This window comes from Larimichthys crocea, chromosome XXI (assembly GCF_000972845.2).
Source record: "Larimichthys crocea isolate SSNF chromosome XXI, L_crocea_2.0, whole genome shotgun sequence".
NCBI classification, from domain to species: Eukaryota; Metazoa; Chordata; class Actinopteri; family Sciaenidae; genus Larimichthys; species Larimichthys crocea.
In genome coordinates this window covers 15,883,437-15,954,667 of record NC_040031.1, presented here as the reverse complement: position 1 = coordinate 15,954,667, position 71,231 = coordinate 15,883,437, and the positions used below count along the sequence as shown (strand labels likewise).

At 40.3% G+C, this 71,231-nt stretch overlaps 5 protein-coding genes across 8 annotated transcripts in view; 4 read left to right on the top strand and 1 right to left on the bottom strand.

The window, feature by feature from the left end:
- smad6b (SMAD family member 6b) overlaps positions 1–1,459 on the top strand; it is a 20,118-nt gene extending 18,659 nt beyond the window's left edge. The window contains exon 4 of the mRNA XM_010735123.3: positions 554–1,459. Within this exon, the coding sequence (XP_010733425.1) occupies positions 554–1,095 (542 nt within the window). The 3' untranslated portion in view covers positions 1,096–1,459. The remainder of the gene's footprint in view (positions 1–553) is intronic.
- Positions 1,460–26,665: 25,206 nt separating this feature from the next.
- smad3b (SMAD family member 3b) lies at positions 26,666–37,772 on the top strand. The gene is made up of 9 exons (XM_010735124.3): positions 26,666–26,952; positions 31,449–31,642; positions 31,756–31,890; positions 32,259–32,333; positions 32,432–32,482; positions 33,972–34,184; positions 34,315–34,452; positions 34,585–34,729; positions 35,994–37,772. Exons 1-9 carry the CDS (start codon positions 26,750–26,752, stop codon positions 36,115–36,117), a joined length of 1,278 nt encoding a protein of 425 aa, XP_010733426.1. The 5' UTR covers positions 26,666–26,749; the 3' UTR covers positions 36,118–37,772.
- Positions 37,773–38,681: 909 nt separating this feature from the next.
- aagab (alpha and gamma adaptin binding protein) lies at positions 38,682–41,795 on the bottom strand. Its single transcript, XM_019272237.2, has 10 exons — positions 41,653–41,795; positions 41,151–41,341; positions 40,981–41,077; positions 40,798–40,887; positions 40,635–40,718; positions 40,443–40,528; positions 40,179–40,275; positions 39,915–40,019; positions 39,698–39,747; positions 38,682–39,453 (listed from the first exon to the last, which is right to left on the bottom strand). The coding sequence occupies exons 1-10, from the start codon at positions 41,744–41,746 to the stop codon at positions 39,376–39,378; spliced, it is 972 nt and encodes a 323-aa protein (XP_019127782.2). The 5' UTR covers positions 41,747–41,795; the 3' UTR covers positions 38,682–39,375.
- On the top strand, positions 41,779–63,426 carry iqch (IQ motif containing H). Of its 4 annotated transcripts, none has more exons than XM_027273095.1 (21): positions 41,779–41,866; positions 42,816–42,929; positions 43,037–43,134; positions 43,285–43,360; positions 43,626–43,745; positions 45,707–45,809; positions 45,953–46,033; positions 46,300–46,481; positions 46,578–47,123; positions 48,842–48,908; positions 49,819–49,902; positions 49,994–50,175; positions 51,116–51,388; positions 51,530–51,718; positions 56,251–56,371; positions 56,611–56,897; positions 60,064–60,222; positions 61,489–61,611; positions 62,123–62,184; positions 62,594–62,702; positions 62,843–63,425. In XM_027273095.1, exons 1-21 carry the CDS (start codon positions 41,864–41,866, stop codon positions 62,924–62,926), a joined length of 3,063 nt encoding a protein of 1,020 aa, XP_027128896.1. In that variant the 5' UTR covers positions 41,779–41,863; the 3' UTR covers positions 62,927–63,425. The 4 variants fall into 4 exon arrangements, with proteins under 4 accessions (XP_027128896.1, XP_019127785.2, XP_027128895.1 ...); XM_027273094.1 differs by lacking the exon at positions 41,779–41,866 and adding an exon at positions 42,203–42,397 and having other exon boundaries at positions 45,752–45,809; positions 62,843–63,426; XM_010735147.3 differs by lacking the exon at positions 41,779–41,866 and adding an exon at positions 42,205–42,397.
- Positions 63,427–64,014: 588 nt separating this feature from the next.
- cxxih15orf61 (chromosome XXI C15orf61 homolog) lies at positions 64,015–65,298 on the top strand. The gene is made up of 2 exons (XM_010735126.3): positions 64,015–64,619; positions 64,718–65,298. Exons 1-2 carry the CDS (start codon positions 64,277–64,279, stop codon positions 64,843–64,845), a joined length of 471 nt encoding a protein of 156 aa, XP_010733428.2. The 5' UTR covers positions 64,015–64,276; the 3' UTR covers positions 64,846–65,298.
- Positions 65,299–71,231: the final 5,933 nt, after the last annotated feature.

The following is a 71,231-nucleotide window of genomic DNA, read 5'->3' as shown; positions in this document are numbered from 1 at the left end:
GTTTATTGAAGTGTGCACAGGCAAAACACAGATCTTTCAAAAAGGTTGTTTGTAGATTTTTAATCCGCACTACTGCAGGGACTTATTTGACAATTTTCAGTGGAAACACTGAGTGTAATCCTCAATTCATTTTAGTAAACATGATCTGTTTTGAACGTGCGTGTGTGTGCGGCAGAGACTGCCTCGATGCCGGTTGGTCAGTGTTTAATCATTATAGTGCCCTCTTGAGGCAGGGGAGGAAACTGCAGGTCTCCGGTTGGACTGACCTCACTACACTCTCCACCCCCAGGATATGTATAGTAGCTTGTGTGTGTGTGTGTGTGTGTGTGTGTGTGTGTGTGTGTGTGTTGGACGGATGTGCATGCAGTGGTATTTATACAAGGCTTAGATTTCAATACAGTGCCTCCTTCAGTATTTATAGTGTGGCCATCTGCTCTGAACAATAAAAAGAGATAGTTAATCCCTTAAAACTTAAGCTTTCCTTTTTACTGGGTCTGTTTGCTTTTGTTTATGTTTTGTTTAATGACTGTCTCTCTGTCTCCGTCTCTTCTAGATGCCAGTATGTCGCCTGATGCCCCTAAGCAGAGCCACTGGTGTAATGTGGCGTACTGGGAGCACCGCACACGCGTGGGTCGCCTCTACACAGTGTACGAGCACTCTGTCAGCATCTTCTATGATCTACCTCAGGGCACGGGCTTCTGCCTGGGCCAGCTCAACCTGGAACACCGCAGCAGCACTGTTCAGCGCACACGAGGCAAAATCGGCTACGGCATCCTCCTCAGCAAAGAGCCGGACGGCGTTTGGGCGTACAACCGCAGCGAGCACCCCATATTTGTCAACTCCCCTACTCTGGACGTGCCTAACAGCCGAACTTTGGTGGTGCGAAAGGTGATGCCAGGCTTCTCCATCAAGGTGTTTGACTATGATCGTTCGTGCCTTCTGAGGCACACCACAGAGGCTGACCTCCTGGACGGACCCTATGACCCCAACAGTGTGCGCATCAGCTTTGCTAAGGGCTGGGGCCCCTGTTACTCAAGACAATTCATCACCTCCTGCCCCTGCTGGCTGGAGATCCTCCTCAACAACCATAGATAACACAGACGGACCCCACAAACTATCCCAAATATCATCTACCTAGATTTAATATAAAGTTTTATATATTATATGAAATATATATTATACTTGTAAATACGGAGTCATTTTTACAATGTAATTATTTATGTATGGTGCAATGTGTATATGGACAAGAGGAAAAAAACGGAAAATGCACTTTGGCTTATATATATTATATAAATATAAATATATATAAAGATAAAGAATCTTTCAATACCAACTCGAGAAATTATACAGCAAAATTAGGATGAGTCTGGATTTGGTGTATAGTTTTCATATACTATTAATATCCAGACAAAAAGCTAACACCATTCACACATTGATAATAAAGTATTCGCATAATAAATCTTTGTTTGGTCTGCATCATTAGCTCTTTGTTCACAACACAGTCGATATTTCTCTCTGATTTATTTTCACGGTATCTTACCAAGGGTCTTGATATCATTAGGAGACCCTACCTGTTGTGATTTATCTAAACTGTGAACCATCACACATCTCAGTAATGAATTACACTCACGTACACTGAAATAAGCTGTATGTCCTTGTGTGGCATTTGACATTTAGTCCATGGGTCAGTTAGCCTGGGAGTAGATGATATAAAGATCAGAGTTCAACTTGTCTGCAACCGTGCCAAGTAGAAAATGATGAATGACGTATCAGAGCTGTCCTTTCGGTGTTTATTCAGAATGGTGATTGTGAAGTGTGGCATGACATCTGCACTAGTTGTGGGTGTAGAGGAGTTAATAAGACCTAAGCAGATAATTGAGGATATTTAAGTGGCTTCTGCAGTATCATGTTCATAACTAGACTTGCTAGCTCAACTGATCCACATGTCCTTGAGGTCCTAAGGAGCCCCAGTAATGAGGCCCCGTGAGGAGATGGTGCAGTGGAGGACAGCAGATAAACGATCCCTCCAAAGGTGTTTCTACTTCAGCACATCATCGCTGGCCCGTGGTGGCAGGTCTCGGGTCTCTGCAGCCAGCTCGTCTCACAATGGACGTTGTTATAACTGACCAGGGATGCGGCACCCTGAAACCGCCACAGTGATACTGGAATGTATGCAGAGAAACCAAGAAGTTTTACAAGCCTACTGGAATCTTAAAAAACTACAGCCAAGGTGGATGTGGTTTAGCTGGCTTCCTTCATAATTGCTGGTGTTGTGTTGTCAGATTGGCGGTGGTGGTAGTGAGGAGGGTGGTTGGGGGTGGTGGCAGAGGTCTCTGCCAACATTCAGCAATAGAGGCATTCACTAACACTCTGGTTTCTGGTTTAATGAGTGCTGAACTGTGCAGTTACAAGGATATGCGTTTTTTAAAAGACATCAGAAGTGTTGGATGAGCTTTTGTGAAGTTGGAGAACAATCTACTTTGAGCAAAGCGCCACAGCGGAGAGGGATTTATTATTATTATTTTTTTATATGACAGGTTGTGATTTTTTGTTGAAAATATTACTCTCCAATTGTGTGCGCTGCTGAGTGCAGCGACTCCGTCCTTCCCCTCCTCCATAAAGGCTCAGACACCCTCCTCCAGGCCTGCTGTCTGTCTGGAGCCAAGACTGTGTAGAGTTCAAACAGCAGAGAGGAGTGGCTCCACTCCGCCTCTGTCTCTGCCTCCGCTCTCTTCCCTACAACTGGGGGCCATTATCCCGCTCCTTTGTGTCTCTGTTATGGGAAAAGGGCCCACATCACCACTGGAGAGGAACTGGCAGACAATTATATGGGGTGGCGAGGAGCTAAGACACATAGTGGGCAGATTACACAAGCCACCACAGAGGGTATGAGAGGGGGCCTAATTAGACAGGGCTGGGGAGAGGCCAAGCGACAATACACATCTACTATAGCTGCATCTCAGCAAAGGGCGCCTTGCTCTGCTCCCTGCTCCAGAGCTGGAATAGTTGTGGCAGAGAGGACTTTAACTCTGGGCAAGATGAAGAAGGGAAAGGAAAAGCCATGTAAGCAGCTTTGTGTGCTCCATGAGCTCAGGAATGGTATTGATTAGCAGGGTGCAGCCCTCAATCATTTTCTGGAGAAGTCTGTGTCGCGCTCGGCCCCCCCAAAAAAAAACAGACGCCATTTTGTTCCACTGTTTATGATACACTGAGCTGTAGTTGCAGCGCTGCATTGATTAGAAACGGATGTTAGTGAGAAAGCAACATTAGTAGCTACTTTTTATTTTCTTTTTTTTTTGGAGTGTATGATACAGAAACGCTGCATGTGGATATATATGCATTTGTGTTTCTGTGCACAAGTCTCTTGAGTTTGTGTGCGGACAACTGCTTTTTAAAGCTCTGAGTTTCGAAACCCTGTTATTATGGTTTCTGTCCTGCCAAAGCCTCAGTGCATTCCTTCGACTGTAGATTCTTGTCTGTAAGCCTCTCCTAAGGCCTGATTCTCCATGTTCACAGTTGGCAACAAAGGATTGAGGTCTCTGTGATAATTACAATCAAAGTCACTTAAACTCATCTGTTCCCTTTTAACAAAAGGTGAGCACACCTGTAAAAACATCCCTCGGTTGAAATGTGTGAATAAATAAAGAAAATGCAGGGTAATGATCTCAACCCGAAGGTGCTTTCAGGCTCTCCTGTTGGTCTCCGAAGAGATTAGAGAGTTAAAACAGACACAAGAGTCAGTATTGAGGAGTTAGTAGGTCACTCAAGCCAGACAGATGTGGAACTACCGCAACTCCATTTGATGACCCCGTCCTGCACATCTGGCCCCAGTAAAAACACAGTGAGGTAATAGCACCTTTTGAAACGAAGAGAGATTACACAGAGCGCCTGAAACACTTCCTGCTCTCTCTCTCTCTCTCCTTCTCCCTCTCTCTCTCTCTCTCATGAACGTCGTCCCACGGAAGTCTTCTCACCTTGGCTGAGGGTGTTAATTACGGCTCCTCGCAGCTGCCATGCTCGCCACTTACTGGGCATGCTGACACTTGCCAGCGCACAGGGGATCCACGCTCTCAGAGAGGATTATGGGCCGGCACGCAGGGCAAGCCAAGAAAAGGGAGACTTTTTTCCTTTTGGGTGTTTTTCCAACTTAATAGGCTGAATTTAAGACAGCGGATGAGAAGTGGTGTGACTGATGTGTCTGCGCTTTGGTGTGGGTTGCATGCGTCTTTGCCTGCACAGGTGTGTGTTTTGTCTGTACAGCCATCACAAGCACTTTTTTTTTTTTTTTTTTTTTAATACTCCATGCTGATAAATCTCCAAAGTGACATTTTTGTTTTCTATCTCCATGATGACAAGCTATGATTCTGCTACTGTGCTGCAGGCCTCTAACTGAGCCTGGAACAGACCATTGAGTAAGCATTTAGGTGGTTTTTTTTTCAAAAGCCAAAAGCAGCCCGGTCCCGATGCTCCTCTGCAGATCCCACCCTCCCTTCGGTAATTACAGGGTGCACAGGGGCCTCTCTGACGTACGAAAAGGATTTATTTTAGTGAGTTTCCACAGAGGTTAAAAGAATGCCACAGTGTGAGCACACGCACATGGACACACACACACACACACACACCCATAGATTCACTTCTGACAGCTTTTATCAACAGCCTATTGCTTGCCTCCCCTTGTCCGACTCAAATCATAAGAGCACGGTGTGCCTCATTACGGTTTCATTCAAGATATCTCAATTAACTTCAGGAGGTTTTCCTGTAAATCCTCAGCATTTGTTAAGAGCTGAAGTCACACTCTATCTCTACTGTTAACACACTCAAACTGACTGAACACAGGCGTCTCTTTTTTTTTAAAGTGCACACAGGCATAAAACTGCTCAGTTTCTCTTGCCTAAACTAGGATTCCCCCGCCCCCCTTGAAATCAGAATTCCTCTTTCAATTAACCCCTACCAAAGGGACAAGGCTTCATTCACTGCAGAAACTACTAGAATTACATTCTTTAATATCCCATTTTTCTTGGAGAGGCATAGTTTTCCTCCTCTTTTCTGTCTGCATGAGGAGGTTTGACTGATGAGAAGAAAAGATGTTTGCTGAGTTCTGTATATTGTCTCAAGAATCTCTATAATTTATACCAGCCCTTAATAGAGTTCCTTTATGGACTATAATCAAATCTCTCCAAACCCCTTTATCTAAATTCTGAGGCAATAGCACATGAATGCATGGTGCTGAGATACATATTTTTATGCCTGCATGGTTGTGGTTTGTGCCCGACTGTGGGTTTTTTGTTTTTGTTTTGTTTGTTGTTGGGTTTTTTTGGGGAAATGTGACTCTTGAACCAATCACGAATCAGTTTTACACTTTGTGCTAAGTATTACAAAATACATTCACTTAACACTGAACCTCACATGTTTTGAGAAGTAATCCTATATATTAAAGTATTTCTTGCTCATTGATCTCACCAAGAACTCAACAACTTTTTTCCACAGGCCCAGTTTGTCCTTTTAAGAAGTCTGACTGGGTTTTTTTTTTTTTTTTTTTTTTTTCCGAGGGCCTGTAAAAGAGAAGATCTAGGAACGCAGCCCCCTTTTTTTTTCTTCTTCTTCTTCTGGGCTCCTAATATGTTCCATATTGTGAGTTTAAATGGGGTGGACTCAGGAAATGCAGTCACACTGCTTTGCCTTCCAAGCTTCCAGTCTGAGGTTTGGCCTGCAGTGCTAGTGGTTCTGTGGACTGGGGCTGATTGGGCGGCTGGAGCTGCCGAGGCGGTTAGGCTCAGCCATGTGGGCTTTCTTCCTCCTCTCCTCAGGAGCCGAGATGTCCACGTTGCTGGTTCTGTTTTGTTATGTTTCTCTGCCTGCAGAGGAGCAACATCTCTTGTAGACTGCACATTAATGACTCTCTCACACTTTCTGAAGGGCTGATCATTCTGGCTTAATATTCAGGCTTGAGTTTGAACATTTTTTGCAATTTTGTAATGCTTATTCACTTTCTTCCCATGAGTTGGGTGAGAAAATTGATACTATCTTTCTGTTAGTAACAGAAGGCTTAGCATAAAGACTGGAAACAGCTTGCGTGGCTCTGTTTGAAGGCAACAAAATCAACTATTTATTCGAAGCTCACAAATTAACATGCTCCATCTCCTGTCTTGCATTCAGTTGGCACACAACCACCTGCAAATTCAGGAAGTTACACCTTATGGCACATAACCTCCCCCCAAAAAACACATCTTTACTTCATTTCAGTTTATGCATGGACTAAACAAACAAGATATAACGTCAATCAGTGAGCTTTAGACTTGCTGGTGGGCAGATCTTGCTACCTTAGGATAGACCTGATGTATGAGTATGCTTACTTAAGGCTAGCTGTACGAACAGTATCAATCTTCTCTCAGCAAGAGCTTATTCCTTTAAATTCTCCTTTATCCTCTAAACAGGAATCATCAATGCCGTCCTCTCATTGCTCATTTCGTTTCCAATCGGTTGCGATATCTTCATTTAGCCGACGCCAGAGTTTAAAACTAAACCTTCAGTTGTTGGAGATGACTTTATGTAGCTGTTTAAGTAGCACACTGGCCAGTGTGAGGCCCAGCTATGAGAGCATATCTCTGAGAAGCGTGAAGATGAGTGAGGAGTCTCAAATTCCAGCCCAGAGGTCAGGTTTCGCATTCCTGGGGCACACACCACCGCCTGTCTCCACACTGACATACCTGCTGAGTGTATGAGTGCCAGCAAGGGGCCAGGAATGTGTGTGTGTGTGTGCGAGTGTGTGTGTACATTTGTGTACACATGCACGTGGTGGAGTGTGTGTTTTTCATGCAAACTAATGTGTCGATGTGAACATATTACATTCCATTACACATCATCAAACATATATACAGAAACATATCAAAGCAAACAAAAGGACTGGGCTGTTTTTTTCCCCTCTTCTCTCTCTCTCTCTCTCTCTCTCTCTCTCTCTCTCTCTCTCTCTCTCTCTCTCTCTCTCTGTGATACAGGGGGAAAAACACACACAGATGTAGAGAGGAGTTGGCTCACCAAATCAAACCAAGCACTCATTACTCCACGCACGCCATTCACAATCAGTTCAGAGGGTGGATGGGAGTAAAAAAGAGCAAAGAAGAAAAAAAAAAAGAAGCTGGTGCCCTTGAAACAGAGGAATCCAGAGAGAGGAAACCGCTGCAGCTTTTAACTACTCGTGGTGCCTACTGGGCTGCAGCATTTTATTTCAATGTAAAAGCCTCACTAAACAAAACTGACTTGTCTTTGTAATTGTTCAGTCATTTTGTTGTGATTTTAATGGGAAGAGGGATATGAATACCAGTCCAGCCGCACACAATGGTTTTCATTATTTTAACAATAGTGTTTATTTCACTGTCTTTCAACTGGGCCTGTATGAGTAACGTGATGGGGGAAAGTAAATCACTGATTAGATTTAAGTGTTGCTTTCTCTGTTGCAAATATAGTTACAAGGCGGATTTGGTATAACATCGAGTTTAGGAGCTGCATGGATTGTTTATGCATCCTTGTGCTTTTAGCTGTAAGAAGGCTTTTCTCAATAATAAAACCACTCAAAAAAAAAAGAAAAAATCACTAAAACTTACATTAGTCCAACCCTGTGTAAAAGTTTTATGGCCTATGACATCGGCTTGGATGTTAAAAGCAGTGTTCATGATGCTATCACAATACTGCATTTATGTCAGGCTTGGCAAGCCTGAGCAGTGTAACTTTACATTCAATGCTCAACTCTTTGCCAATATAGTTGCAGTAGACCAAGCGGCCTCTGGCCAGGCTCATCTGCTCAATACTATGGATCAGCAACACAATACCTCCCAGCAGTAACTTATCCATTTTTTTCATGGTAACAATATCCTGAACTTTTTTTTTTTAGTGCGTTTAAATTTTTAAAGCATTTTTGAGTTTGTCCACGTTGATGGTGACCAAACAACAAATTAAAACGAACTTCACCAAACTAACTCCACGGCCCAGAGGGCGTGTGTTTGGTCCCCAGGCTTTGTGCTTTTGTGGGGTCCCTTGAGAACATAAACGTCCACTGAGGACTCCCCAGCCAGTGTTAATAACATGTCTTATTCCTCGAGGGCTCTGCAACATGATCTCCATCTGACATTCCTGGGCTTTTGTTTGTCTCCATTTCCACTGCGCTCCAGCCCCAACTGCTTCACTCGTCCCGTGCCATCCCATATGAGGCTGTTTAACATCTTAATCTGCTGCTGTCTTTCATCTGGCTCCTGTTAAAGCCTTAAGAGAAAGATTGTGAATGCTAACTTCTGTCAGCACCTGGCTGTAAGAGAGCAGGGGAGAGGTGGAGAGAGGGAGAGGAGCAGACAGGAGAAAGACGGGGGGGAATGGTGGATTTAGAAAAGCAGTCAAGTGGGAGAAAGTACACATTTGCTCAGTGGTGGAAGGAGTATACAGATCCTTTACTTAAAAAGTGCCAATACAAAGATGTAAAAATACTAAGTGCAATGTAAGTTAAACTCCTGCAGAAAAATGGCCCCAGTTAATGTGATGCATGACTCTATAAGTAGTATTTTACTGTTTAAACTAGTCAAGGTGGAACTAATTTAAATAACTTTATGTAAATACAGTTTGGTCTAGCAGTCTGGTGGTTCGCAACCCAAGGATCAGGCCCCTTCAAAGGGTCCCAAGATAAATCTGAGGGGTCATGAGCTGAATGTTGTATAAATAACTTCTATTTGAATCTTTCTTTTTGAAATGTTGGATCATTTTACCTCTTTCAACCTGTTTATTTAAATTAAATCATCTCAGAATCCAACATGGTGGGAAACCAATGGTTTAACCTTAAAATACATCCATCCATTATCTGTAACCGCCTATCCTCATCAGGGTCATGGTGGGGCTGGAGCCTTATCCCAGCTTCAACCATGCACACCTACGGACAATTTAGAGTCATCAGTTAACCTATTAGTGCAGGTATTTGGACTGTGGGAGGAAGCTGGGGTACCCGCAGAGAACCCACACAGACACGGGGAGAACATGCAACCTTAATATACATCTAAAATTAATTTGATTTTATCAATGTGTGTTTCTTTAAAATGTTTTATCTGGAACTTGTAACTAAAGTTGTCAAATAAAAAAAAGTGCAGAAAAAAGTACAATATTTCTGTCTGAAATGTTGTGTAGTGGAAGTGTAATGAAACAGAAATACACGGGTATTGTATAAATACCTCAGTTGTACGTGAGTACATTTACTTGAGTTGTACACATTTGTAGAAAAAAGTAAAGAAAAGGAGGATTTCAAAGCAAACTGTCTCCTTACAATCATCTTATTCTCCAGTCGGTGCTGCATTTTTCAACCCCTCCACCTCCCCCACATTGATATTTATGTTCTTCTGCTGCAATCCATCATATAGATCAAATACCAGAGCGTCTGACATGCGTTAATTTTCTGATAACTCTTCCCTCTATGCCGCCATCTCTCCAGCTCATCCGCGCGGAGGGGGTAGTCGAGCCAGGTACGCTTGTTTTGTTATCTCTGTGGCTCTTGTCAGCTTGTTGCTGTGCATGATAGTGTGGTTCTCACAGATTCCTCCACAGATTTATGTGAACGCCCATCCCCTCGCCTGTGGCAGCAGGTATGAGTGGCGGCAGCCTGTCATGGCTGAAGGGCCTGATGATGTTCTTACAGCCATTAACATCGCAAACAATCGCTAATAGGAATGAGCCTCCAGCCACAGAAGCCGGGTCAGCTTCAGTACAGTGGGCTCCGGTGTATCAAACAACCCGGGATCTTATTGTTGTTAGGACAACAATGTCTAACATTAAGAAACACACAGATCAATGTGTGCCATCACTGAGCACATCTCTGCTGGCATTCCTCTAATTGCTTGAGTCTTTTTTTCTTTGGCCTGTATGAACAAAATGAAGCAATCCAGGGGAATTAATATAAATGCTGTAATAACTGCCCTGGGGGCTACTCAAAATCAGGATAATAACAGACGCCTTGCAAGCAGAAAGAAAAAGAAAATCCTCATTACACTTGCTTCTACATTCTTCCCGAATGGCCGACATGCTGCAGCTTGTCACTTCGGCTTGGTAAGTGTACAGACTTATCTGTGCTGCTGCTGCCGTTCATTCCTCCCTCTCCCCAGAATGAGCTGCAAATTGAAGGAGGAGGCTCGAATCTGGCTGAATTATGTATTTGTGAGGGATGTAATGAAATTCATATTTTTCTTGTAATGTGTTTTATGTCCTGTGGCGCTCTGGTGTGAAAGTTCAGTTCTTCTCCAGGAATCCACGATGCAGTCTCAAAAAACTCTCATGCCAAGCTCTCACTCTTGGATATAGGTTTAAACTGAGGGCAGGGTAAATTTGGTCCTCAGTGTTGGTTTATTTTTGCTGGCACGCGCACGTTTTTGGGCACAACCACGCATCTGCTAGTATTTCAGGTCCTTGGCACGGCCTCAGTCAGTGAGGTACAGTATCAGGGGATTTCTTCCCTCTGGCGATGGCTCCAGTCCAGCCTAAGAGGCCTGTTCACATCTAAAGAGAGGCCCCCTGTGTCAATGTGATCACTGTGTGAGAATACAAGAGAATAGGCAGGTGGTTGTTATAGCAGGACAAGCTAGAGACACACTGGGGGAGGCTGATCAGACTTACTACACGAGGAGTCAAAGAGCTGTTTTATTTTGTTTTGACTGGACAAATATTTGTGAGTCCATTATGAGGTTACACCTACAGACATAGGCTTAGGAGACAGTAGGAGTTTGTTTTCATCCTTTTCATCTTTCCCTCGCTGCTCCCCCTGTTCCCTCCCTACTCTAACCCCCCTCCCTCCCTTAGCAGAGTTTTTAATATCAAAGTGTGCTGTCTGACAGGGGTAAGTCTCAAACAAGGGCTCTTTTGTTGGGTCTCCCTCCAACCGGCCAGGAACGACAAGAACTTGTCAACCCTTGTTCGGTTAGAAAGGAAGATGAAGAGAGGGGGAAAGGGTCGGGACAGAATTGGCTCTTCTACAACGTACAAAAGAGATTATTTAGGTGTCTGGCAGTGGGTATGAAACTGAATAACTTAATTTTAGCTTATTAAGGAGCAGACATACTGTAGATATGAAAACACTATTCATTTTTCAGATTCTCCATATATTTAATATCATCACGTATAATAGGGACACAATCTCTCTGTCTGTCTCTAGGAGCGGGTTAAGACTGTTGTAACTTTGCCAAAAAACAAAATAACATCCTCAGCCAGGGAAAATATAATAATACTCTCATTAAATGATGTTGATATGAATTAAAGGCCCTGCAGCTGTTTTCAGTTATTTTGTATAATTAAACCTACTCAGGTCGGATATATTTTTGTGAGGTCCCTATGTAGTAATAAGTGTCACAGTCACAGGTTGTCACTTTTGGATTCGCTGCCAAGTTTCAAGAGGGCGGGTCTTATATGGTACGAGTCCGTCTGACGCCAGGAGAGAGTGGCACGCTGCGGATGAATGCAAAGAGTCATTTTTTTGTTCAGGCCGTGATGGAAAATTAATCATAATCCTTAAGTATTTTGGATTAGTTTCTGTCTGCATCCATTATTTAACCTAAATTAATTGAAACTAACACGAAAGACAAGAGGACAAAAGGATGCCAGGCCTGGCTCCAACTATGCATCATTATTTAAGTATTACCTGTGTGACAATGTAAGAATGATGAAGTTGTTATGTGTCCCTTACAAAACAGGAAAGCTCTCAAACTATTTTTGTCTTTTGTCTTGTTGAACAAGATAATAATCTAATCTTACGAAACAATGGAGGCTTTTTTTCTGGTAATACTTTTCTAGTTTTACGAGTACTTCTACTACCTTTTACTAGGTAGAAATTTGTATTTTTATATTATTACTTAACTGAAGGATTCTTCCCTTTACTGATATTCAGTTCTGTTCAATTCTGGAATGTAGTCCCCCCTGTGTTGTTTCAGAAGTAAATTTAAGGGTGAGAAAGACGGCCTTCAATCAATGTTACGAATTAACTTGATACCATCTTTCTTGTGTTGTCTTCTACTATGGAAAAATGAAATGCCCTCAGCATGTGACATAACATGGTACGATCTCATGCCAGCTTTGTCGGCCTGCTTGACAAAGATCTTCATCCTGATTTAGGACTAATATTTAGTTTGTTCCCACAGTTATAGAGGGTGAAGATGAAGTCACGGCTGGGAAGGTGAGCTTTTGATCTCGACGATTAACAATCTACGTCGCATTTGCGCATTCTTTTAAGTTACTCACTATCTGATCGTTGACCTGCTAAGGGCCAGTATTGCCATGTCACCACACCAGAATGCATTGAGCGATCTCTGGGAAGTTTCTGTTGATGTTAGATGACATGCGACCTGTGACAATCAAGATGTGCTGGATATTTGAGCTATTCTTGCTTGAAACACACCTTCAAACAAACTAGGATTTGCACTGAAGCAAGATGTTCTTTCCATGCTATGTGTAAACTTTGTTTGACCTCTGTCCACAAAGAACGTCCCTATGAGTTGTGTTTCAGGCTGTAAGTATGAAAATGTACATTTACAATGAGCTGTAATGTACACCAGGGGAGAGGGGAGTACTTGTGGCTGGTGGCCAGCTGAGGCCCCAGATGTGCAGCGTTGTTTGGGCCATGTCCTGTGTTGTAAGTGTGTAGTGCGGAGCTGGCTACCGGACACACACTGAGGGATCTGGGCAGCAGATGACGGCTCACTGTTCCCAGCGTGTAAGATAAACTGTAGGCTATTAAGGATTTACGACATGAAATTGTTAACAAAAAGAAATCCTTGGTTAGTGAGAAAGAAAGAAGAGCTTGTTAAAAAGAAACGTACGTAGAAGTGATCTGTGTGACATTTTCTACATCATATGTGTGCATCAAGGTAATATCATGTTCAACAGGATTGAATAAGATGAACTTTGGTGTACAGAAATCTGCATTACTACCTATCAGTGCCACTTGCATTCATCATTTTTTCTCTTTTAGGCCTGCTTTTTGGTCTCCTGAGGGAAATATTTTCATCTTTAGCTGTTAAATGCTCCACTAAGTTCATCAAACTAGTTGTTAACTTTTGTTTGGTGCTGAGCAGGCAGCATACAGCAAATTTATCAGAGCCTTTTGAATCATTACACATTATGATTAGTGCAGCTTTCAATCTGAAAGATTTTTTTTCACCAATTGGGGGCAGCAGAAACACAATGTCACGCTGACATGTTATCGACTCATCACGTCACATCGTAAACAAACACGATGTTCACACATCGTAGGAAAAAAAAGTGACATTTATCTGGTGTTGTGTCTTTTCTCGGACCATCTGATGAACATTCAACGTCCCTTGGGAGAATATCTGGCTCGCAGCTGTTAAATGTTAAACTAGCTAGTCGCTTGCTGCTATTCGGTGCTGATCAGGTAGTGATCGGGGGAATTTCCAAAAGCGATGTTATAAGAGTGAATTAAGATCGTGGGCCGTAAAACACAAAACAATAACACACAATCTACTTTTCTCACATCGCTTTTTATGTTCCTTTCCTCAAAAAAAACTGAAGAATACATTCATCTCTAATTCTCTCATTCCTTTGTAGGTGTCCCTTATATCTTGACATCTTGTCTAGTGACCCTGGATTGTAGGTTTATAACTGTAACACCTTAACCATTACACCGCCCAATGTCTCCTTCACTATTTTCAGGTTTTCCTTTCCGTCTCCGAGCATGCAAATCTGTGCTCTTTAAGAGTTTGTCCTCCTCTTTGGTTTTCTCTTTTTCCATGCAGTCATGGATACGGCTACCTGTTCCCACACCGACTTGTAAAACAGAGAGTTGAAGCAGCAGAGGTAATACTCATCTACCTTCCCACCAACTTGTTTGCTTTCCACCTTATACTACGCACAGAGGGTGAAGCCTGACTATTTTAAGATACTTGATGGGGGGAAAATACTCCACCTAGAAGTTATGCAATTTAAAAAAACATTTAAAAAAATGTTCCATATTTCTTTCATGGGCTTTTCAAGAATGGCCAATGCTCCTCGAGGGGCCATGTGTTGAGTCCATGAAGGGTTTGTTGGACGGGCACAGCGAACACACAGCTCGGGGAGGGAGTGGAAGTGTTCTGTCATGGTTGAACATGGGTGTCTGGTGGTGATTAGAGACCATTTGTTTCTGTCAGAGCACAAAGCTTCAGCCTTCTCTGTGCGTGATAGATGAATTAGTGGAAGTGAACTGGATAAAAGGATAAAAGGGGGCAACCTCATCAATGAAATGCTTTGACACTGAGACGTTTAGTGATTACCTGCGCTGGAATGTTTTCCTGTGATCAGCCAGATCAAATTTAAGAAAAATCTCCTCAGCCTCAGCTTGTTATTCTTCTCTGTGTGTGTGTGTGTGTGTGTGTGTGTGTGTGTGTGTGTGTGTGTGTTCTGAGTTCTCATGGACAAAATTTTCCATTTGTGTCAAGTCCTTGTATCCAAACTTGCTCTACCCCCTTGTTTTTTTCTTCTTCTCTCTCTCTCTCACACACACACACACACATGCACTCACGCACATACATAATAAACATACTAGCTGATGACCTGGCTAATGCTTGTTCCTTGTCTAAAGAGCAAGAGATAAAGACAGAGAGGAAAGTAGCGAGCGGTGCAGTAGACCCCCCCCCCCCCCCCCTCCTGTCCTCCCCAAGGGGATCGGATGTTCTCAGCCGTTATAAGCAAGCAAAGCTGGCGGCCGGCAGACCGTCTGGCTCCAGAGCAGCCCGGGCACACAGACAATGCCAGACCTTCTGTCATGAGGTTTGCTTTCACTGAGGTCAGCTAAACAAGCCTCTAGGCCCTAAACACAGCCATGTGCACACGCACACTTCCATCTTTGTACACACGTGCACATCTGAACACACTCAAGATAACTTCCTTTTATTTCCTACCTTAGGCAACAGTGTCAGTCTCTTGTTTGTGTTGTCTGTGTCTGTGTTTGCAGTGTCACTCAGTGCCGCAGTCAATGACCTCGCTCTCCTTCTCTAACTCAGAGGCCGGAGTTTGACCTGATCACTGTGCCAACACCGACATACTTTTAATTAGAACATTATTGTATATTGTGATGTGTATAACACTGTGTCACCAGCAACTGTCCGAGGAAGCTGCAGTAACTGATATTACACTTTGTAATCTGATATTACAGGATATTTTATACTTATATACAGCTTAACTTAAATCATAAAATATGATGTCTTGTTATATAGTATTAGCTTTAGCGCGGTACAAGTGCACCAGTGCATCAGAATTAGTAACCTAATACATCGTATACAATAATATACCACTGAGAGATCACTCTGTTGCAAAAAATAAAAAATAAAACCGCAGTATGAACTAATTATATATGTTCTTCCAGAAATAATATATATATATATATATATATTATATATATATAATATATATATATATATCATATATATATATATATATATCGAATTTATATATATACTATCTATATATGTGAAAGAACAATATGTACAGTAAGAGGATGCAGATAGGTTAACCAAAAATATGAAAACACAAGCAGATCTTTGCAGATCCAATAGAACAAATTGTGAATTGTCCTCCACTTCAGACAGTATCTCAGTTGGTCCACATACATGCAGACTTCATGTATATTGGTGTTTAACATCAGGACGTTAACATTCTCCCACATCCGGGCCTGAAAACCTCCTCTTCCCCGTGGTCCAAGACTTTTGTGGTACCAGTTCAAAGACTAACACCCCATCAATGCTCTGAGCTCATGATCTGGGCAGCCTTGGTGACAAACTGAGCTCACATTAGCTAACAGCAGCCACGGTTCACAGCAGTTTACTTTACTGTGCATCATGGAGCTCTGTAAATCACAGAGAGTTGATGCAGAGCAGCCAGAGGACATCAGAGGGAAAACCAGAAAACATTTTCTCAATAAAATATGATGATCCAGAATAAGTGAAATCACTTGTTGTGTGCGACTTAGTGCTGTAAAGCATTACATATTTAAAAGTACAAAGTTAGAGTGATTACAAGTCAGGTCAGCTCAAGTTAGTTACAAGCCATTGTAGCATCAAAGTTATTTTAAATGTTATTTTATGGTAACAAGGTTTCACAAGTTGCTTTACAGGTGTTGAAATCATCTTTCTCCACATTGTCTGTATCATATATATGTATCAGCTTGTTCCAGCATGTCTTTGACATATGACGTATCCATGTTTTTTATGGCTACACTGTTCCAACACATATTCTAGATGTTTTGGATATCAAATCATACACAAATTAACCATTATAATGTGTGACAAATGTGGCATCTGTATAAACCTTTGAACCTCCCCTAATCTGAAGACAGAGTTGCGTGGGACCGAAAAATGTTTTGCTTCCCTCGTCTCCATCTTCTTCTCTCATCTCTTGTAAGGAAAGCAGGTTTGTTGCAACTGTTTTATAGCAGGAGGATGCTCTTTTGTGACTGAAGGGATAGATGGAGAGAGGGCTGGTGAATGAATCTGGTCTCCTGTGTTTGGGGATGTGCCAATCCTGCCTGCACTCAGGAGAGCAGAGTAACTTTTGTGAGTGAGTTATTCCAGCTGAGGCTTCTTTGTAGCCTGCTGCAGCTGTTTTTGATTTCACAGTCCATCCCTCTCCTCTCTCCCAGCCAGCATCTCAGAATGGACCCCCTCCGCCAACCTCCCTCCATTACCACCCCTATACTACATACTGATACTCACTCACATTTACCCTCACATGTGAAAATAGCGACACGCACCACAACAGGTGTTTACACTCGCTTGTCTGTCCGCACAGGTTTCAGGATGATTTATGAGGGACGAGAGTAAATTAAGCATGACAGATTACATTGTGTTTAAGACACCGGCAAGACCTGCGAAGTGTGTGTTCTCTCTAAGAGGCTGCTGGCCTGCGAATGTGAGTCGTGTGATAGAGGCCGGTTCAGCCTGAACAGTTATGGATCATTTACTGTACACATAAACACACAGCATGCGCTTTTTTTATATAAAGGGAAGTTGCAAAAAGCATTGAAGCACACACGTCTGAGATGTTTATAATATCAAGGGTCACACTTATAATGAGGAGGATGTTTTATGGAATGTATGGATTTTTAATTTTTCTCTCTCCTGTACTTTTTGGGCTTCCTTCTCTTAAATTATGAGAATTATGAGCATTTTAGAGAACCGACATTTGTGGCAATTGCATTAAAAATACAGGGGCCTAATGATGTTTAACATATAAAATATATACTGTGTGAACCTGACAAAGGACTTGGCAGACAAGGAGCAAACAACAGCCATTTTAAATTGAGAAGTTGACAGCGGCGTCTCTAGAGAAGCAAATAACATGCTCTAAAATGTTTCCTTTTATCCTCCCTCCCCTTTGGCCTGCTCCCACTCTGCTTTCTAGTCCATCCTTCCCTCCTATATCTCCTTCTCTTCCTTCTCACCCACCTCTGTTTTTTATCACTCCCTCTCTCTCTGAATGAGCTGCCCTTGGATTACTGGGGCTTGTGGAGGTCTATCAGAAACATGTGTGGAGGGTTTGGAGGCGGCTGATGGGAAGTCCTTCGTCAAGCGGCTCACCCTCATTTCTACCAAAGAGAACGAGCCAGTGGGGAAGAAAAACTCTCAGTGAGTTCAAAGGCAGAAACTTATTGGCTTTTTACAGGATATTATTTTCCACTGAATGGATAAACAGGAAAAAACTTCTCACCCTAAACCACTCTCTGTAAAATACAGGAGCCAGTAGGAAAACTGGATCGTTCACCCCCCTCTCAGCACAGCCTTCAGTCATCACCGCTCTGGCTTTTAGCCTGTGATATTCCTGATTCTCCTTCAGTGTGTCTCTGTCTGACAACCCTGCGTGTGTGTGTTTGACTCCATATAAAAACATCAGAGACATGCCATGTTGGGATTTGGGATTAACTTGTATGATCAATGCTGATCACGCTAAAGCATGCCAGCAAATGTCAGTAAAAAATGCAACATGATCAGGATGTTGTAATAGAGTGAGCGGTCTGACAATAATGTCAATATGTGACACAAGCAGAGACAGCCAGTGAAGGAACTCACACTTTTAATTCATTTTAAAGAGATCATTTCAAACACATGTTACACTGCCACCTTGTGGACTCCATTTGTATTGTCCTGGTAGGCATAAATCTGAGGTAAAAGCTCTGAGCACCTTGTGTGTGTGTGTGTGTGTGTGTGTGTGTGTGTGTGTGTGTGTGTGTGTGTGTGTGTGTGTGTGTGTGTGTGACAGAGAGAGAGAGAGCACTCAGACCCTTTGCTTGAGTCAAAGTACCAGTACAACAACGTAAGTCTCTCGTTCTGACCCTTTGAGTGTGGTATTATTGTGCATAACATTATCAAACAGTCAGTACTAATACATCAAGTTGTAAGCAGCATTTCAGTGCTGTATCTGCTCAAAGTGGAGGTAGATTATCTACTTTAGTCCAGCTGGACTTTTATATTTCTTTGTGAAATAGTGGATACTTTCGCCTATTTGATCCTCAAGCAGTCATCTAAATAAAATCCATCTGAGAGGTTTAGAGAGGTTTGATGGACCGGACATGATAAGGAGTCCTAATAAGACGCCACTTTCTGTAGGGATTCAGTGGGAGCCAATGTATTCATCTTTAACAATGTATTTTTTAAATATAAAATCTTAGTTTGTAAAATAACTGTAACTGTCAGATAAATTTATTTGATTTAAAGTCGAATAGAGGAAGAAAAACAGCAGAAAACTGATACATTTAAGGAAGGCACAGTACTTTCCAACATGTAACATGAAGGTGATGGGAGAGAGGTCTGTCACTACACCGTTTTCACAACATTTCTGCACATATGCTGTCAAGGCACTACACATTAAACATGTATCAGCATAACTGCATTTGTATTTTGTCATTTCTGCTATAAATGTGTGTAGACAATGAGTGTCACATGCACCAAAGATCTGCCAAATTCACTTCATCACTTCCATTCTATGTTTACTGCAAGTCCATTACAAAAGCTTAAACCCAAAGTGTTTCTGCTTATTAAGAAGCAATCACTGCAGAGGAATGCTGCTGAAACAAGAAAATGCCTTCCCGCTCTCTCTTTTAGCTACCGCGCAGAGGCTGAGCCGCCTGAGAATGGGCCATGGAGGGAATGGAAAAATCCACGGCATTTAGGTAAAGCCATGTCATAAAGGCAACACTAATGAGCCGGAGGTTTTAAGAGAGGGAGGGGAGGAGGAGGCGGGAGGAAATGGTTTACATATGGATTTGAAAGAGCACAGGCATCACAGCTATGTTGTGTATTTAATGAAGCAAAGTAATCCTGGTGCACATGTCTCTCTCCACTGTTACTGCTCAACCACTCCTCTTTCACACTCACTTCTGTTCTAATACTCTCACACAAATTCATTTGTTTGAAAAAAAAAAGTGCTTTTCATTTTGCCATTTTGTTGGTTCCTGTACCAACAATTACACTGACCAGCACTAAAACAAATAATCTGACATATCTTTTATGTCTCTGTGGCTAAACTGCTTCTTAAGCTTAGCAAAGTATGGATTGACCAGGGGCTATGTGAAATTGCATAGTAGATAAATGTAGAGGATTGTTGAGGACTACAAAAGCCTGATTGTTTTCTTATCCTGAAGCCACATTGAACCTACCTGAAAGAATAGAAAACCTGTAGTCATTATCATCTAAACATAAAATATGGCAAATTAAAAGAGATAAAAAAGGAAAATCAGAAATGAGATTTGTTTCATTAACCTCAGCAGTGGTTTTACATGTATTAGCCCATTTACTGCGTGTACTTTTTCACAGTTCTCGTCAGCCATTCTCATTTTCCATTCATTTCATACAATATGCAAATCCAATCCAAAAGGCAGCACACGTTGTGTCTATCACAACCAGCATGTATCAAGTCTTTGTGAAAGTTTGTGATACATCACATTATAACTCTCACTCAGGTTTTGGCTGAAGAGCACTTTGATAGGAACGGAATGAGCTATGATGGAGATGTCACAATATCTTTACGTTTGTAACACACACACACACAAATTTCTTGTGAAATCTACAGTTACGTACTTGTTGTCTTGAGAATATCTTGAAACCTAATTGTAAACGCAAACAGGGGAAGGATGTCTACATAGAAAAAAAAGGAACCTGATCAAAATCAAGTGACTTAAGTGTTGTTTTTATGTAATTAACATTTTACTGGCAGCCCCTCAGTGTCACGGACATTCTTCACTTCAACAACTGAATTAAAACAACAGAGGTGATTTGGTTGTGTGTGGGAGTTGTTTTTTTTTAAAGACACTATTTTATGTGACACATAATTAAGGCAGTTTGGTCCTAATCTTGTTGCCCCCCCTCCTTCAGACTTAATCCCCTTTTATCCTCCACATCTGTGGCTCCCAGTATGTATCCGCTTTTGAGTCTAAGAAACAGTCCAACACACATTTGACAAAAGAAGATAAACAGTTGCATCGCCTCAGTTGCAGAGTCTATCCAAACCTTATTGTCATATCATACTAAACCACATCTGCTGACCCCTACACTCATATAGACACTCTCCCTTATAGACACCATGACTTGTCTTTGATCATTACTCGCTCATCAAGTCCCATTGGTCCTGGCCTGCCAATATGCAGCCATGTTCTAACAGCATTAACTCCCTGTGGACGGGATGGTCGGCAAAATGGAAATGGCTACAGGAAAGGACACCGATGATACACATTAGGTTTTACCTAAAAACAACAGCTGAGGGACAGGACTGGTCTCTCTTGTCATCACTGAGAGGAATGTATTTATTTACTTCCCTGAAATGTGGCCTCTTGTACCTTATGCAGGTCATTCAGCTCAGAAATGACTTCCTCAAGGTTAGTCGCTTGTCGGAAGCACTTGGGTTAGAAATCGAACATGCGTTATTGTTATTAATGGAGTCTTATATTGTGGTATAATATTAAATGAACTGTTTAGACAAATAGGTGTGTCTTAATGTTTGATTATATCTTTTGGAAGATCAGAAAACCACAGACAAGAACACAATAAGATAATAATAATTTCCTGTATTAGATATGACTGAATCAATCATTGTAGTGAGGTTATACTAATATCCATTGGTGTACAATTTAGAAATGTATGTTTAAAAACGTTTTACAAAAATCCCAGTTGTTAATACACTCACACTAATGAAAACCCATTTTCAGCGATACAGTAAGGGAGATCAAAAAGTTTACAATTGCTTGCATACTAATGCTAATGAGAACAGATTATAGGGAACACACCAAAAATAGTGATGAGTCCAATAAGAGCTCTCCACTGCCTGCAGCTCTCTGAAATAAGCAAGTTTTAATGTTCAAGTGTAATGCTTAATTATCCATACATGGCCATTTACAAGCATATTGCCACAGGGCTCCAGCTTCACAACAGTCCCCAATCTAATAGAAGATAGCATTATTGCGTGCAGTCAGAATTATTCACTGCATTACCCACGATTCATAGCATGTATTAACACAAGCAATTTCATGCATATGGATACAGTGGGGCTTAGCAGGGGAGCTCCTGATTGCTCTGAAACTAATTTCACAATCATTAGTTTTGGTGGTGGTGTGAGTGACAGAGTGTATTTACCAGATCTCAGAAAATGACAAGTTCCACAGGCTCTGCGGTGGAAGTTGTAAAGATGAAAGTCGGATCTATGTGAAGCTTTTCAAGAGAACGTCACCGCATAGTGACTGGAGTGTTGTCAGTTAAAGGGAAATCTGCTTTGATTTCCAAACTTTCTGTTTCAAAATACAAAAAAATAAAAAGATAAATTAATAATCTAGTGTCTATCTATTATATCAATACCCACCAATAAAAGAGAGACACAGAAGGGGAGAGCCCTTATAAATACAGGGCCAAGTACTTGAGGTACGGGCCATACGGAAAGCCATTTTAGCCTGGAGGTGAAATTAATGAATCATGGCCGAGCGCTGCATTCAATCCATATGTAAGATGAGGAAATATTTTTGCAAAGCCTCTGAATCAACTTAATGCTGTTATGGGCCATTGTTCACAATAAACATGTAAATTGTGTTTATGGGATAGCATATAAATCAATGACACTGATTCACAAATAAATTATAATCACAGTGAGTCTTATGTGTACTTGGGCGTAAGCTAAAAAAAAAAGAAAGAAAAACATATACATGATATACATGCATACACACACAAAAATAATGTCCTGTTGTACATAAATCCAGACTATATTCATGTTATAGTTTCACATTTTAACTAAATTAAAAGCAAATGAGATGTTACATAGATAAAGATAAACATTTTTTATTTTTTTTAGTAAATGTTAATACTTATGCCAGATTTTGATTAGAAGAGCTTCACTACAGGTGTTGCTACATTCACCTGAGTAACAGATCTGAGTATTTCTTGTGGTAAATCATGACAGCGAGGCATTGTACACACAACCAGGACCTTGAAACTGCATTTTTATTTTTATACCTGTGTGTGTGGGCAAGATGTCTTCTGAAAAAGGCTACAAGAACTTTCCTTCAAACGTAGATATGTAGGACATACTGCAGAAAATCAGCTTGCCTTGGTTTATGAATGTCCAACATTAAATGCTGTAGTAATAGCTCAAAGCCACTAGATGGTGACATGTATATAGTTGTATTTGAGCATGGTGCACCAAGTTGTGAATATAATGGACTGATGTGAATCAAATCAGGATAATATTCTAAATAATAATGTAAAATCAGTGCAGAGCAACACTTCAGACTGGATCTAAGGATTAATGGTAAGGAACACACAAACTAATGGTTTTGTAGTTGGTTGATGGATCATTTACTAATGCTTTAAAGATCCTTTCGATGGTAATGATGAAGAAAATGTTTTTGGGTTGCTAGTGTAAGATGAGATTTATATATCATAACCTTTGAAATGAGAACATTTCATCTGAAGAGAGGGAAGAATGTCAGATGAGATTGATTTTTTTACAGATTTATTTTTATATATTTATATATTTTTATTACAGATTTTGCTCGGGTTTAGTGAAAGAATTCATATAATTTAATTAAGAACAAGTATTTATATTCTATTCCTTAATTCAGAACAGGAAATATATTTTATGGTACACCTTGCCTTTAATAAGTGATTGTTAATGTTGGTGGAATGATAAATCACAGTCAGTGTTGAGTTGTTCTACAGTTAAAGCAGACGTTAAAGTATTCATGTTACACTGTCCCCGTGTGTTTGCTTGACCCACAGCCCGTAACTGAGTTAATTCATAACTAAGTTAGTAAATGTGAAGCTTAGAGTTAACGCTAAGAGGAACCAGCGTTACACTAGACTGTAAAAACTCCCTTAGGTTAGTGATGTCCCTCTTTAGAAATGTTGGTAATCCATTAATACATTTATAATAACAAATGGATTCTCACCTTCTAATAAGATATTATTATTATGCTAGCATATGTAAATGTTACTGTTATGCTGTAAATAAATCCAGATTGTATGCCAGCATTTCTCAGTGTTGGAGGGGTCCCTCCTGATAAATTAAAAACTCAATAAGAAGCCAAAGCAAGTGTCAAGTCTGATGAGGATAAACACCAACCAGAGAGACTTTCATAAACCTGGCAACCCTGTTCTTATTAAGGGTCTTATAAGTGAAACATTAGTGAACAATGTATTTAACCCTCATGGGTCAGTTAAATGTACAACCGTCTTAAGTCATTAAGGACAAAACAATGTCCACTTCCAAAAAGACATTACAAATTTATATTCTTTCTGCTTTTTTTCTGCATAAATCTCTGAAACAACTACAGCCCCACTCAAAACATCCACACATTCAATAATTTTGATAACTTTAACCCTTTAAATGCCAGTTTGAGTACTTGATGTCACTGTTGTTATTTATGAAAAACCCACTAACAATGAGCTATTTTCCCTTTTTTTCATAAACAACATAAAGTAATCAAACTGTCATTTAAAGGGTTAAAATCCTCAAAATGATTTTAAAAAAAAGTTTGGTAGTTTAGAGCAGGGCTGAAGTTGTTTGAGAGATTTATGCAGAAAGAATATTAATTTGTTTTCTTGTGGGTTTTTTTTTTTTTTGGAGCTGGACATGTTTGTCCTTCATGACTTAAGAGGGTAGTTTTTTTTCAGTGTTCTGTTTATCTATTAGAAAAATAAAAATGTTAATTACAAAATGTGTCTTTGTTACAAGAAATTGTGCCATACGCACTAACACAGACAAAATAATGGCCAGATAAAGAGGAACTTTGCCCAAATAGACAAAAATTTCCATAGTGACGCGTGAGGGTTAATAACCGCTCATAAAGCATCATAAAGCCATGAACTTGTTAATTGTTTCTAGGTGCATGTCAGGTATGTAAGCAATTACATGCAGGCACCTGTCAGGGAAAAGATGTCTACAGAATGAAGAGAATCACAGTGAGGAGGGAGGCCGAGAGGTGAATGAGATTGTGTGTTACCTCTATGGGTCTCAAGCCAGAGGAAGAGGATTTGAGGGTGCTTTGGTTCAGCCTAGAGGGAGAGAGAAAAAGAGGGGAGGTCACTACTGCCCCAGATTTGGAGGTGCCACTGTCTGGGAAGAGATTGATGGCTGCAAGCAACAGATAACAGCTTGCAGTGTGAAGGGAGATTTAAAAAAGGCAAGAGATTGCAGGGAGAACTGGACCCCACCCGTTTGGGGTTGTGCTGAACACTCACAATTCAAACACACTGCAATTAGCTGCTGAGACAATTACAGGTTTGTGGAGCCACTCAGATTTTTTTTTTTATCATACAATATGCTGGAAGCTATCATTCATGTATTTATAGCAGAACTGGATTCAAAGTCCATTCAAAAAATAAATAAATAAATACAACATATACAAGAATTCAGTGGTCTTATGACACTTCAATGTCACTGCAGTTTGCCCATATGGACACACAAAAGGCATATATACTCTAATTGCTACTCCATCCTTGTCTAAGTATTGTTGTGACAACAGCCCAGCTGATCAGGCCCCTTCAACACATCCTGCTTGTTTCCCACGTAACCCACGAGTGGTCCATCACAATGCCATTGTTATCCATCAGATTGTCTGCAGTCATTACTTATTCAGCCAGCCGTCGTGCCTTTTGTCCAAAATCATCCTTCACTCTGTCCCTAAGACCTTCTCCTGCCTGCTGTGGCCCATCTGCCCCCCTGTCTGAGACTACACACTACACGAGCCCCCCATTTCTCTCTCTCTCTTTCTCTCTCACACACACACACACATACAGACACGCAAAACTCTCCACGCCAGCTGTCCAGCTCGTGTCCCCTGGCAGTAAAAGGTGTCGACCGGGGCCCCTAAAGCGGACCATCAGAGACTACAAAAAAAGGAACGCTCCCCAGCCTTTTTCCATTACAGATGATGATGATATTTTAAACACTGAGCAAATCATCAGTGTTATTGGAACAAGAAATAGACCGAGAAACACACAAAACTTTTGATCTACACTGTTTGGCATCTAGAAAGTCTCGATGTCAACAGCATTTTCCATATGTATCAATATGTGTCTGCATGATTTAACCTGTCTGTTACTGCTCTTGGCAGGAGGCTGGAGGATGATCCAAGTTTCACTCAGTCACTTGCTTTTTAAAAATAGTTTAATTTATTTAAACAATCAATCTTTTAATGGATTATACTGGAAAATAACTGACTAATTGTGAGTAATCGTTAGTGTTTCTCATTCTTGAATGGGGCATTCATTCACCCACCATGAAGCGTCCTTTAATACTATTTCTCAGGTGCCACTGCCAAGATAGCTATAATATTTATTTAAGAAGAAGGAAGTAAGAAGCCATGCCAAATACTTGCTTAAAAATAGTCAGCAGTCATTGATGGAGGTTATTAATAGAGACAAGGAAAAGGGGCTGTTCCTGGATGGAGATATTTATAGCACAAGCTCACTGGTGTTTACTGGTGGCAGCAGCCAGAGCTACACTTATCAATAACACCATAAAAACCCCAAATACCACTGAATGAACCGGTCACCTCCCTCGTCCATTTCTGGAAAGATGCATCTTGAGTGAAATTAAATCACTTTTATGAGGGGGATCAAAGGGATTACTTCTAAGGGGTCTTCTATTCATGGACACAGTAAATGCAAAAGTTGGATCACTTTTCAGTGTGGACACATCTCTGATTACAACAGTTTGTCCTTTTATTTTGACACTCGAGTTTGACACTAGGATAAAAAAAACTGATTAAAGAAGACACATAAAGCTAGACATACTGAATCTGAATTTTTGTTGTAACCTGGTGGTGTCAAAGTGCAGATCACTGCATTTTTATTGGTGTTAATCTTGCACTTGAAAATGTGTTTTTACAATGTTTGATGTTTAATTTAGTGGTGGTACTGTAATGTGGAGCTGCATATGTGATACAGGTGGAGGAGGAGGAGGAGGAGGAGGGGGACACACCAGCTGACTGAGGAGCAGGAGCAGGGAGCAGGAGGAGGGGCAGGCAGACAGACAGCCCGGCTGGTTGGAGGGGCTGCTCCTCTCTCCGACAGACGGCCAACTTGATCGGAGTGAGCCTGCGACGTTAGCCGCCGCCGCTGCTGCTGCCGCCGCTGCTGCTGAGTCCCCGGCAGCCACCAGCCACTCATCTGTCCTGGGAGTAGTAGCTAGATTTCCAACAAAACGGGGAAGAAGAAATAAAACCAAGAGTGCTGTGACAAATTGTTTTTTTAAAATAAAAAAAAAAATGTCCATATTACCGTTCACTCCTCCAATCGTGAAGAGGCTCCTCGGCTGGAAGAAGGGAGAGCAGAACGGGCAGGAGGAGAAATGGTGCGAGAAGGCGGTGAAAAGTCTGGTGAAGAAGTTGAAAAAGACGGGACAGCTGGACGAGTTGGAGAAAGCCATCACAACACAGAATGTCAACACGAAATGCATAACCATACCCAGGTAACGACGCAGCTAACCGGGCTAGCCGTGACACCTTAGCCTGGTGTAGCTCCTCGCTAGTTAGCTCGAGCTAATGCGAGATGCTTTTTGTTTTTATTGTGCAGCTGACTTGTAAACATGAACATGATTCACTCACGGAGGGATTAATCTATTTGATGCTGTGCTTTTTATTGCATTGGTGCAATAATAAACATTGCATATGAGAGCTAGCTCACGTTAGCTCAATGCAAACTTACCCGGCTTATATTTTTATATATTTTTGCAGCTAATTCTCATTTTATCCACAGATGCATGAATCACTGTAATGAATTTGACGTGCACCTCTGAGCCTCAGACATTTAAAGTCCTGTGATGTGATTGAACCGGTGTTAGCACAGCTGAGGCTGCAGGAATATGTGTGTGTGTGTGTGTGTGTGTGTGTGTGTGTGTGTTTAGTTAGTTTGTCTTAAATACCCCAAAAGGCAAGTTTTAGCTGTGTGCACATCTTAGTGCTGCATAAACAAAAAGCATGTCCACAGTTCACACGTGTGACGAATGGGAGAGATCAGGGGAGGGTTGGCGAGAGCACACTGTGACTCACAGAGGATGTTTAGACTGGAGTGTGTGTGTGTACTCTGGGAAAGTTGGAAGAAGGGCTTGGGTTTTGGGATTCCCCATATGGGATCCCCATCTGTCCAAGACCAGTAGTTCATGGTTAGTTTTTTAGTGTGATGCAGACAAAGTTATATTCTCGCTTTCTGCTTGGTTTGATGTTGAAAATGAAAATAACTCATTTCCTCGTGGCACACTTAAGTCCCCCAGGTCAGTGGTGACACTGTAAATGAGGCTGTGTTGGCCATCCATCTATTATCTGTAACTGTAAGATTATCCTTATCAGGGTCTCAGGGGTCTAGAGTCTTTGGTCCATTCACCATTCACACTCACACTCACACGTACGGCCAATTAACCCATCAAGTGCATGACCAAGGACTGTGGGAGGAGGCCCGGAGTATCTGGTGGGAACCCACACAGGACACACAGAAAAATGAGGTTCGAACCAGGAACCTTCTTGCTCTGAGGCTAACCACTGACAACCTGCATAAGAAACCTCTTTGTTGAACAGTCAGGGAGTGATAAGTGATTTCCTTACACGATCGTTGATCCTTGAATACAAAATCAGGCCTAACAGGGCTCAGATATGTGACCCGGCCTCTCCATCTCGAGGCAAAGTGTTCCATCTCTTAACAAAACTGTTATTTTCTCTATTTTGTAAATGTCCATTCATGCATATATATTTAAAGTCTTGCTCTCTAGAGGGATTTTACATTTGAAGAAGTCTTGTAGGGCATTATTATGTGTCTCTTTCCAGTAGCCTTTGATAAAAGGGTGATCTGACGTAACATGGTAATGGTTTTCTAGTTTCCACAGTTTGCCCAGCAGATCGGGGAGTTGTCACCATAATAAGATTTCTGAGAGGGTGTGATTTAAAATATCTTATCAGACTTCCAACCTGCCCAAGCTCCATGTCTGGAATCTTTATTTTCATCTGTTGTGAAAGTAACCATAAAAAAAAATGACATTTTTTTACCAAAAACTACAACGATAACTCAGCCAGGAATACATAAAGAGACCCAGTAAGAAAGAATAGACATGGCATAATTTCTGTGGGCAGCAGAAGGTGAGCCTCTTTAATCGTTAAGCATCCTTCAAAGTTGTTTTTCCCAGATATCGTCCATCAGGCAGCTTGTAGGCCCGATTTCTCAAAAAACTGGGAAGTCCCCCCATCGTGATGTGTATACAAGTCAAAGCATGGCTTTTAACCTACATTAAAAACTTTTCCTCAGATCTTGGGAATGTGCCCTGGGCTCAAGCTCGGGCGTAGGCCACTTTTTGGATTGTGGTTCACTCTTGCTGGGTCCAGGGACTGTAGGTTTACAGAATAACAGCTGTCTTATCTGCTGGGAATTCAGTGATTCAGTGATTCTTTACTACAGTAGGCCCACTTTGGGTTTTCATCACCTTTGGTAATGTAGCTTAGGCAGAGAGCAGTCGTGAGCATTAAAAGGGGTCAAGGAGGGGACTGAGGCGCTTGCATATAGAGTGGACTCAACCAAAAGAAAAAGATTGTGTACTAAAACATCTGTATTGTGTTAGCTGGGAGCAGATTTACTACAATGCACTTTGTTTCATGCAGTACGTGTGCATGACAGATTTATTACACTAATAAAGTTAATGTTTTGACTTGTTTGGTCAAATGACAAACATGCGTCTTTTTGCTTCAAGTGTCGACTTGATCGTAAAATTTTAATGTTTTACAAGTGTCGTAATTTCTCCAGAATGCAATGAATCATTTAACTTTAGGACAGCAGAGAGGTGAGGAGGCAATCAGAGGGGAATAATATGAATATTTCTGGCTGTAATCGAACTGTGGACATTTCAGTCCGACCGTGTGATATGCAGTGTTTTCACCAACGCCGTACTGTGTAACGTCATTAAAAGTTCTGGCGCTGGAACCAAACTGTAAGTGGTTTCTCTTCCACTTAGGATTGTCACAAGATAAGAGGTGCTGCATTGGCATTGAGATGCCTGTGAATCACTGACTGACTCGCTGCTGTACTGTTTCTTTCTTGGTAGTCGTCATGTCAGAGTGGAAAATCATAGAGACAGAACATCATAGTCCATGTCAATCTCAGCAGAGGCATGGGACTGCTGACCTCAGCTGACCCAAGAAATACACTCTTTATGCAAGAGGCCGTGCTGGAAGATGAACCCATCTCTCTCACTGGTCACAGATTTAGTCTGAAAGCTTGAATTTAATAGTTTGAGTAGCAGGTAGCAGAGATGCAAGATTATTACGATTATTATTTTGATCAATATTGAAATTCAGATTATTTTTCATCATGATTATTCATTGATTTTTAGGGACAAGATATTTTGATTGCACTGTAACATTTACATAAAGACTTCCATCTGCTAATGTATTATTTGTATCAATATAAGCCTGCTCCTTCTTCACTTGCGTTTCCTATAAAATAGAAATATTATTGTACCAAAACTTATTTTAGATTTAATCAACAGAGCGCTGCTTTCACTAGAAAGTTTCGGTGACACACTGCACAGCTTTGCCTTTTATGAAATGTCTCAGTTGAGACTGGACAAGGACAGAGGATTCAGTGAAGTAACATCTGTGTTGTTATTCTTTTTGGCCTTCCTGTATTCAGTATACTGCAGGTGGTTGAACTTCAAGTTAGCTGTGTCGCTTTGCAGCACAGACAAAAAGTCTTGTGAAGTCTCACTGCATCGGATTTGTTATTTCTCATCATTACTTAAATAAATCTCAAACAACAGATGGTGATCTGTTTTGTGGGACTAGTTCTTCAGCTTCTGCTCCAGACATTTTTTGTTTTGCCTGCTTGCTCTTTGTTGTATATTACTCTTCTACATACAGGAATCTTTTGCAGAGGCCGCTGCTGTAAAGTGCACCAGCTGCAGTATCACTGCTCCCTAAAAGTAAAGCCAAAACATCTCAATCACCCCTGATGGCCGGCTGATAATTTAGGAAGTGCTTGATTTGATATGCAGTGATGTTTTCTGACAGGGTCATATGCATTTTAAACATCAATATCAAACTGTGTCTTTGCTTGCTTGTGGTAGATATGTCTCTTTTTATTGTGATGAAAACCGTTCATTGTTTTTGTCCTCTGCTTCCATTGTGAATACAAAACTACTATGTACAGTGGTGTGCTCAGTGACGTATGGGGTCGTGGGGCATCATAGATTAATCTGTTATTTTTTCCAGAATTAATGAATTGAAAAGATTATTTTGACAACCCTAACAACACTGTAAGATGTTTTGAAAGTAAAACAAACACCCAAAGTCCTCTCTGACATACTTCGTGGGAGGCTAAGAAAGAAAGAAAGAAAGAAAGAAAGAAAGAAAGAAAACCATATGTGTCTTGTCTGACGATGAGCTGAAGTGTCGTTGAGTTCAGCCAGGGGAAAAAAAGCAATCACTTTACTGGACTCTCTGTAAGAGGAGAAATCCAAGGTCTGTCATAGTCCTTCCTTGCTTTTTTTAGTCACTTGTGTTTCATGGCAGTATATATGGTCCTTCACTTCAAAGGTACAAGGTACTGTCTGTGTGCAGTTTCATCAAGTTTGCCAGCTCTCTTCCCCTGCAGTCACTATAATTTTAACTGCTTCACAGCTGGGCCGTGTCACATTATAATTTAAAACACACACTTTGGACATATTTGATTTATAGCAGACGAGTTTTGCAAACTGTCTTTCATACTTAAAGTAGTTTAATACATTTAATGAAAATGCAAACATTGCAAAAGCAGTGATGTTGTGCACTCAGTTAGATCTATTCAAAACTAGGAATGTATATTAAAGGTTCTACTTTTTTATGACGCAAAAACAAATATTTAATAATTGTTGGGGCATAGAGCAGACACATTGATTACATTTCATCTTCATGCACAATTACAGTTTTTTCTTCTGGTGTTGTCTTTCAGATCTTTAGATGGGCGTCTCCAGGTCTCCCACAGAAAAGGTCTTCCTCATGTCATTTACTGTCGCCTGTGGCGCTGGCCAGACCTGCAGTCCCACCATGAGCTGAGGGCTGTCGACCACTGTGAATTTGCCTTCCACACCAAGAAGGATGAAGTCTGCGTCAACCCCTACCACTACCAGAGGGTGGAGACACCAAGTGAGTGCAGTTAATTGCTACATGATCCAAATGACTGTATTTAAAAGAATGCGTTTGCCATACAGCATACAGAGCTGAACTGGTCCTTAATGAATACATCTACGTGTCTCCAGTTTTGCCTCCTGTTCTAGTGCCACGTCATACAGATATCCCAGCAGAGTTTCCACCGTTGGATGACTACAGCCCATCCATCCCTGAGAACACCAACTTTCCCGCTGGCATTGAGCCCCAGAGTAACTATATTCCTGGTGAGAAAAACAATGCCAATATTTCTGTGAACAGAAAAGTCTGTAAATTCTTATTCTCATGATTAATTATTTAAAGTCTGCTTAATTTGAAGAGGACGATCAAAACATAGTTGAATCCTTGAATTTTGTATCTACAATTACAACTGGTTATCGCAGGAACTTGGGGCACATGGGAATTGACGATGAGCAGAGAAAACTTTGTTGGTGTTGATATTTTTGCCTCTAATGTTCAAGATTAGCCTAAAATATACAAAAATAAAAATCTGTGAGGCATTCAAGTCACAAAAAACTTGGTTTTCAACAATTTAAAACATGTCAAATCTCTGGTTTGTGTGTTCAGTCTTCATCACCTGTACTGTATTTTACAGAAACTCCCCCGCCAGGGTATCTAAGTGAGGATGGTGAGACAAATGATCACCAGCTCAACCACAGCATGGACACAGGTGAGTCACACGACATGTACACACGATTCAAGCACATACTGTTCTAATTATGCCTTATCAGGATCATGAACCAGTCCTCTATTACTGCTCTATTTTAGGTTCACCCAGCCTGTCGCCCAATCCTGTGTCACCTGCAAACAGTAATCTTGGTAAGCAAAACCAAAAGGGGGGGTCAGGTTAGGTAAGGTATGATGTCGCTTATAGCATGGATCTTCCCCAACAAACCAGCCTGAGCTATAAGTTCTAATATCCTCATAATAATTACAAGTAGTGGGTTTTTAAAAAGTGATTTCACTGATGGCCCTTAAATTAAAAAAACACAAACTACACACTCATTACAGATATTGTAGGCTATCAAGCACTCTCAAGCTCATACAGTAGCTTTTCTCCTCTCCTTCCTTCAAGCACCAAAATCCAGAGGCTACAGGCTTTATGGGTATTTTTAAATTATTCCCTTTTTGCTCCTGTCGATATTATTTGATTTGGACAATCAGATTTTTAAACATTTTTTATTTAGTTCATTCTTTTTTCTTTTTTCTTTCGGCCTTTTCAAGCTTTATTTTGATAGCGACAGCTGAAGAGTGACAGGAATGTGGGGAGAGAGAGAGATGGGGAATGACATGCGGGAAAGAGCCACAGGTCGGATTTGAACGCTGGGCTTCCGCAGCAAGGACTGAGCCTTCGCACATGGGGCGGTTGCTCTACCAACTGAGCTAAACACCGCCCCTTATCTCATTCTTAATTGGTAACACAAACGTCAACGTCTAAACTGTTACTGTCATCGCCTACGTTTAAATCCTGGTGCATTCATTTAAAATGCCAAAACATCTGCTCCAGAGCTGTCTGTAGTTATACTGTCCTGTTACTGGACATAAATAGACACTTTCCAGTCACAATTATGAATTCTCAACGGGCATGACCAGTGTTAGAGTGCATCCTGATGAGTCAGGTGGCTAAGGCATACCGTGTAGAACATAAATGTAGGACCCTAACATTTTAATCTGCAATCATCCTGCAAACAATGGCATGATCCACACCTGACTGTTCTGATGACCTGATGGTCATGCCATTGTCAGAACAAGTCAGAAAACCAAAAATAGCTGACGCGTTAGCGATGATGCTGTTCATTCGAAGTTTACAGACTATATCAGATTAGAAGGAGCTGTAAGCGTGTGTGGGGGAGAAAAAAAAAAGACAGATGAGCAATATACAGCAGCAGTGGACTACGTCTGGGAGGCGCAGCCTCAGGGCAGTAACAGAGTAAGTATGGTATGAATGGAGTCTTTGTCTATGGTCTGTTCTCGACTGTGGAAAAGCCAGCAACAGAAAGCTCAAGGTAATGCAATAATAATAATATCCGGTTGCCAGGTTATTCTATCTATGTGGAGAGCCAGCAGGAGGTCATTGTTAAAAAAATAAATACCTACGTCACGTCTTGGCCATTCCTGGCTGGGGCCATGAGGGTCGTGGGAAAGAGCTCTTTATCAGCAGCCACCATCTTCACAATCAAATGCTTGTTGACTACAAAGTGGTTTACCTGTTCACATGAACCTCGTAATTCTTTTTGCATGGACCTAACTGGAGCTTGTTTTTCTCTATAATGCCTCTCCATCTAACCTCCACCCTCTGCTCAAACAGACTTACAACCTGTGACGTACTGCGAGTCTGCCTTCTGGTGCTCGATCTCCTATTACGAGCTGAACCAACGTGTGGGAGAGACCTTCCATGCCTCCCAGCCGTCCCTCACAGTCGACGGATTCACAGACCCCTCCAACTCTGAACGCTTCTGTCTGGGCTTGCTGTCCAACGTCAACCGCAACTCGGCAGTAGAGCTCACACGCAGACACATAGGTGCCTCATTTTGTTTCAAAGAGACCACATAAGCTCTGATCTAATTTGCCTTTTTATATTTACGCTTGCACATAATCAGCAAGTTAGCTGCGAGCTGAGCGAAAATTTCTCCTCTCTCTTCCTTTTCCAGGACGGGGTGTGAGGTTGTATTACATTGGGGGAGAGGTGTTTGCAGAGTGTCTCAGTGACAGTGCCATCTTTGTCCAGAGTCCCAACTGCAACCAGCGCTATGGCTGGCATCCTGCCACCGTCTGCAAAATACCGCCAGGTTAGCATGAGAGGATACAGACAAACACATGGAGCCATAAGAGGATAAATGAGCGGAGCATAACAGCGTTATGAATAACATCTTTTTGTTCTACAGTGCTAGTAAGCCAAATAATACATATTTATTTTGCAGGCTGCAACCTGAAGATCTTCAACAACCAGGAGTTTGCTGCTCTGCTCGCCCAGTCAGTCAACCAGGGCTTTGAGGCTGTCTACCAGCTCACCAGGATGTGCACCATTCGCATGAGTTTTGTCAAGGGTTGGGGAGCCGAGTACAGGTAAACAAACACATTTGAAACAAATTATATGAATACATTGCATTTGTTTGTGGTTTTACGGTAGATAACAAAAAAATCTATTAATTTGATGAAGGGTTTAACACATTGGAGAGATCAACCAGTTCATGTTCAAGTAATAATAAGTTGCTTAGACAGGTATAATGTGCTGTTCGCTAAAGATTCATAACTTTTCAGATGGGTAATTTACAGTTTAATAAAAGGCAGCAATATTTCTCTTCAGTTAAAAGTATTTCTGGCAGATTTGAGACTTAAAAGAGGCTAAATAACATTTAACTGACACGACAAGTGAACTACAGCCTGCTTCTGTCACATTGCACATTTTCCTTTCTTCTCTAACACGGTGCTCTGTACTTGGATAAACACAGAGTGGAGGTTGAGGGAGGCTGTCAGGTCTGAGTAATCCCCAGAGTGTGGGAGGAGGGCAGAGCATTTATAAGCAGGTTTAAAGTGCCCTATGTGAACTTTCTTTGCTCAGGGATCCTCTCTTGGTATAAAACGTCATTCTGCAGACACAACGGCACATAAAACCATTTTTAGCCAAGGCCAGACCTTTTTTCACATCCATAGTTAAGTTAGCTGTTCAGCTATTTTAGTTTTCCAAGGTGGTACCTTCCTTTAGCACACAAGAAATATGACTGCCTTTGACCAAGCCTGTTTAAAGTTGTTAGTTAAGGGTTCATCACTTTGCCTGAGCTGCACTTTCCTTATGTCTGTGGAGCTGTGCACATTAAGGGACGTACAAGCTGCTTTACCAAAACCTCAAATGTTTATGGTCTGGATAATTCAAAATTGGGGCTGAAAAAAATTAAGTGAGCGTTGTACACAGACGGTAGCAGACTTGGAAAGGAAAAAGAGGGTGATGGGGGGAGGGTGCAGCCATGAGTCGGCAAGAGAGGGTTGAGTAACGGTGGAAGAATGCAGGGGACATGGAGTGGGAGGTGAACACATTTTAGACACCTCTTTGCAAGGGAGATTCCCACTGGACTGTAGAGTGCAGCGTGTTAAATTTCTGGCACCAAACACCTTGGAGAAAAACATCTTTGATAGAAACTTGAATGACTTCAGAAATAGCCTGTACACTCGGCTTCAATGTACAACACTGCATCTACTGTATCCTTTCATTGGTTCAAATGAAGTTACGTTAACAACCACACGCACATCAGTGATTTTTAAATGTATGGTACTATGATGATCGGTTATGACAACAACAACAAACTATGTTGCCCCTCTCTGTCCCCTGTAGACGTCAGACAGTGACCAGCACCCCCTGCTGGATAGAGCTGCATCTCAATGGCCCCTTGCAGTGGCTGGACAAGGTCCTCACACAGATGGGATCTCCCAGCATCCACTGCTCCAGTGTGTCGTAGGAGCAGCACATGTTTTCCCCTAGAAATCCTCCTTCCCATCCACACACACTTATAAGACAACTCAAGTGTCTCTCAGTGATACAAGAATAAGGAAAGACATTCATTTATCAAATCAACAAATCACCCTCCTCCCTCGCTGTCTCTAACATTTCACCTCACATCTATAGCACTTTCCTTAGTACCATTAAGTGTCATCATTTGATGGTCGTTTTTAGGACTTGTACATTGTTTTGTTGTCATGTGTTTCGAAGGGCAGCCACAGGGTTATTTGCAATAGGTTTCAGAAGACTAACCACATTTCCTTCATTATTCATTCAGACGTCACATCTATGCTTTAGTGTTGTAATTTGTTTTTCTAAAGGAGATCGAAACGTTTGTCTCCCAGGTTGAAGTTATGGTACAGTTTCAGCTTTGTCACCTCTTACATGTTTCAAAACATTTTTGATTCTATGAATTAGCAAAAAATTATAATTATGCTATCATCACTGGTGTTTCAGTGTCCCAGTACCACTCTTTGTAATTGCTGAATTGGGATGTTTATCGATTGAACCATAAATTAACATGTAATTGAGTAGTGATTAAATAGAATATATTTAATGAATATTTTAAGTACAAGGTACTTTGCCCATGTTGATTGAAATGCATTAATGAGTGTCAATAATCTGATTAATCATGTAATTGGTATTTTATCTATTTTAAACAAAATATAGACATTAGCACCATTGTTTCTTGAAAAGAACCCTTGTATGAAAACTATTTTGCTCAGTGAAAGAGACATTTTATAAGTTATTTTTGCATACTGTCCTGCATGGGAATATATTTTTTTTAATGCCTCAGTATGATTGTACATAAATATTTATAGCTTGTGATTTCTTGTAGTCATGCATTGCTTGAAACAGTGGACCTGACCGACCTCTGGCATGAGTAGATTCACAAAAGGACTTTGCTTTAATGACCCAAATCTTTAGCCTGCTTAATTGCGGGCTTTTTTTCTTTTTTCAACCCGGGTCAACTGGTTCTTAAGTGTGACACATAGGATTATCGTACCAGCTATTACTGTTAGTTCATAATAGGGACATAAACTATGAAGTACAGTATGAGTGATTGCAGTGGACAGTGTGGTGGTTCATCCATCGATGGCATGCAGAGTGAAAACAAACGCAGGTCTTTTCACATATTACCAACTGTTAGCTAATAGTACACTATGCTCCTTGTGAGTACATGATGCACTTCCAACTTACTGTGTTGATCAGTGTAAAGCTGTAGTTCTAGTGGTAGTTTGCTTGTCCAGTAAATACTGTATATTACATGTACATTGCTACAATATAAGGCATGTGTAATATGCTCGCTGTCATTGTCTATGAAGCCACCATGTTTATCCTGCACTTACAGTACAAAAGTCTGAATCACCATGTAATCTATTTCAAACTGTTACATGGTGCTAAACTCATACACTGTGTACTTCAGTGCTTTAGGTAGTCGGTAGATAACGTATCAGTACTTGTGTTCCTTGATATTCTTAGTTGGTGGTTTTCTGTTCCAAGTCTTATGTACATGTTTTTCATGTAGCCTAATATTTGTTCTCAAATGACCATTGTTTTGTTATCTGTGAAGATTTAATAAATTGCAACTGAATAAAAATGATTCTAAGACGATGTTGGCTTGTTAATGCACACTACAAAAACGCCCGTATTAAAATGTGTTTCAGTATTACTGTCCTGTAACACGTGCTGCCATTGTGAAACTGTTAGAGGTGATGCTTCAACACTTGGACAACTTTTGAGGTTGTAGTGGAATTTTATATACAGAGCTTAACAAATGTATTATATCGCCTGTCAAAGACCATTCAGCATCAAGAAGTGCTTTTATGCGGACTCTTTCATTTTAAGCAAACTCGAGACTTTTTACCATTCTGAACAGGAGTGAGGGATTTTTAAAATGAATTCAACTTTTTATAGCCAAATTTGTGCCGGCTCATTGGGCTCCTCTGCTAAGTCAGAAATTAATCAAGCATAACATTCAACCACTAAAACTAATTCTTCTGTTCAGGAATGCAAGTCAATAACTATAATTTGACATCTTAATCAATGAAGAATAAGTATTCTACTATTTGCAAAACAGTAAATTTGAAAATTAATTAAATTAAACAATTATATTTTAGCATTAAAAATATAATTTTGGTTAAAGAGCTTCTACATAATAATGATTTTGGTAATTACCATTGATGTTAATTTAGGGCAGCTGTGGCATAAACTTTACATTGGGTGGTGGTCTTATATATATTTGTTAAGCACTGTATATATACACTGTTGCCCATAAAGTTGGAACAATTGTTTTCAAATGTTTTGATTCCTATTTTTACACATCAGGTTAATTGTGGTTAAATTTTCACTGTGATATGTTTGGAAGAGAATGATTAATAAAGTTTTGAGAGGATACATGTACAATAAATCACATTGTCACAATAATCTCATAAGAAGTAAAAAATATTTTATTCCAGCTTTATGGGCAACAGTATTAACAAAAGACAAAATATTTCAAACACCCTTCAGCATTATACTGTCCAATACAGCACTGTGTCTGAACTGAACATTTAATTTATTGGAGAGATACTCCATCGAAGCATACAGTTGTTCCCACATTTCTGCTCTGCACATTTTTCTTAATAAGAACGAGATGAGCTGTATGTTTTTATGTAGTGCAACAGCAGTCTTGTATTCACAATAAATACGCCACACTCACTAAAGGGCAGAAAATTTAAAATCACAAGTCTTTATGTTGATTCAACAGAATGTGCATTAAGTGTCTTACAACTCTTCTAAGGATAAGGCACATTATGTCACTTGCAAATATATGTGACAACTGTACCTAATAGACATATACATAAATCACAAGTCCACATGATTTTTTAAATGTTGTTTTTTTCCCCCTGCAACACAGTCATGTGTTGAGGTTCACTCAGGGCTTAAAGTATAGTGAGGGACCCGGGGAAAAGACTGAGGATCAGGGCCATCCATTGGCTCTCTTCTCTCCCTATACAAGAGAAACAACTGTTTCTCACTACACACACACACACACACACACAAGTATTCATTCATTTTAGGAATCATAATTTTCTAAACATGACTATGCCTACAGTGCCATCTGTAAACATCTCCACATTCCAGGTGCAAGAATCAGGTCAAAGGGCGCTGGATCTTGTGGGAGCCCGAGGAGAGGACAGGAGGATCAGGAGAAAGGAGTCACGTGTAGCCACTTTTAACTTTCCTCACCCGATGATAACCCGTCTATCTCGTCGTCATCGCCACCAATGGCCATCCAAAACGCTTTTGCTACCTGGAAAGCAGATTTTGTGCGAATACTCAATATGGGAGTTTACATAAACATGTTTACCTCCAACATTTTTTTTCAAGCCAATTCACACTGAAACATGGCTATTTAAATGTGCTGCTGTTCCAAAAAGGATTAAAAAATAACTTCATGGTAGCCGATTAATCTTTTATGTATTGTGGATACACTATGAGCATGAACAGATCCTGGTCTTGGTGTCTTATAGCCAGGGGTGAACACAGTTGCTTACCTTCTCTGCATGAACCTTCCTCTGCTCATGAGGTAATGACGAAGCTTTGTCTGCAGGTTGAAAATAAATCAAAAATCAACTGTACAAATATTTGACTTCCACAACAACAATAAGAGCTAATAATAAGTTTTAAAAAGGGACCAACAGAGGATGTGGCCTTTTTTCCTCTGAGTGTTAAGAGACAAAGTTATGTGTTTGCTTTGTATTTATCAATTACCTTTCATCTCTTTTAATTTCGTAAAGAGGCGTTCAAAGTTATCCACATCTGCATCTCCAGCTGTGAGATTTGCAAGTTCCTGAATGTCCAAATCAGTCATTGCATCTGGGAGATTCAACACAAGCGCAAATGATTAACTTTAAATGTAATGGCATTTCATCTTCAGTTATCAAGATTTCCATGTGTTGGGTGAACATCCCGAAAAAAATATGTCAGGATTAACATGTAGCATAAAACATATATCATCAGGAGTTGTTCACTTACCTACTACTGTGTCTCCCTGTGTGCCTGTGTTTGGACTACTTTCTGTGTGGTTTGCCTCCTCACTAACAAGTGAGCCCTCTACTGGCAAGCTGGAAGACTGCAACAGAGAAGGAGCTAGGGTTAGCATGCCTCCTAGTAACTGACAGATTAAAAGGCCATTTAAATAAAAATGTAATGATATACACAAGAGAAAAAAAAAGCAAGAACACATTGAAAATCATGATGAAAGTGAATGAACATGAATGCAGCATAACTGCAACTGACTGGAGGATCTTGGCAGTTGTTTGGGTGAGGATTGTTGTGTCTGGATGCCACCAAACTACTCATCAGACCAAAGCCCTGATTGTGTCCTATCGAACAGAGAAATTAAATGTTACATACCATACATTCACATGAAGATAAATTGAACAGTTGGGAGAAAATGTAATAGTTTAAATCGTATTCCCGTCATCTCACCATCTTTCATCTCCACACTGGACCACACGTTGGCATTGAGAGCCTGGACGATTCTCTTTACTCCTGTGGATTCTGGAAAGTCATCTAAAAAAAAAGGCCACAAAGACAGTTAAAAGTTTAGCTAAAACAATAACAATACGTGCTCGGTGTATGTAACACTCACCATCCTCATCTGGCAACTCCTGTGGATTGAGCTCTACCAGTTCAAAGGCATGAGCCAAACACCACTGCTGTGCTTCATGCCTGGTGACCCCTTTGAATACAAATTACACTTTAGATGCCGTACAGCATTCCTAAAAAAAAAAATGCTTTCAAATGATTGATCAAGAGAGCTGGGAGAGCTCACCTGTTTCACAGACTCTGTCACACACCAGAATGAGCACCTCCGGAGCGAGATCTTCCACCACTGATATCCACGGATGGAGCTTATCCAGACCATCCTTCTGCAAATATCATACACGTTACACAGGATTGGAGAGATTTACAAACCAAACCCCTCACTGTTGAATCACGTACCACTGTGCTGTCAAAATAAGCGATGAACGCCTGCATGGACTGGGCAATCTCTGATGACATTTGAAAGGTGCTTGGTACGACACATAGTCTGACATCTGCTGTATAATACTTGTTGTTGATGATCCACGGATACCAGCTTACTGACTCCTCTCTCTTAGTTGGCTCGGGCAAAGTCTTCGTACTGAGGATCTCTGAGGGGGAAACACATGCATCATGAGACACAAACAAACAAACAAACAAACAAACAAACAGAGACCTTACGATGGGCTAAGTTGCTCAGCTTGCTTTCACTGTGGCCGCCGCATACCTGTAGAAATAACATGCACGTAGCCTCCTTCGGCTTTACATTGTTGTCCCACAAAAAAGATACCACCTAACTCTCTCAACAACTTTGAGACAAACGCGGTATTAACGCGCATTAGCGTCATTCAGGTGCTACTGTTATCTGTTGTGCTAAGTTAGCTTCGACGTTAGCCTGTCATGCATGTAATGCCAAACTCACGTTTGATCAGCTCCTCTTCTTTAAACCCACTGTCACAGCTGGTGACGAGCACGCACGGAACAGTGACCTCTGTGTTTTCTTCTGATGTTGACATCGTTTTTTAAATATTTTGGGGACAAGCTTCTCCAGCTGCTAGCTTAACGTGACGTGAGCAACTTCAACGACCTTTCAACTCTGACTGCGAGAGGGTCGCTTCCGGTGCAGCGTTACCATGGTAACCTCGAAGAAACTCGACTTACCGCTTGTTTTGTTTTTTTAAATAACGTCTTTAAATACATTATAATTTTGAATATAGATGCTATAACACAAGTTATGTTCAAATTAAAGTCGCTTCCTGTATTTTTTTTTTTAGCTAAATACGTTTTATGTCGTTGTCTATTTTTACCCTGAATTTGCCTTTCAGGCAACACACTACACTCGGAAGCTTTATTAATTAATTTACAATGAGTGTGTTCTCGTTAATGGTTTATGTAAGATTAAAGCAGGTCAATAGTTGTGTTATTGATTTGCTGGCTTTAACATACGTTGAAATTGCCTGACAGTTTGTACTCAGGGTAAAATAACACCAAATTAATGCCATCACCATGACAACGAGTTACGAGTGGGATTTTTTTAGTGATACCTAGCTAGCTAGACAGCTTTGGTAACAGTCTTCATTGAGATGTCGTGACATATGTGTGTGTGTGTCATATTATTACACAAAAAAATGTCTGATGAAGATAAGCTGGGAGCCGTTTTATTTCAGGTAATGAAACTTAACGTATATACATGAAGTTGGCAATTTAACGACTAGTTAGCTAGCTAGCTTTTGAAGTACTAATATGCAAGAATAAACTAATGTTAAAAATTTATGGTTGTTTTTAGGGTCCACGTGTGGCCATGTGGTAAATCTTCCCGAGATAAACATATTAAGGAAACCAGCTAACGTTTACATGCAGTTTCTCAACTTTTCAGAAAGATAACTACAAACATGGCGCCACTTTACTCTTCTTCTCTGTATGAGCTGTACACTGTGTCCACTGTCCAAAGCCTGTTGAAAGTGCCGCCACCTCTGGTCGGCGGATGTAATGCACGATTTCAGTGCCAAGGTCACATACTGTATATGGAGCTGTGCTGCTGGCTGCGTGTCCACATCATGTACAAAACATCACTGTGTATTACAGGTTCAAGATGATCTGAGACAACTCAAACGTAGTCTTGAGAAAATCACCGTCAGTGAGAGACTGGACATTCAAGCCTTGGACAATGCCATTCGCAAGACAGAGAGCAGCATCAGGGTGAGAGCTCAGCATAAAGAATGAGCACTGATAACAAAAATATTAAATATACACAAATGTAGCTGAATGACAATCAGGCAGCTTATACTTTCTTTAATTGTAAATAGAAACATGCAGAGGATCATCTGAAATCAGTGTCTAGGCAGCTGCTGGTTCTTCCAAGCATTGGCAATTTACAACAAAATACAGCGCACATTCCCAAATGGTAAGTAAGGAGAAGCTTATTTATTTTGACTAGGAAATAAGTAATATAGTGGGGAATCTTCACCATACCGTGTATGAATTTTGAAGAAATATGTTTAGATTCGCATACATTTTGGTGATGTGTATGGTGAGCCTGAAAGAGATTTTACAGGAAACCTGCTCTGGAGAGTATCCCAGATGTGCATCCACAAAGGGAAGAGCTTCCAGGGCCCTCACCTGGGGAAAAGGTAGATTATATTCATGTGCAGATACAAATACACATTTATTTATTAATAAATAGTAGTATAGTAAAGGCTATAACATACAGTATACTAAAATAGCTAAGTTAGAAACTACTTAATTGTATTACACATTAAAACAGGCTGACAAAGTTTCAAACTAGGTGTGATAGAGGAAAACACATTATATGTCTTTGATATTGCTATCACTGTTGCTATAGCACATCTTATTATAAATAAAGTTTTGAAACTTTACTCTGTCTGTCTCGTTCAGCACAAATCAGCGTTATCCATGCGTCTGCTGTGTAATCCCGCTCACCCAAACAACAGAGCCATCATGCATGAGAAATATGGCATATCACTCCCTGACATCCGCAAGAGGAGCACAAATGCAGTAAGTGATCTGGCTATAAATGCAGATTAATAAACTCGTGCATGTTTTCCACAGAAACTACACATTACAGATAGGTTTTAATAAGTAATTTTAAAGTACCATGTGATTTTTGGGGCATGAGTATCATGATAAATATTTTTTAAATATATTAATGCTAGAAATAATGTCAAATGTATTCTGTTATTTTCATAACAAATGTATGAAAATCACAGCACTTCATTGTGATGTACTGTGTACATTGTGTAAACATAATTAACTTGTAAAAATGATAGATAGACAGAGGATATAGTTGATAGTCCCATAATTATGTACTACACTTTGTTGTCAGTCAGATTCAGTAGTCTACAAGACAATGATGGAGTGTATGACAGTTAAAACTCAACGGAACCTACGGAAATCAGGCTACATCTGGTATTTTCATCTGTCTTTTTTTAGTTATGTAGCAGATTTTCTCATTACCCTTCAGTCTTACTGCTGGACAGACAAGACTATAATCAACTATAATAACTATAATCAGAATACTATCATGTCCTCCAGTTATTTGCTCTGTGCAGTGAGACATTGATTCTTTTGTTCAGAGTCTTTGTTGTTATTAACTGTAAGATACAGCACATGCCTCGGGAAAGATTTGATTAGGAAGCATTACAGGAGTTTCTGTTACAACTAAGATGAATTGGATATCATTGTTCCTTTCCCGGATACTTACTCCCTTAAACCCCACAATAGACACTTTATGCTGGAGTGAAGAGTGATGGTACAGGTCTGCATTAATAGAAGCTTCAAGTCTCATGCTCAGAGAGACAGTGACATAAAGGTCACTTGGCTTAGTGATGACAGCCAGCACTTATCACAGCAAACAAATTAATCTTTGCAAAGGTCGGCATTAGTTTTAGATATGTTTTACACACTTTCTTTTCCAATATGTTTTTGGGAATCTATACCTGACATGAGAAATAGTGGCCAAGACTGTCACTCTGATATAGGAGAGATGGAAGTGCTGGCTGCAGAAAGCGGAAAGCAGCAGATTGCAGCACATCAGCATTCTTCTAAAGAAACAGGCGCCTGATTGCTGTGCTATGGGCTACTGGTTTACAGCTGTCTCAGGACAGAAGTGGGTACCTGGTCCAGCATGCCAATAAGACAGCCGTAGCTTCCCCAACTGCTAACCACTGGCTCTCTGCCTGCTGCCTCCTCCTGCAACTCAGGCCAGCTCTTCTCCACTCCATACCCATGCCAAGGAATGAGCTTTTGCATTTTAGCAATTTTACAAAAGGTGCCACCTTTTCCCAACCCCATCTGAAACAGATGTGTGCCTTTGAGGGGAGAATCTTCCAGCACCTGGCTACTACCTGTGGTCTGTCAGAGAGCTCACTGGTCTGAGAAGAACGAAGGAGAGGACATTAGGTGACAAGTCTGGAGAATCAGCCGCAAAAACTTTGTTCTTTCTGAGTAGTGAGACAAGTAGAGACATTTTAATCTGTTTATATTAAACTAGGCCATTAAATCTTTTAAATATTTAATTTTATCATGATACATTAATGCACACTAAAAAGTTGAGCAAAACAAATTTGCTCTGAGTTATAGTATTTTAAGATTAATATGTAATCTTGACTACTGAATGATCAATTGATGTTTACAACTTCAGTACCAGTTGGTTTTAGAAATTCTTAATGAATAGAGAAAATCTATTGTTTGTAATCATACAGACCTCTATTTTATAGTTATTATGCCAGAGAGTAATTTTTTTTTACGTACATCACAAAGCTGACACGAGCGACTGATGGTCGGTTGCCTCCTATAATTACCAAAAAAATTTTTTTTATGAAGCTAGGTCCGTTCTTCCTTTACTGCAAGCAACAACCTTTTAGAGCAGGAAATGCTAGACCAGGATCTGGTAGCATTGCTTTGATTTATTTATATTGGATGTAAAACCCCTAATCTTCTAAACATTTTCTGTCCAGGCAAAACATCCTAAAATAATCACTGGCTCTGTGGTGAGTCCTCAGGCAATTGAACCAAAGGGCCGTCACAGCCTGGCGATGCCTGGAGAAGAGATAGGGACAGGTAAACAGACCAAACACTTCAACGCTGCTAACTGTTATTTGAATTATTACTTAAAATTATTTAAATTCTTTATATAAACTATTTTTTATTTTACACAACGTTTTGAATTTTATATTTTGTTTTTTCATTTTCATCAATGCCAGACACAAGTTTGCTTCATATGTCGATCCAGCACAAGGCTGCTCCTTTTCACCCCAGAGAGGATTCATATTCTTCTAAGATAGGTTAGTGTTTCTTATACTGATAATAAAAGTCCTGCCTCTGTGGCACTCCAGTATTTGTGAGTGCTTATCGCTAGAACAATGGCAATTATGCATTTTGTTTTCAGTTTTGCTCTCCTATCTTGTCTCTCATTGTTTTGACCGTCTATTGGTTTAAACTCCTTAGTGACACCCTTGTAGTAGCAGCAGCTGTCGCTTGATTTGAGAGTGACGACTGGTTGCCACTAATTAATCACTGATAGAGTAAAGTTGTCTGTTTGTGACCTAAGCGAAGTCTAGGGGTCAAAAGCAGCTGAGATGGGAAACAGAACCTGGATTGACCTGTGAAAGTGTAGGCAGAGAAGGCACACCACCCTGGACCACCAAGACACCGCCACCCACAACCTCCAAGAGTATGGACCATAGGAGTATGATACAAGGAACAAATGATCTTACCCCTAAAGGTTTTCAGGTAAACACTGTATTCTCTAATAGCTTTTACATTAAATGAAAATAAGGCCATCAAAGATAAATCTTCATTTGTCACTTCTGTCCCGGTGTTTTATAGAATCTACCTGTGCATGTTCCTGTAAACATCAGCAAATACCCCTTCACCATCATAAAGGGACAGATCAACCCAATGGCGACAGATTTCTGTCACTTCACGCAAAGCTTTAGCTTGATCTGGAGCACCGTGGTAGGTCCTCTGGAGGCCCTGGAAAAGCTGCTCAGGGACTTTGCTGTGCCTCTAGCCAAAGTGAGCGGAGAACGGCTAGTGGAGTTTGGCCGTGGTTGGGATAATGGTTGGAAAAAAGCTCCTCCAGTGATCAGCCTCCTCTCAGTGCTTGAAAACTGGGAGGAGGTATTGGGTCTGGTCTTACGCCCAGGTCAACGCTACAAGGGAGAGGGAGGCATTGAGGCGGCTGCCATCCACATTCAGTCCTGCTGGAGGCGCCACTCAGCCCGGACAGCCTACCTGCGCCACTGTCAGCGCAAGTGGGCGGCAGGGACCATCGCCATCTCATGGTTGATGCACAATCAGATGCGTCGTGTCAGGAAGGCCCTGCAGGCCCGGCGTTTCAGACAGCTGGAGAATTACCGTAGCAGAGCCCAGGTGATATCCTCATGCTTTCTCTGTCTTTCTCCCTCTGTCTTACTTAATTTTGCTCTCTCACCTATTCAAAGATCGCCTTGGTTTCTCTCTTTTCCCCAAATTAGACTCAGACTTTTATGTATGACCTCCAAATTAAATTAAATGAATCAAATCCTAAATTTGGATGTATATGTTTAATGTTTACATGTTTCATCTGAGTTTTTTTAATTATAAAAATTAAATTAAATTAAATTAAATTAATCTACATAATTCTTAAATGTTTGCTTGTGTGTTTAAAAAAATCTAAATATAACCACTGACTCTAGAGCCATTGTTAAAAAAAATTGTTTAGACTAAAAAGAAAATTATGTTTCCACATTTCATCTCACTATACAGTTCTGTTACCCAGTCAAAACATTCAGTTTTTTACAGGTCAATTAAAATCTGCGTTTGAGCATAAACCTTTCTGAGGGGCTAAGAGTCTCTCTCTTACTGCTTTGAGTAAATCATTGTAAAAGTAAGGACAGAAATAGAGCAAGACCAATTGAGCAAGGTCAATAAGAATTCAGGGTTATTAATCAGGGGATGTAACTTTAACTAAAATATGCTGCTTTAGTACTTCTGCTTTGAGGTGAACCGAAACACAGAACAGCAGAGGGGAGCAGTGAGACAGAGTAGAACAGCAGAAAGAAGCAGGATAAACATAAAACATCAGAGGACCTAGATGAACAGAGGGGAACAGCAAAGAGAAGGAGTGAGACAGATGAACAAATTAAAACTGCAGCCACACTGAAAACAAATGAAGGCAAATAAAAAAACGTTAAAAAAAAAGAGGTCTGAAGATCGAGGGCAAAAAAAGTGCAACCAGAATACAGTATAAATATCAAATAAATATAAATATTATTATCTCTCTTTCTATATATATTATATGTAGATTGTTTGAAAATTTTAATTTATAAATCAGTTGTTTGTTATTTGGTTTTAGAGAGTGAGTGCAGTGGAATAATGTAAGCTTTGTAGTAGAGTGACACGTGGAGCAGGAGGTTTGAGTGTGGTATTTAATTAAAATTGACTAGATAATTAAATTCTACATATTTTGAGGGGGTATATATCATGTTAGGGTGTGAAGACTAATTTATTACATTACTGCTTTTTCCGGGTTTTTATGCTCAATACCTCCAAATATTTTCAGTGTCCTCCCGCCAGAGCAGAACCTTACAATCTTAAGCTCAAGAAACAAAAATAAAAATGTGTTTCTATTTAGCTCTTCAAGAGAGTAGGGTGACAGCACAATTTCCCCCATTTTCCATTTTTTCCTATTCAGCGTAGATGTCATGTCTGTGCTGTCATCCGGGTTGAACATCTTTAGAAGCGCTGACAAAATATTAATTAGTACCTACAAGTTCATTTAGTTTAAACATCGCTGTGTGTGTATACATGCACTAAATGTATGTTTTCACTCTTTAAACATTCATACCCTGTTAATTAAGCCTGCTAATCTTCCCCTGGCAGTAGCATCATGTACCTTGCTGATTGAATTAATTGTGAGAAGATGTTTCTAAAGTAAACGCTTAATTTAATTAAGGTGGTATTTTATGCTTGGTTTGCTTCTGTTAGCCCAGAGAGATATTGGCTTGATGTGTTTTAGCTATGCAGTGATGTGATGATTTGTGTGTGTGTGCGTGCGTGTACATGCTCAAGCGGTCCCCTCGCTGATCACTCCTTTTCTCCATCCCCAGCATCTGGCAGCCAACTGGAAACACATCCAGTCCTCCAAGAGGACCATTATCCACATCCCTTCATTAGGTAGCTTTCTCTGCCTGCTGCACACACACACATCTGATCATCCCCTGTCTCACCACTCTGCTGCCCCAGTCTGTGGCCCTGGTGGAGGCACTCTGTCTCGTTCAAATGACTCTCTGCAGGAAAGCACTCACAGGATGATGACAGTCCCCATGCCAGGCAACTGAACAATTTAGTCGCAATCGCCATTTAATTTGCAGATTAAGCAAATGAAAAGCCATTATGTTGAATATTTGCAAGAGGCGCAAAGGTCTTATTTTATTGCTGTGCCAAAAAAAAAAAAAAAACACTCAAAAAAGAAAGAAGCTGTTTTTTTTAAAAATTTGCACGAGACATAGAGTGCAAGCTATGATCCGTTCTTGTTCTAATTTCACCATGGCACTCACATTTAGACTGTAATCAGGCATGTGCATTGTAAATCATTGAGCGATTGTCTAAAATTATTAAGCCTAATTACTAGCAGATGGAATGCTTTATTTGCACTTGGGGTGGCTACAGAGAGTGCTGTGTGAGCAAGGATAATTAGAAAGTTGAACCCCATTGTTGTTAATTAGCATGAATCCAATCATTTAATTACCTTGATTCAGTTGAGGATTCTCTCTCAGGCAGAAATCCAGACAGACATTGAGTAAAATCCTGGAGGTACCACTGGATCTAGCTCAGTGGTGGCTGGACATGGTGCAACAGGACTCGCAGCAGACGACAGACACTGCACCTGCTAATTATTAAGCTAAATTAATCATCAGATTGCACTACTGTGTGATTAGACTTAAGTACCCCACCCCCAAGTCTAGTAGCATGCACATCTGAGGGTAGTTGTACAGAGCTACAGATTTTGAATAAAGCCAATTAGAGAAGACATGAATCTCTCGTGGAAAGTCTCTTGCAAATATTTGTAACCTATGTTTGACAGGATACTCTGAGAGCCAGCGACAGAGCTTGAGGGGATTTGACGTCCTACAGAACATCCAAATAAGCAGACTGTGTGATATAAGAGGTTGGAGCTTTTCAGTCTCACCAACATATACACTCACATTAACTTTAACATGTTTATTCTAATTTATGAAGTCCTCTTTGTATTTTTTTAGATGAAAACGTGGAGGTGATTTACATTTGTCCACGGCATCTGGGGGATGACATCTTGCACTATTACACCAGCCTCCTGAAGTGTGATGGAGCCACAGACGGGGCTGATACCGGGACAACACAACCCTCATCCTGCGCCAGACGCTTTATCATCCTCACGCCTGAGGCTGTAGATTACTTCCCGGTAAGGTCAATCACATTCACATTTAGTGCACAAATGTAACAATGTGACAATGCATGTTTTCTGCAGGATCATAGAATTTACTGTGGACAAATCGATTGTGCTGTACTGTAGAGAAGCTTCAAGCATCTGTAGTTTGTGGATTCTCCTCTAGAGGGTACTAGAGGAGATTGTTACTATACAGTTGAACAGAGAGAGCTACTCTGTCTGTTTTATTATTTTTCATTCCCTTTTACTACTTTTGAAATTAAACATCTGTGTTATTTTGAAGTAAACAAACTAAAGCTATAGTAAGTTATACTTAATTAAAATACATTTAATGGTCTCTGGCTGGTGTTCACTAAATAATTAAATTCCATATTAGTTGCTTTAATTATCTGTTCATTTCATCAGACTGCTGCACTTTCAGACATTCTCAATTGTTTTGATTACCTCGGTACAGTAAAATCAAGGTGTTGTCATATCGTCTTTTTACATCCTGCCATTCTATCCATCTTTTTACATCCTTTTGCACTGGATTGAATGTGCCACATGACATGGTCTTCTTCATTTCTTTCTATTGATTTTCCTGCTGTTTTGTTGTTAAACTGTGCCAGACGTGTTGCTGAGATGAATCACTGCTACCCATGGCTGCCAGCGCATTCTGCCAGTGACAGAAGGGATAATTCCATGTGGATCAAATAAATACAGATGTGAAGTAATTAGTTATATTCCCAAGGAGCTCATTGCTAGCACACATTAAAGATGTGAAGGATAGGGGAGGCCTCCCACAGGCAGCTTTTATCAATTCAACCTGCTGGAATACAGAAGAGGTCAAAACCCTGCTGGCTATTACAATAATAGATCTGTTGTGTGTACACAGTGATAAATCAGGTCAAGGAACAACCCTTAGAAGACACACTCTTAGTTCCAGCAGTAATCTTTTTCCCCTCTTGTCTTCCAGACTCACAACATGTGCCTGTCCACACTGCTAAAGTACAGTCCACGCACCCTGAAGCGCATCAGGAACCTGATCCAGGGGAAGCAGGCCTATATTGTAGGTGGAGTGGCCCACATGGATGACCTGGCAGTGGCTGATGAGTTAGGAGTACCAATCCTGGGTCCAGAACCAGCTATTGCACAGCTCTACAGCACCAAGTCTGGAGGGAGGAGGATCTTCGCCGGGGCGGAGGTTGACGTACCCCCTGGTCAGGGAGACATCTACTCACTAAACCAGGTCAGAGATCAAAAACACAAATGCATTCCAGTACAGCATGAGGTCTTTTATCAATGCCCGATAACACAGAACACATTTTCACTTTAACTTTTACTTGTAGTCCCTAAAGTTTGTGATTCACATGTCTCTCTCTTGGTTTAGCTTTATGAAACACTGGCGGAGCTCATGACTCACAACATGGATGTGCAGCGCTGGCTCTTCAAGATGGACTCTGAGCATGGTGGGCTTGGTACAGCATACTGTGACATACGCTATCTTAGCTGCTATAACTGGGCCCTGCAGGAATATCGTCGTTATGGTACTGAGCTATGGAAAACAACATGGATTCAGGTAAAGATGCGACCTAGAGGATTACGTCATTCCCTCCCTATCATAAACTATAGGACCACTTCTTAAAGCACATTTTATACACTTACTTTTATGCAATGTTTTATTGAATTTGCTTGAATTTTAGGTTTGTGTTTTTATTTTTTTATTTATTTCTCTTATTACTTCTCCCTAAATTGATGTTTTTTACTATTATGTCTTGTTTTTATGGCTCCCTGCAAAGCGCTGGTTTTAGAAAAGTGCAATACAAATAAAGTTTATTGCTATTATTATTACACTCATACCAATGAGGAATCGGCCATTTAAACTTAACATGGTAACAACTAGATACTTAACAGATAACATTATAGTAACAGCTAGATCCTAAAATGAAGATGATGCTTCTTGTTGAGAGTTAGATTCACTTCTGTCATTGATAGAACAAAAGCATAGGTCACAGTGAGGTCAGAGAGATGCCATCATTTAGCCCAGAGGAGGGTGTCTTATATAGTATCAGTCACAATGCTGGTCCCTGTAGTACAGTATTTTGGGCATTGTCTCCAGAGCCACAGAACATTAAATCAATACATAAAATATCTGTTTATACACACTGCCATTATCTATTCTCTAAGGCACACACATCACAGACACATCTCTGACACACACATACAATCTGGTCAACAGAGCATTTATTTCTCTGTTTGTGTGTATATATTTGTTATAAAACCATTGTAGATTAATATCACGCAGATTTGCACCACTTTTAATTTGACAATAGTATAACGAATTGATGTAGAAATGACACTAAACACTTACTAATCCTTAAATTGCGGCTGATGTTGATGCTTTGATCTGCTGCACTGGCATTACAGCATTGAGCTTTCTGTCTCTGTCTGCACATCACACTTCAGTTTGATCAGTTTGATCCATTTGTAAAGAGATCACTTTAATACAAATACCAAGTGTACAATTAAAAGCGAGACAATGTAATTATTCTATAAAATATCAACATTTGCTTTCTCTTCAAAATTCAGGTTTAATCTCGGACTTGTTTGGAACAAATAAAATGTATTTAATCATTGGTAAACCATTCATTTAGTACAGATGCAATCTGTACACGGTTTCTGAGCCCCTGGCTCTTATTTCTCATATGCTTACAAAGTAGCCTTTGATTTTCTGTCATGTGTTAATTACCGTATTTTGCCATTTAACTGGGAGCTTTGTGTAAACTAATTACTGGCTAATGATTGTGGGCTTGAAGCACAACGATTTTACTTTTTATTCCATCCGAAGGAACAGCAGTCATCTCCAGCTTCTTATGGCTCACTCTGTTTTGTTCCTATTAGCTCGTTCTTTGATTCATAGTGTATGTGCAGTGTGGGGCTGTAATTGTTGTGGCATCGGTGCTGTTAATTATGGCAGAGAATGGCTGAGCCACAGCCAAGGTCCATAATGGTGGCTGAGGCAGCACAGGAAAGTAAATGGGGTTTGTTTCACCAGCTGGGGTCCCATGGAGAGGGAAGAGTGCCGAGGCCCCCAGTGTAGGCCGACAGCCTCAGGGCTTCTGGGCCATATGGACACAACACTTTAACTGGCCTTTATTCTACACCTTGCTCTTTTAATCAAAGCAAAGCCCACATCCTGTGCTCTTCATTGCATGATTTTTTTGTTTTGACGTTGTTTTCCCCCTAAAATGTATTAGCCCCCCTAAACGTATTACATCGTCCTTCTGCTGTTGTACACGTTGTATATTGAAGATAGCAATTTGGCTCTCTGTGCTAAAGGATTACAGAACAATGTTGTTGATTAGATAGAAACATATGAATATTTTATATGAGTGTATCTCCTCGCTCTCCTCTCCTCACAGCAGAAACTGTAGATGGATGTTTAAACATGGCAGTACATTTTGAGATATAACAGTCATTAACGTAACACTTTGCTGAAAAGAAGTAGACCTAATTGCAATGGCAATGACAGCCAGTGAATAGGATATATACTCACGATGCTGAATATTTGTAAGCACTTAATCAAAAGATTTTTAAAACTATGTTTATAAAGATAGTAGCAATTTAATTCATTATTAATGAAGCACAAATTATCAAACAAAGCCTTTTAAAATATTAATTCATAATTTAACAGTTCTTCACCAAGATTATTTCTTCCCAAAATATAACAAATAGTGATGACTGAAGTTTATATTATGCAAATATGTTTTACAATTCAGTGGAACGTCTCCTACCCTTTATAATCACAGTAAAAGTAGAGAGGGGATTAGAGTGTACTTGGCTTTAGTTTACACAGACTGTGTGCATTTTTTTTAAATTATTGCTTGTTCTGAGGGGCTCAGCATGAAGACGCCCGACTCACAAGAATGCCATGTGGTCTTTCAGAAGAATCAGATCCCTTCTGGCTATGCAAAAGAAAGCCTTAAAGGGTACAACGTGAAGAAAGAGGGATCACATCAGCATTATAGGAGCTTCCACAGACACAGAGGTCTAGTAGATAGTGTGTTTCTCTGAATATGGTGAGGCCCACAGCCTCCAGCACAATGTTTCAGCCTGCAGAAAGCCCCCAGGCGTCTTTTAGCATTTACACAGAGAGAGGTTAAAGACATGTAGATCTGCACCCATGCAATGCCTGAAGGGGGCCACACACACACTTAAGCGCTCACACAGCTTGCATATGGATCATTAGGCACAAGAGGGTAAAAATTACACCTAATAGCGTCAACAGATGGAGTATTTCTTTTTGTCACGCTGTGTACAAACAGATCTTGAGCAACACCTTATTTAGGTTAAGTTTGTCAACGAAATGGGTCATTTGATAATCACTACCACTGAAGAGGTACAGGGACATTTTATACAGATGTTGTCTGTCTAAATATTGTGCAGTCTGTGATTGCATGAAGGAGTTTAAATATGTAATAGTCTACCTTAACGTAATTAACCTGAATAGCCTTATTAAAACAAAAAAATGTTTCTGTAGTTCGCATTTGACAAAATTTTGTTTTGTGTTTTTATTTGACTTCACTGAAGATCATAAGGGATTGCTGTGCAATTTCTTAGCAGAGGAAAATGTTGCTGACTTTGTGTTAATGTTAAATTCAACCAGGGATGAGAATAATGTGCGAAATTTAATGTTTCATTTAATATTACACATGAAATTAGTCATCAGGCTGGAGTAGATCGAAGTTGAAACTACAGAAAATTTTATTATTATTCATACAAAAAGTGTGACCAGTCAGATTATATCCATCTGTTCCGGAGACTCACTGGAATACTTACTAGCTTCTCAGTTGTTTCACCATATAATGGAGAGATGAAATGGCAATCAAAGAGGCAGGGCAACATTTATTTTATTTATGACCAGATTGCTTGGCTTTATGTGGACACCAAGCAAAGCTTGAATCCTATCACAGGGTACTGTACGCAGTTTAAGTTCAAATAATTTATTGCAAAATACCTCTCTTTCTTTTCTTCCTGTCCTGCTGTTTCTGTGAACTGCATAGGCAAAGTCCTGGGGTGAGCTTGCTCTTCCGTTGAAAATGACAACCGTTCCCTTACACTTTTTGCCGCACCATTGTGTGCTTTATGGTTTGTATAGGGGGAATCACTGTGTAGCATTTGACCTCGCCTCTTACAGTACTTGAATATGATGATAGCTGTTACATGACTGGAATATCAACAGCATAATCTCCAGTCCTGTCTCCAGTGAAGCCAGACAGCATATACTCAAAACAAAGTAACGCTCTGGGTAGAATGATGAAAGAACAAAGATGTTTTTTTTCCATTCAGAATTAACACGTCTCGTAGACGTGTTTCACATATTTTGTGTACGACCAAATTAAATTCCTGTCTAATGATCATACACAGACATTATTACATACCCAAGCATGTATTTAAAAGAAGACTCAGTACAACATGACTCATACAGTCACCATGAGTTTTTTATAACACGATATGTATCGTATAAAATTAACGGAGTCAGAGAGAGCAGTGTACAAGAGTTGCCAAACTGTATGACACCTAAAGCAAAAGTTAGAAATTAACAGCGTAATTAAGTGGTGAAACTATTATGGCATTTCCTAGTTACAGAAACAAGAGTGATATCGATCCCAGTCAAGACCTGATTGATCCCCAGATAGATGGGGTTAGCTTAGGCATTCATCAGCTGCCCAGCGGAGAGAGTTGTTATTGAGGGCAGGTGCTTTCTCTGTGGCTGAGTTAAAGCCATTAGACTCCTGAGGCCTTCTGATAATAGGCTGTCACTCACAGATAGACCCTCCTGCAGTATCCATCAGACACTCGCACAGAAATTGAAGCAGCCACCAAAGGTCTCAAGGATAACAAGCAGTCACCGGAGTCATCCGGATAACACAAGGGCATTTCCAATAATGTAGTCAACCTAGAGAGCATTCATAATGCGACAAAATAAAGTAGCCAGGACTTGTTATTGACTCGTGTTTGAATTAACAAACATACATAATATCCTCAAATCTGTCACTGGCTCATTTTCAGTACCTCCCTAATGTATGCACCTTAACTTTCTTTCTGCAGGAGTCTGTACTGCTCAGATATTTAGATGAGATCCCAGAGTGGCTTGCCCGTTACGCCCGGCCTGCTAAAACCTCCTGCTATCCCAACTGGGCCTGCTTCCTGAAGACCTACCTCAGGCAAGGTCAGATACCTATTGTCAGGCACTGAATGCTATTCACCTGCAAATACAGCCATTTGGAACATGCTAAAAGTCATTTTCTATGTCCATTCTAGTCCCTAGATGTTGCCTATGCCTACAAATTAAATCATTTTCATGTTACTCTTGTTGGCTTTTAAACAGCTGCGAGGAAAGTTTCAGTTGTCAGTGGTTAACTTGTTGTCTGTATTGTAGCCATTCCTTTGCTTTCACTGTGTGACCAGGTGGTGTGGTAGAGGCCTACCCCCCTTCCGACAGTGTCACCTGTCTGACAGTAGATCTGCTGCTGGAGCCCGGGGGTGAGGTGACCATGCTGTCATGTGGAGACCAGCTTCACGGCTCCTGTCAACTGGAAACTATAGGCTCCACCATTCCTCAGACGTCCGTACGCCCAGAGACTTTGCACTCCATCTGCGTGCGCGTAGGCCAGGCCTGTCTACAACGCCTCATCATAGGTTATGTCTCCGTGGACCTGGCTACCTTTCTGAACCACAACACCATGGAGCAAAGGGTGAGTCACATGCTGGGCAAGAGAGGCTCTTGCTACAACAGTGGTTATGGTCTGGGTTGTTGCAACACGTGCCATTAAAGCTTTCACCATATCTGTGAAAAAGATCAATTTCTAGGCTGGATCAGGGATCCATATGAGCAGATAGGTGCCTCTCCTACTGCTCCTTTGGGATTTAGAAAACACACAAGGCAAACAGTGGGCGCAGGGCCTAAATGTGTCACAAGGCCATCTAATAAACTGTCAGGTCTTATTGTGTCGATACACTGATTCCACCATTTAAGGGTTGCCCTTTAACCCTACAATGCCAAGAAATTCAGAGGCTCCTATCTTTCAGACAATAGGTCATTCTAAAGTGATTTGGCTGCTTCTCGGGGATGCTCTGTCAGTGTTTAACCCCTAGCTGGTTACCTGCATTGGTCTTGTTATTATAGCAAGGCGACATCGAAGCCTGATCTCATTTGTCAGGATTAAGTTTTGTTGAAACCTTGTTGATTTATGATATTGGAAATGGTCTGGTTTATGATGGTTTAACCTCTGCTCCTAACATGTGGCTACATTGACTACTTATTGATCCAGAGCTGTAAAATGAAATGCTTTGTTTATAATATGGCTTATAAAATACAAAACCTGCAAATGGTCGAGAAAGCACAAGAGCTACTTTACAGTTTAACAAAAAAGGCTATGCAAAAGGACACTGAATGTGTTCAGATGTTTCCCCTTTTCTTTCATTAAAAATCCATCTGATAGCAATACAATATAATACATAGCGAGTGAAATAAAGCTTTATTCGCGTTTGCATTCATAATGGATTCTCAGTCTAAAAAAATGAATTTGGAGTAGACAGAGCTGAGGGCATGATAGCCACTAGAGGGTAGTATCTTATGATTAGATGTTAACATACAGTGTGAGCAAAGCAGTGTTCAAACCATGCAATCTAAAAACTTTAAATATAATGTATATATGTATTAAATATATATTTATATGTAAAAAATATTATTTGTTCCCCTTGAAATACAGAAATGTTTTCATCAGGCGTCCTTATGTGGTCTGTGGATTTTAAGGTAAAAAGATATCTCGTGGTATTTCTTACATTTTAGGATTTCATGTAGTCGAAATAAATTATAATTTTAGTGACACTCAAATCAGAAAACGTGCTATTTCTTAAATTCATAATAGGAACAGAAGCTGCCCGTTTCTTTGACTGTTCAGAATGATATAATGACAGCCTTAGAATTAATTTTCAGTTTCAGTGTTGACCCAAAATTGAATGGGATTCACTGACAGCATAATTAAGAACAGACTATAAACAGCATGGGCTTCAATAGAGGCAGGAACATTAAAGACAGATTCTTAACCATCTCCCCACACACAGAGCTCAGACAGAGGAGAGCCACATGGGCAAACCTGTCTGGATTTAAACATCAATTTAGATTCAAACCTGTTGCTAAAAGCTGCCTACTTTATTTGATGGGAAGAAGTGGGTCACATATGTTTGCCCTTGCAGTCTTTCCTCACATTGTGGAACGGTGGGGCCCCAGCTGCAGCATCAGGGTTTTTAATGAAAATGCAAGGCAATAGAAAACAGGTACAATCCAGGCTTACATTTCCCACGGCTTTGTTAAGAACCACAATGAGACATTTGAGTATGATTTTTAGTGAGTCGGGTGAATGGTGCGGCAGAGTGTGTCCATCACTCAGACTCAGGGTACCAACCTGATGCATAGAGACTAGCGTCTATCCAGTGGTAGCTACTGCACCTCTTGGCAGTGAAGGTGGCTGAGTACAGGACATACTTCTGAACTGAACACAAGCTGCAATGGCCAAGATTGTTTTGACGTGTACTGTTTACATTTTTAAAGCTCAGTCAAAATGTTGAAATGACAATATTTAGTCATGCAACTACAAATCATCAAGAAACGGCATTTTTACTCACTGGAACAGTTTACAGATTACAGGCTACAACTCCCAGTTTATAACTCAGATCACATGTTGCCTCAAATTATTTTTATTACCGGAATAATTTAATACATTATTTTAGGTATTTCTTTAAGTGGTTAATTGGAAGTGTTGTGAAGCCCCTTTAACATTTATACATTAAGTTATTAATGTTTTAACTTGAGCTCGACTTATGAGAAACTAATCAATTATTCGACTGACAAAAATCTAATCTGCAGTAATTATTATAATTGATTAAACGTTTAGATTTTTTTAAAACCTTTAATTAATTTAAGTTTCTCTGATTTTAGTTTCCTAAATGGGAAGATTTGCTTATTTTCTGATAGATTTGCTCTATTTTCCTGATATTTTCTGAATATTATTATTATCTGATATTTTCCTTTGGACTGTTGGTTAGACATAAACAAGACATTTTAAGACGTTACCTTGGAAAATGTGATAGGCATTTTTTACTATTTTCTGATGAACATGATGAATTGTCAGACAAATCGCTAATGAAAATAATTTATGCAGCTCTACATTATGACCCATCTTTCACAATATGTTTGAATTTAATAAAAATGAAATGTAGCCTAAAAGAAATGTGGTAGTGGAGATGAAGTGCTCAGGTTACAGAGACTGCGGGCTTCAGACAGGCAGCGATTTGCATTCACTGGCAGGAGCGTTTACTTTGACAAATAGGAACAGCAAAAGGAGGCAGCCGACTGCCACTTAGTTATTAACAACTCCTTCACTGGTGATTTATTTGCCACTTTTGAAGAGAGGGCATAGCTATTAGGTTATTATTGGGAAAATTAGCCCTGTTTAAGCAGAAGGCTATGACCATACCTGACCCTTTAATATACTTATAATGATGCCATTTACCATACATATCTGAACTTAGCTTCTCACAAGACCTGAGCCAAACAAACTAGCCCAGGGCAGACTGAATCCAAATACGCAGGGAAGGATCTACTTTGTGCATGTGTCATTCCACAACTGAATTACCTAGATCTGTCGAGCAGACACCATTAACCGCGTTTCTCTCTTCTATCCGCTGCCTCAACATGGATAACATTGTAAGGATTAAAAGGTACTGACCCTTCTCTTTATAAGGATTGGTGGGTGAAATACTTTGATGTTCCATTTTTGTGATTAAATTGGAATTATTAAGTTTATAGTGTCTGTTTTTCTCTGCTGTGACACGGAGTTCATGATGTCTTGTTTGCAGGTGTGGGCTATTGATCTAGACCTCACGTACAGTGACCAGCTGGCCATGACCCAGATGCTTCTGATGATGACTGGAGGAACGCTGAATTGCCGCGCAGGCTGTTTAGAAGTGCCAATGCCAGTCAGAGAGAAATGCTATGAACACCAGATTGCAACCAAAGTACCTTTTTAGATTTGCTTATAATAACAGTTTTGATAATGTTAGATTTTTCTTAAACATCAGTAGGTCGATTTGTGAAGCTGTATCTGAGGTTGTATACATTTGCTGTGTTTCTCCCCCCACACAAATTATGTTGTTAATTTGCTTTCCCCAACAAAGAAACCTCCAGTTCTAAAGCAAGCTGAGAGGATATTATTACACCACTACAGTAATCACAAAGATAGATCAATGTTTTGCTCTTCATTTTTGTTAAATACAACTAAATACTGTAATTACGCACTGAGCTCAATTGGTGTTTAGGTGCTGAATTCATTATCATTTTGATAGATGAGCCTAAATAATCAACACATTAATAATTCATACCATTTTCATTATGCATGTGTATGCATGCTTGAACACCTCATCAACCTGGTGCCAGGCCTTAAACAATAGAGTTCTTTTATTATCAGTATGCCTGAGTTTATGCTTGTTAATCTGCGACTTGTATTATTTTATCAAACATTCATTTAGTTGGTGGCCTGGTGCAGCAGTTGAGCCTCCGCAGTGGTTAATGGCTTTAGCAGTGGCCATCATTAGGGGCCTGCATATTACAAACACAATTAAATCCCTGTTGGACACTTTTATTGTTGTGTGAGGGTCCTGTGTTTGACAACTGCAAACGCACAGCCATCACAGCGAGTTATGTGCTATCTCCTGAGCTCACAAGAGCTTAGGCCTCCTCTTTTTTTGTCTCCCAATGGCGCCTGAGAACCAGGAGCATTTTTATCCTCTTGAGCCCTGCCACTTTTAAGTAATCAACCTCTCTAGTGTTACTTATGACACTCACATGCTCAGAACCCCTCTATTATGGTCTTATGTATTGTGCGTTGAGTGGTCCTTTTGTGCATTCAGTAGTGGCTTTTGTCTACAAAACATTTTCAGTCCCAAAACTGTAGTTTCTTTGATTGGCATCATACAATTAAGCTCATCTTGTATTTGGCATGTCTTCTAAGCATTAATTGTTCCTCCCCGCAGTTAATTAAGAAAGGCCCAACAGTTTACCACATGTGCCCCACACTCATCATGTTTACTAATCACACACACACTCCCCAAACTCAACAGTGACCCTAAGGACATGTGCACGGGGTTCAGCCATCTCTACTCTACCCACTTATTATGCTTTAGACACAAATATAATAGAGTATACAATGATTTTGTCTTGTTTTAGATGAATAGAAAGTCTAATGCCAACAATCTACTTTTTTTTTTTTTTTTTTTTTTTTGCAGCCTCCTGTGGTTAATCATTATGCAGTCATCGGGAGCCGCTTGTTTCACTCCAACCTTTCCATGTTATACCACAGTGTGTTCTTAAAGATGTGCAAGGCTCATGGCATAGGATTCAACATGAAGGTAAAGATTCAAAATTCACTTGTTTCGCCTTGATATCATCTTTATGTCTTGTTTGTCTTTGCAGCTTAATAATATTTAAAAGGTAACTACATTTAAATGTATATAGCGTTTTATACAGTCTTGAGTGATGTTACTTGAGTCAGCGTCAGATGGGGCTGAAAGCTACAAGTTTGAAAATAAATAAATGTGGTGGTGTGGAGTTAGTAAGAAATAAACTTACCAGACCTCTGTAGCCTCTTCTTATCTCTGCTTGAGGCGACGTTAGCTGCTACTAGCACGACACACCCAAATTTTCCACCGAAACTGTCGGTGGTTACATTGCATCGTGGGTGATGTTGGCACCGTGTTTTGGCAGGGAGGACGATACTTCTGGTTCTGCTGCATTGATTTATTTTTTTAGTTCAGCAGTGCTATAGGAGTGCATTGCTGAATCGGTTGAGTGCTTTCTTAATCTACAGTATGTGATGATGGAGTTCTTCTTTTGACTGTGTTTGTTGCTCTTAAATTTCAGAGAAAGCAAGGCACGGTTTTTGCTCTTTATGACAGCAGCGAGCGATGCAGCATTGGAATGATGTAAGTGCTAAAATTCATGTAGGTACACAGAACTGATGAATTTAATAAATTCACACTTTGAACTCTCTCGGTTCAAATAGACAAACAGCAGAGGATTAAGTGGATGAAAGACTTCTGCAGACTCAGAGTAAAGTCTGTTCTTCGAGAGGATTAAGATGCCACCTCTGGCTTTGTTAATGTTGTTACAAACTTAAACAGAGGGTTATTTAACATATTTATCACTCAGATCCTTTAGCTTACACAGTGCTGTAACAGTTAAATCAAGCTGCGCTCATCCCCCTAAAGACTGAAGATGTCGTCTGCTGAAAGTTTCATTTAACCGTCACCATCAGATGAACAAGGTGATTGTTTCTTAGCAGGCAACATGGGGGACATTAGTAAACTCGTTTGTTTGGGGTGTCGTTAATAGAGCAGTCTCCGAAGATCTCCAGGGAGCTCTCATGACCTTTGCTCGGAATCTGTCAGTCATTCATCAGGAAATATCAGCCTCTAAAATGCAAGGACAAACCAATTTTAAGGTACCACGTTAATGACTTAACGATCTCTCCTCATCTATATAATGAAACTTGCATATTCAGTCGAACCCCGGTCAGGTGGAATGCTTTTGCTGAATGGGTAGTCATTTCATTTCACTTCTTTTATCTTTTGTTCTTTGGAGGAGCTGATCAAGGACATCGAGGATGTACTGCAGATGACTGTTCAGAACAAGAGGCGAGTGGCAGAGGATAAACCTGCGACTTAGACAGCTGCTTCACTGATAAACACGTCATTATTATTTTTTTACCAGCTATGATGTCAAATTACCCCGTGAATACATGAACCTTGGAGATGCGTTCATCGTGATTAAACACAGATAGGCAAATAAATCCCTGAAAAGCAATGTCTGACTTAATTCCTTGAATATAATTACATATTGGAAAGTGACAGCCATTAAAGACATACAGTAAACAATGCGCAATTCCAGCAAGGAATCAAAAATTTCATTCATGAAAGTGCATTTATCATGTTATATGGAGCAGTTTTTAGATTTTGTATTGGAAAATGCAGATTAATCATGCTTGTAGTAAACTACTAGTGTAACATAAATTTAACATGTTTGTGTGCTGCATAGTGTCAGATGTTTACAACATGAGACGAGATGTATGAGTGTATTGAATCTTACTGTTTAGTGAGATGTTCCATACATACATTTCTTTTGTGGTTTCATAAGAAGGTTAGTGGTACTGGCTGTAAAAAAGACTCCTTCTGTAAGCTGACAATATTTATTTCTTCATTAAACAGTATGACATGAAATATTGTTTTAAGAAATACAGTGATTTGTTTATAACAGAATATATTAACTATTGGTCCGTTTCTAAGAGTTATTGAAATATTACAAACCACCCTAAATAATATACATACATGTGTATATATACACACTAGCTTGACTTAATATATTTGCCTTTTGTAGCCCATTTAATATTAAAACTGTTTTCCGATGTTTGGTTCAGCTACCATGCTGTCCATGGTGCTGATCCATAACAGACCACTGAATGTTGACTTGCACTGTTTATACATTGTATTCATATTATATTATTTTAGATTATATATTGCTGGATTGGAAAAGATGAATGTCTTCAGCAACATTAATTACATTCACACATCCTGATAAAATGTATGAAACATTTCCAAACTTCTAAACAATAGCAGCTAGTCTGGAGTCTGCTCCTCTCACGCAGGTAACATCCGGTGCACAGGTGAGTACATGTTGGTAAAAACATAGGACGTAATAATCAAATTATAAAGAGGAGGAACAGCTGCACAGCGCACTCTGCGTTTCCAACCGGATGACTTCAGCAGGCGTACCCAGGTCAGTGCAAACACTTGCAGCACCGCACAGCCCCGCACGTCCCGCACAGAGCTGCGACCTCAGGTCTGATCAGACAAACTGTGTTTGTGTCTTGTTTTGCAAACATCAGCTGCGGAGCTGCTCATAGAAACGGTCTCGCTGTTGTACGTGAGCTCATTTTTAAAATGTCAGCACAGCTCAGTGTCTGCATGCAGCTCAGATGATACGAACACGCTCAGCTTTCTGCTCCGTGCATGTTGAGTCATGAAGGAGTTTCTGAGGAGGCTGCACAGCATCTTTGTGAAAGTCGCTCTGTTTCCGAGCACGTTTGGCAGGACGGCGCCGAGGCCAGCTGCCTCCGAGGTGCTGACCTGCCACCTGCTGCAGCGTGGACTCCCTCCGTGGACTTCATACTGTGTCCGCTACAGCTCCGTCCACAATGACCAGTTCGGACTGTCCAACTTTAACTGGACAGTGCAGGGATCCAACTATCAAATACTGAGAACAGGCTGCTTCCCCTTTATAAAATATCACTGCACCAAAGCACCTCAGCAGAACCTGGACTTTGAGGACAAGTTTTTCTCCATGTTGAAAGTTATTAATCTGGGTCAGTACATTCATTTAATGCTCTACCTCATCCCTACACTTACATATAATCATTCTAGTGATTACATTCACCACATGATCACTGTGCTCTTATTGCAGGCATCCCTTGTCTGGCTTATGGCATCGGCTGCTGGATGGTGGTGGGAGCTGCAGAAACGGTGCAGACAAGTGTCGGACCCGTCACAGTTTATTTTGCCTACAAAGAAGACGAAGGCGCGCAGTACTAAGCCGAGAGAAAACACAGTATCGAATGTGTTCTCGAGGAACTGTTGATTGCCAAGCTGCTGTATTTACAACAGTTCCCAGGGTGATGTTCTGGTGGACCTATTGACAAAAGTGCCATCTTGTGTCATTAGTGCTCCCATTGTTTGACTGCACAGGTTCATTTGTGTTTAATTATTTAAGATTCAAAAGTTGCAATGGGGGAGTCAGTTATGCATGTTATTACACTGACATACTATACTACACGGTGTTTATTCGGAAAGCTAACTTTCCATTAAAATTTAATGGAAAGTTTAGGATTTCTCGAAGAATAGACTATTTGACACTGCTCCTTTTCCTGGATGTCTTCACAGTGGTGTCCGTGACCGTTGTGTCAGCCTCCAGTGCAAATGTCAAGAGAGTCAATTCACTGTAAAAGTATAAATTTACAACCAAAAAATAAAAGTGCACAAAATGAACTCGCACCGTTTGTTTTTGTGCCACAAGAACCGTCGTTGGTCAGCGACTCAGGATGAACTCTTGAAATGATGTGATGGTAAATAAGACTTTCCTTTAATGCTCATGTCTTTAGAACTATTAATAATTAATCCAAGTGATATCAAGTGGCATAATTTATTTGATGCCACCGCGTGTTTTGCTTCATTTTGTCTGACAAATGCAGAATTTTAAATAACCTTGGCTCATTTGTTTAAAGGTAAATTAGTGGTCACTCTCCATGCAACAGCTAGTCAATAGTGTTAGAGAAAAACCAGTGACAAGACAGGTCTGATAAAATAGGTTTTAATTACCAACGTGTGGCCTTTGTATAGAGACATCTACACCCCTTCCTTCAGGCTTTCTCCTGCCTTTGATTTCTGGTAATGTGCTTTGCTGACAGGGCACACTTACCTCTGCTGCAGAGTCCTGCTCCCTCTGAGAGGCAGGTTGACAAACTGCCATATTGATTTCTTCACCCCCTCAGCATCTCCTACTAATAGCATTTATCAGGGACCTCAATTTTCTGGCCTTGGCCTCTTCATTTTTAGCAACAATGAAAGCAAACGAATAATTTCTTGTTCTACATGTAAATCAATGCACCTTTTGACCTCTGCACTTGAAGGCAACGTTATCAGCCCTACATGCTGTTCATGATGTACAGCCACTTCATGTGTTCGTATGGTTTGTAAAACCTGCCTGTCCTTAAAAAAAATTTACCGGATAGCTGAATTTCATATAAAAAATATCAAACATTGTTAAATGTGTCTTAAGATGAGAGTCTACATTCAATTGTAGGCCTGACTAACACTTAGTCCAGCTCCACCAACACCTCTCCCCCCCAAAAAAATAAGAAAAACTGCCTTGCTTTGCAACATGGAGAGTGAGACATTAAACACATATTTAAGATGGAGGTACACTAATTTTCACAACCACATTTCAAAGAATACCGTCTTAAATAGCAACGTTTAATACCCAAAGGTCAAAAGGTAACACACACACGCAGATCTTCAGCGTAAAGTTGAAGCTTTTCACTTGATTGCTCTCTGAGGAATAAATTGAACATAAACAAAATATCTTTTCAAAGGTCTTCTGTCTTAAATTTATTTACTTTGCTTTTTTTAAATGCAACATTTCTAAACCCGATGCAGAATTCATGCGATGACACCACACTGTCTGTTAATCATACTAATTGCCTTGAACAAGGAACATTTAGACACACTTATGGAAATCTGATCCATAGTATCAGGCTGCACTTAAATCCCCCTCCTTTCATTTCCAACCTTTCATCAGGACTGAAAGTGTGCATGGGGAATGCTCAGGCAACCATGTCTTAATTACTCATTGACCCTTTGACCCACGAGCTGCATTGATACCACTGTACGGCCAGACACAATCGCATGGCATTGCAACTGACTGCAGCTTTGTGTGCGGCTATTACACAACGATGCGAGTCAGTGAAATCTAAACTGTGGAGCATGTGAGTACATTGTATTCATTTTCAGGGCTTCACCTTTGAGTCACTCTAAACTGCAGGGGAGGGCACCCCGTCCAGCTTGGGCAGAGGCTTAGCATTACACATGGAACCTCAGTCACCACTGGTGCAGGTCTAGAGTATCTGGACTGCAAATGAGCTGCTGTAAATTAACAAAATATATCAGCATTTGGTGCACGATTGATGCCTTTTAATAGCCGTGGTAGTCTTGTCCTATATTGAAGTTTTTAAATTACCCAACACACATCTACTGTGGTAATGAACAAAGAATGAATGCCTGTTTGGCAAGTTTAATTGCATGCCGAAGCTGGTAATAAGTTTTGTCAAGGTGAAATCTTTAAATACTTGTACTGTTTAGAATTTAGGTAAGTAAAGCAAAACAAGTGCTGAAATTAAGTGTAGTGTTGCTGTAAATTGTTAATGTTCAACAGTGAAATTGCTAATCAACTTGCAGAGACTTGTAATTATCTTCTAATTAGCTAATAAGTTCTCTTCAGTGCCCCAAAAATAAATAAATAAATTCAAAAAAATAGTACAAACCATGTTCATCTCCTTGAAAGAGTTGATGCAGCCGATTCTTAAATCAATTATTTAGCAGGAAAGTCACAGCAGTTTTTTCTCTGTCATATAGATATATGGCTTGGCAGAAACAATTATTGTGTGAACAACCCCTGCAGCTAATGCTGGCGAGGTTATCATTATTAAGCCTCTGGATCGGCCACCAGCACCGTCTCCGCGCTTGCTCCACGAGCAGCGGGGGTACCGGAGCCATCACTCAGATCACTTTAAGGATCACACTGGAATTACATCTTAATGCAGAGGTGTCAGCCAACATTGTCACAATATTCACTATGAAATGGCACTTTTTGAATTATAATGTGACAGCTGAAACATAGAGCTCATTATTTTCCAACTAGAAACCTATCTAGGTGCAGACACGTGCACACTGAAAGATTAATACTTAAGTAACACTTAAGAAATGTAGTTTTTTCTTAATGTTAAAATATTTCTTCAGTAGTTAATTGCTGACCTCTTGTCATTGACACTTGAATCACTACCTTTTCTTTTTCCTTTGGAAGGGGGGGGTAGCATACTGAAGCCATTAAAAATCTATTATGGTGTATATCTTCACCCAAGGGATGACAAAGGGCACCATAATTCTTTTCTTTACATCCCCCTTCCTTCTTTATCTTTATGATGTCTTGTTTATATCTGTCTTGGTGTGTGTGTGTGTGTGTGTGTGTGTGTGTGTGTGTGTGTGTGTGTGTGTGTGTGTGTGTGTGTGTAGGGGGAAGGGAGACTATTGAAACTCTTGCTGTGCCTGCTGTGCCAATCAGTGTTGCCAAAGCTACAGTCGGTGGGTGGCTGAAATGTCTGTCAGTCATCCATTCTGCCTTTTCTGGTTCGCAACCACTCCCCAGCTGACATTAGGACTGAGTTGCGGTGAATACAATTCTGGACTATTTTATAAAGGTTCCTTACAGTCCACATTATGATAAACATGCTAATTTTGTGGATTATATAGTTTAATACATCATTGTCATCGCTTTTATTATTGTGTTTAGTTGATGCCCTTAAGCTTGTGCGCTTAACTTTATCCTCAAATCCTGTTTTTTCTTTCAGTTCAAGTTGATTATTGTTTTGTTTTTCTTTCTTGTCGACGACGTGCTATCATGTTCACTTCATTCATACTTAATGCTTACTCTGTTGACATTAAGAGAGTAATGGATTTTAATAGTTTTTCCACGACTTATCCGTAGAGTTAAATGAACTATCCATTTTTATTATATATTATGCAGTATTTAAAGTTTCAGCTCATTAAAAAACAGACGCCCTCCACACCCCCCAGGCTGTCTTTTACCCCCCACCAGCATGCAGTCAGGCTCCTCTAGCCACGGGCTCTGCTTGATCTGTTTTTTCCGAAGTCAGAATTGAAATATTCAGAAATATTTATTTATTTGCTTATGCCTTTTTATGTCACCAACAAACAGCCTAATGTCTTTGCAGCTTAAACAAACAGCTTGAATGGTATAATTTGCTGCATTGTATATATGTTTTATCATTCAGTTCAATACTAAAATATCTTATAGAAAAATGCTGCATGTACCTTAATTTTGCACCAGAAAAGGCCCCTTGTGTCGTTTGATTGCCCCTGCTTCTTACTTGCACAATAAGCAGCAACCTACACAGCAACTCAATGCTAGACTGGGGATTTACATTAAATACACTGATACTGATGCTGCATACAAACATAGAAATGGAATAAATCAATTTTGTTCTGAGAAATGCTTCACATACTTTTTGATGCAGCGTGATCTCCAATCTTTCTGCAAATGAGCTGCAGTCCCTTGTAATGGTTTCTGCTCCTCGTGGGAGGCCGGTGTCTCAGAAAAGCTGCTGATTGAGGGAGAAATGTAATACAGGTGTAAAGCAGACTTGATAGGGGTCTTACACGAGGGTTATGCATTTTAACAGTGATATACATACTGTTACATATTTATCAAAGAATATGGAATTTGCTGGCTTGACTCTTTCTGGCCTGCAGAGACTTGTAAGTTTCTGCTGGAGTGTTGTTAATTCTGGCAGAGAGGGTGGCTATTATGTTGAATTAATAGGAATTAAGGGTTTAAATTGGTTAAGTAAGCACTTCATTAATCGCAAGTGGATTGCTGCGTGTGAGAGGTTTATAGGTGGTGTACTTAGATGAAAGAAAAAAGAGTGAGTTCTGAATTAAAAAGCTGGTTGGTGGGGCAGTGGATGTAGATAACAAATCCCAGATAAACTATTTCATGTAGATCGACTGAAAATAAAAACTATTTTGATGCGTGATTAAACATTTCATCATTTAAAAAGCAAAGATAGTGATAAAATGCTCCAAATTCTCAGTTTTCAGCTTCTTAAATGGGAGAATTTGTTGTTTCTTTGTTCTTTCTTCAGTCGATTGAACACTTTTAGACTTCTGGTCAGCTAAAACATGACGTTTGAGGACACCATCAGAGAAATCTGGGAATTTATGAGTGTAATTGATCTATTTTATGGCATAACTTTGGTGTGCATATTATGTATTTAAGCCAACTCTAGCACCTAGAGGTTCTTTCAGAGTCCTTGCTGACTCCATATCTACAGTATAACTTGCTGATTGTGCATTGTACGTACTGTCCTGAGGGTCTTTTGTCTACGTATTCTATTTTTCTTTTACTGCAAGACACAAATAAACCGACAATTTAGGGATTTAATTTAATTAAAGGCTCCTTTTAAATGCTGACATTTTAAGCCATGTGTGATTGTTCGACAATGTAATCTTTGGCCCTCAGTGCGGACATGGCTTGAGCTGCTGTAAGTGAAGTTATGGCACGGGTCAGTTGGAAGCGTCTGCTTTACTTGATGTGGCTCCCCCAGCAGAGGTGGACTAATTGAGGTGTGTTTTTATCTGGGCTTGCTAATGATGATGAGGGTGCAGGAGAAGTAGACTGTCCCCTTAGGCTGAAGAATAGCATGACTTAGCCAACCTTCTGTACTTATTGTCCAACAAAGGGGGAATTCACTTAATGCAGTGCTTCAGAAAAGTGGATAATTGTGGCCACAATCAATAAAGTAACAGAGCGGAAAATGAACGGTGTGTGCAGTGTAGCTGTGTTGTAGATATTTGACGGGAATCGAAAGGAGCGAGGTTCTTGTTTTTGTATTTGTTTCAGCCAAGTCATCAGACGGGAAGTCGATTGCGGTTTATGCACACAACACGTATGCAAGCAGGTAAAGCTATACATGTTTACTTTGTGTATGTGTAACTGTGAGCATAAACGTGTTTGTGTGTTTGCATGTGTTTGCGTATACATATATATATATATATATATATACATATATATATATATATATATATATGATGGAGGGGGTAGGTTTGGTTGGATGAGCCACATTGTTCCTGTGCGGCCTAGTGACATCGCTGGAGGGCAGAGAGGGATGGAACCTGAGAGGGGTGACAGTGATAAATAGCCCTTTTAATAACAGCTGCCCCACTTGGCCAGCTAGTCCCAGTCAGTGTCCTCTGTGTATTTATGCCTATGTTTATTTATGCATCCATAGCATGCAGGAAATCACCACCGCAGGGGTACAATCATTCTTTTTTTTTTTTTCTTTTTTTTTTGGTATGTGTGTGTTGGGGGTGTTGCGTTGGTTTAACTTTGGGAGGAGGTAAGCTAGCTCGTCTTAAAAATATTCATTTAACCCTCAGGTTGATCTGTTGGTATGTCCGCGTTGAAATATACATATATTCACGTCTGAGAGCGGAGTCTCGCTACGATACATAAAGCACAAACAAAGGATCTGAAAGTACAAACAAAGAAAGGATCATACTTTAATGTGCATGTCACACTTGGGATCTCGCTGTGGTGGTAGGAATGGCCTTGACATCCATAGAGATGA

Coding starts and splice junctions, on each gene's coding strand:
- iqch (XM_010735147.3), top strand. CDS start 42,326: ATGTGTGTGTGTGTCATATTATTACACAAAAAAATGTCTGATGAAGAT. Junction 42,398..42,815: donor TGGGAGCCGTTTTATTTCAG/GTAATGAAACTT, acceptor TGTGTATTACAG/GTTCAAGATGATCTGAGACA. Junction 48,909..49,818: donor TATCCACATCCCTTCATTAG/GTAGCTTTCTCT, acceptor TATGTTTGACAG/GATACTCTGAGAGCCAGCGA.
- cxxih15orf61 (XM_010735126.3), top strand. CDS start 64,277: ATGAAGGAGTTTCTGAGGAGGCTGCACAGCATCTTTGTGAAAGTCGCT. Junction 64,620..64,717: donor GTTGAAAGTTATTAATCTGG/GTCAGTACATTC, acceptor CTCTTATTGCAG/GCATCCCTTGTCTGGCTTAT.
- aagab (XM_019272237.2), bottom strand. CDS start 41,746: ATGTCAACATCAGAAGAAAACACAGAGGTCACTGTTCCGTGCGTGCTC. Junction 41,078..41,150: donor CTTATTTTGACAGCACAGTG/GTACGTGATTCA, acceptor TGATATTTGCAG/AAGGATGGTCTGGATAAGCT. Junction 39,454..39,697: donor GGAAGGTTCATGCAGAGAAG/GTAAGCAACTGT, acceptor TCTGCTTTCCAG/GTAGCAAAAGCGTTTTGGAT.
- smad3b (XM_010735124.3), top strand. CDS start 26,750: ATGTCCATATTACCGTTCACTCCTCCAATCGTGAAGAGGCTCCTCGGC. Junction 26,953..31,448: donor AAATGCATAACCATACCCAG/GTAACGACGCAG, acceptor GTTGTCTTTCAG/ATCTTTAGATGGGCGTCTCC. Junction 31,891..32,258: donor CCAGAGTAACTATATTCCTG/GTGAGAAAAACA, acceptor TGTATTTTACAG/AAACTCCCCCGCCAGGGTAT.